The 72089-nt window shown below is 33.9% G+C and overlaps 2 protein-coding genes and 1 pseudogene across 2 annotated transcripts; all 3 read right to left on the bottom strand.

Annotated features, from left to right (window-relative positions):
• Positions 1-38719: 38719 nt before the first annotated feature.
• On the bottom strand, positions 38720-41007 carry LOC120165416 (general transcription and DNA repair factor IIH helicase subunit XPD-like). The gene is made up of 6 exons (XM_039174939.1): positions 40858-41007; positions 40583-40682; positions 40034-40128; positions 39856-39932; positions 39608-39716; positions 38720-39094 (listed from the first exon to the last, which is right to left on the bottom strand). Exons 1-6 carry the CDS (start codon positions 41005-41007, stop codon positions 38975-38977), a joined length of 651 nt encoding a protein of 216 aa, XP_039030870.1. The 3' UTR covers positions 38720-38974.
• A 7666-nt stretch (positions 41008-48673) lies between these two features.
• Positions 48674-50420, bottom strand: LOC120165415 (general transcription and DNA repair factor IIH helicase subunit XPD-like). The gene is made up of 4 exons (XM_039174938.1): positions 50278-50420; positions 49465-49906; positions 48817-49010; positions 48674-48704 (listed from the first exon to the last, which is right to left on the bottom strand). The coding sequence occupies exons 1-4, from the start codon at positions 50418-50420 to the stop codon at positions 48674-48676; spliced, it is 810 nt and encodes a 269-aa protein (XP_039030869.1).
• A 2068-nt stretch (positions 50421-52488) lies between these two features.
• Positions 52489-55067, bottom strand: LOC120165507 (annotated as a pseudogene).
• Positions 55068-72089: the final 17022 nt, after the last annotated feature.

Raw genomic sequence — 72089 nt, 5'->3', positions numbered from 1 at the left:
ACAACCCTTCCCATTGGAGCTTGGAGTAGCAGACATGTCATACACAGACTTTGGAATTCTGAGCATAAACTGATTGTTTATGGATTTTTTAAAGGCCGACTTTTCAGATTACAGCAAAACAAGAATATATCAACAAGGAGTCCAACATGGTGGTCAACGGTCTAAGTAAGTGGTTAACGGGCTAAATAAGCCTTTCGTCACTCACGTTAACGGTTATTAACATCGAGTGATTGATTTGTTACAAATTGATATATAACGTTAGTGATCAATTTATTACTTTTAAAACTTCAGTGGGAAAAACGAAAACATACTCAAACATTATTGACTATTTATATACTTTATCCTAATTAGTATCATATATTTTATATATTATAATATTAAAAATATATAAAATTATTTTTATAAAAATATATAAAAGAGAATATATAAAATAGAAACAAAAAAAATATTAGATTCTGAAAACTTAATTTCTAAAAAAATATCATGAAAGATTTTAAATATATAATCAGTATATAATATTCATACCAACTAAAAAATGAAAGATTTTTTCTAAATGAAAAATTAGTTAAATTAAAGAAATAATGATGTTGAAAACAAAACAGAGAAATAAGGGTTATAAGAAATTATTTAACGAAATAGGGTGAATATTATATAACAAGTAAAGTCGTCGTCAATTGGCAACGATTTCGCTCCCTTTTATTTATATATATATTTTAGGATGAAAATATAAAATGTTAATGTACATGGAGTAAAATAGGAATTTTTAGAAATTAGTCTTTTAAGTGTAAACAACGAGTTTTAAAGAATTAAATTTCAGTGTTTGAACTATAAGTATAGTGTAAAACTTTGAAAGGCCATAATTGAGGTAATTTTTGTAAATCTACGTAATGTTTCGACGTTTATACTTTGGCTAGGAACCATGGACACATTGTTTCCATTTTCGTCCAAAAATGTCGCCTTTAGTTTTATATTTTTAATTTTTTATCGGCAATTTTAAATCTGACTTCATTTTTTACTCTGTCGGACTTAAAATGCTGATTTTTCTATACAAAAAATATATCATTATTTATAAGGATTTGATATGTGTAATTTTACTTTAAAATTTCTAAAAATTTCATTTTGGTCTTTATAATTTATTTTCCTTTCAATTTGGTCATGTGGTGCAAACAAATATTATAACCAAATCAAACTCGTCCGGTAGCTAAATACACAACTTTATTTTAAAAAAATTTCTCTGCATGTTGACGGAAAGTTAAAAATGAACATACATTACATTTTATAGTAAGCTAAATACACAACTTTATTTTAAACTTTCACAAAAAAATATTTTAGTTCTCTATAATTTTAATGATTTATCAAAATTTTACAATATAATTATTGTCTAAACTCCATATTATTAATATCCTTCAACTCACAATTTCATTTAAAGGGAATTTTTTTAAAAATTCATATTTTAGTCTATATACTTTCATTTTCTTACATTTTGGTCTCAAGATTACAAAAAGAAAATGAAGAAAAATAGTCGGCAATTATCGAATGATTTTGCCCATTATTGTAGTATTCACCCTATTTTCCTAAATAATTTTCCTTGAACTTCATTTCCTTAATTTTTTCAATTCATTATTTCACTAATTTAACATAAAAATTTAAATTTTAGATATTAAAAAATGAATAAAAAATAAATTGACGGAAACTTCAATAGTATTAAAAACATGGATATGGATGTTGCTGGAAAACCTCAGGCTACAGAGGCTCCTCTGCGGATCTCTTATCGGAAGACCCTCATGGGTGATAATCATGCTATGAACCTTCCATGAATGTGTCGAAACATTTTTCTTAAAAAAACAAATTTAATTTTTAAAGTGATTTAAAAAAATTTCGTCTCGTTTAATTTGGTGTCTCCTTTTAAAAAATCAAAATAAAACATGGTTCGAGGAGTCACCACTAATCTTTGATTAGGGTGTGGTTGGGCACCCAAAAACATATTTTTCATTTTAATAAAAATATTAATTTTAATTAAAACAACAATTTCATGGTATGCGTTACCAAAAATTTGAGTTCGGGAGTCGGTTATGCGTGAGGAAGGATTAACACCCTCATAGCGCCCTAAATCGGTACCTAGTCGATTAATTAGTTGTCTTTGTAATGAAATTTACAAATTCGAGTTTAATTTAATTCAAGATCCCTGCAAATAATATTCCTTGAATTTTAGAACGAAACACAGTAATATTTAATTACTTCCTATCTAGAAGAATTGACCTCTCATGCCTTAAAGCATTCAATTCCTACTTCAATCAAAATAAAGAAATATTACAATTCCATTCTAAAATTTGTTATTAATTCGAATGTATGAATGATAAAACTATAAATTAATTAAATATGAATTACCAATCCTTTTAGAAAGAAAAAGGATGTTCGATTATTTAAAAACGTTGAGATCGAACCTTTTATAAATTCTAAAATCTTTTCTCGATAAATTTAAATAGATGAACATTTCTTTGTCTCTCATTCCCAAATTTTTTGTCTAGTCAATTTTTAGGGTTTCACTTAACGGGATACACTTTCATTTTAAAATTATCGAAAGCAACTTTCTTATATGTTAAGACAGTCACTTCACAATGACCTTAAAATGAAATGGTATTACCCTTAATCCAATTATTTGGTTGAATAAAGATATGATCATTAGGATACCATACAATTTAATTAAAGGATGCCATATAAATAAATAAAAGAACCTAGATCTATATGTTCAAATGAGGACATGCACATGTACAATATTTTGGAACATACTTTAAGCAGTACATTAATATTTTATCTTTATTTAATAAAATTAATGTACGTATCTACAAACATCTTAAAATAAAAATTAACGGGTACATTTCATATTAATGAATTAAAGAATCTATTATGTTAAATTTAATGTAAGAGAGTGCCAAACATGCATTATGTATTATATATTAAATGTAAAATATTCATAATTATCAAACTATAAATTAATTAATATATGTATACACATCAAAGCAACATGCACTGGTGACCAAATTCAAAAGTTAAACAAATTCCAGGTTATAACAGCAAATTAAACCAATCCATATTTAGTCATGAAGGACAAAGACCACATCATTTCAGGCACTGGAATCATGATTTATCCATAAACAAGTATGTGATTAAAATGAAAGTTTTGAAAAAAACATGCCAAATGCGTAAACATGAAAGAACTTAAAACATATAAACCTGGGGACCAAAATAAAAAGTATTCAAATTACAAGCAAAATGTAAGAAAACATCATAAATTAAAATGAACTGATACATAGGATCAAAATGAACTGTGCACAAAATAAAGGGTCAAATTTGGAAACCTGAAAAACTAGATTAGGGGACCAAACGAATTAAATCAGAACTAGACGGACCCCTACCCGAAGTATCCCATGCGCTGAGAGACGGGCTGCCTAGCACCTAAATGCTACTATTTTGGCGGCAATATATATATATCCCATTATAATTTTTCACAAACCCCAGCCCTCATTTTTTCATCCTCAGTAGAAATTAAAGGAGAGAGGGAGAGAAAAAAATTCTCTCAACACCCCACCTCATTGAAGACAAGGCTGTCGCTCTCCACAGTCAATAACCGTCATCAGCCACCGACGACGGTGGTCGAAAAACTCAAAACGAACCTAAAAAGCTCCCATTTTCTTTTTAAACTCGAATGTTTTGCCCCTTTTCCCAAAACTCAACCAAAATGCTTAGATCTAATGTTATACCTTTCGAAAGTTTCGAACTCCGGTGACTTTTGGCTTCCTAGTGAACCCTGAACCAAGGTAAGAACGTTCCCTTTTCTCTCTTCCTTTTTACTTCCAAATCTAGTGGTATTTGTTTTTTTTTCTTTTTTTCATTCGAACTCCTTTTTTTAACTAAAACTCTTCGATTTTTCTATTTTCCTTTTTTTTTAATCCGAAGAAAAACAATCTCCCCCTTTTTAAACAGAGCTCTCTGGTTATAAAATGGGGGTTTTTTGTGGTCATAATAATGATAGCTATGAGGGTTTAGGGGAATTGGTCACGGTTGGGATCTCGAATTTTCCGGGTATGGCTCCTGAATTTTCCAAGATTGGTTGCTGTCATTTCATTTTATTTTTTATTTTGATTTGATCTGGTTTGGTGGAACAGAGATGGCACAAAATCGACGTGAATGGCGCGACGTCGGCTGGTTACTTCTTGGCTTGGCTCTTTGGCAGTGGGCAACGTGAGCGACATCAGCGACTGGTGGCAGATGGCGACGGCTGATAGGATAGGTTTAGACTATAGTTTCAAAAAACCCTAAAACATATGGGCTTTGATTCTTTTGGGCCTATTGGCCCCTTGTAATTGGGCCCAATTTGGACTTGTTAAAGCCTGTAATAAAAAATAAATAAATAATAATAATAATAAATTAAAAACCCGAACAAAATTAGTGTTTACGGCTTCCCCTCTTTGTCCATGCTTGTGTTAACAAGAATAAGGAAAAGATAAAAAAAGACAACGTATTTTAATCCGGTTCCATCTTGACGTTGTCTCAAGTGAGACTGAAAACAAACAGTATCTCAAGAGAGACTTTTGAAGATCAAATTTAAAAAGAGATCTGCTCCGTTGCTCTTCAGGGTAGATCAGATTTGGAAAAAGGGGATCTACTCCGCTTCTCTTTAAGGTAAATCAAATCTGGAAACTTTGATTCACTTCATTGCTCTTTAGGGAATATTGAACTGGGTTTGATTTTTGAATCCCTCAATCTTGGTATTTGAAATAGATTACTTCTTCTTTGAAGTTTTTAACACCTTTGGTTTTCAACTTTCTTTGAAAAACCTGAGAATGCTTAATTATTATCATGTAATGAATGAATGCTATGCTCCTACTTATGCTTAGCTATGCTCCTACTTATGCTTAGCATGTATGCACTAGTGAATCACCCCAACTCACAATAATGATTAGCTGGATCTCTCATGTTGCAATAATGCAATTCTTTAACACTTTTAATCCTTGGAGGGGAAAGCCTTTCTTCTGTTGATCGCTTCTCAAATTCAATTATTGTCTCAGACTCTAGCACCACTAGTGAATCACCCCAACTCACAATAATGATTAGCTGGATCTCTGGTTAAAAGGATTTTCTCTTTTTTTTTCTTCCCTAATTTTTTTTAGAAGAATTTTAAATGAAAAACATTGAAAATCGCTTTCTCATTTTTCAAATTATCATATGAAAGCATCTTGCCCAAAAGTCTTATAGATGGCCCGAAGGACTTATCATCTTGCTCGAAAGATTGACAGATGACCCGGAGGATTTAATCATCATGCTCTAAAGACTTACTGATGGCCCGAAGGATTTACCAATTTTGGAAATAGTTTACTAGGTAATAAACTTTGAAAATTGCTTTCTTACTTTTAAAAAATTTCATTTTTTGAAAATACTAAATGAGAAACTATGAAAATCACTTTCTCATTTTTCAACTTATCATATGAAAGCATCTTGCCCAAAGGTCTTATAGATGGCCCGAAGGACTTATCATCTTGCTCGAAAGACTGATAGATGACCCAAAAGATTTAATCATCTTGCTCGAAAGATTTACTGATGGCCCGAAGGACATACCAATTTTGGAAATAGTTTACTAGGTAAGAAACTTTGGAAATTGCTTTCTTACTTTTCAAAAATTTCATTTTCTGAAAATACTAAATGAGAAACTTTGAAAATCGCTTTCTCATTTTTCAAATTATCTAAAAACAACTTAATGGTCGAGTAACATGCCCCACTTCAAAGTAATACTTCTTCTATGGATTGGGACCCTATGTTCTTCAGGTTCTGCCTCTCTAAACATGATTTCATGCATTTGAGATTTGAATTATCGCTCTCACTTGTTGGGATTTTGACATCATGAATCTTCTCTTTTCATTAGAGGATTTGTAAAAACCGTGCATTTATGTGTGAAACGCGAATGCAATTAAATGTTTCAATCTAATGCATTTTCTTCTATGCAAATGATGTTATCATGAATGCATAAATGTTGATTCAATTTTCCTTTGACTCCAAAGTGGAGAACTCAGTCTTTTTTCACTTGATCACTATTCTCTAGGGTTTACTCATATATCATTATAGCAACTTATAATTTCAAGCTTGCATTTTTGAAGAGCCATCTGATCATCTTATGTCTTTGTTTCTTCTTTGCCTCTTATTTTCATTAAAGTCTTAGAAGAAATGTTTCATTTCTTGAATTCTTACTGCGGTCAGAAATATGAACTTGATGCCCATTTCTATCTTTGACTCAATTGCGCTATCAGAGTTTTTTTTCCAGGACTCTACAGTTAATTAACGCTCGACTGGTTTACTCTACAAGGTAAGCTCTTCTCAAATTCATGTTCTTCCCCTAACACTCCAAGTTGTGACGCTTATTTTAAATGTCTTTTTGGTCTAAACATTGTTATCTCAATATGATCTAGGTATTTGGTCATGCCACAATGTGGGTACTTTCATGACTCATCCCTATTTGGGTGCCAAAAATTTCATCCTTGACTGGGTCTCACTATTGCATCATTTATCAAAAATACCAACCCTTCTTATTAAGGTGATTGCCTGCTTCATGATGTATTACCGATGTTGATGATGTCACAACAAAGTAAGAGAAGTTTTGTTCTTGAGTCTTTTGATCTTTCCAACTTCATTGCTTCGAAAGAAAACGAAGAATGTCTTCATTTCTCCTATGTCATTTATTCTTCTTGCCTTGGCTCTTATTCTTTCTTCTCACTTCTTTATTTGAGGTAGAACAAGTCTTATCATTCTCGAGAGATTGTCTTATTTGAAAATGTTTTCCTTTTTTGTACTATTTTTAAGTTTTAAAAGAATGAAAGAATTTTATAAAACAAAAGAATACCCATTACTTTGGGCTCACAATTGAAACCGTCGAAACGATCTTTTCCATATGGGAAAAGGGGATCTCATTTCGAAAATAATTCTTTTGATGATCAGTTAGTGATAAAATATGGTTCGAGGAGTCGCCACCAATCCTTGATTAGGATGTGATTGGGCACCCAAAAATGTATTTGCCATTTTAATAAAATATTTATTTTAATTAAAACGAAAAACTTGCGATCCACGTTACATGTGGGGAAGGATTAACACCCCCACAACGCCCTAAATCGGTACCTAGTCGATTAATTAATTGTCTTTGCAATAAAATTTACAAGTTCTAGTCTAATTTAATTTAAGATCACCTAAAAATAATATTATTTGAAAATTTGGATGAAAGATAATAATATTTAATTATTTTATATCGAGAAGAATCGATCTCTCATACCTTGAAGCAATCGATTCTTGCTCCAATCGAAATAAATAAATAAATATTAAAATTCCATTCTAAAGTTCACGATTAATTCAAAATAATAACACCCAAAAAATAATTTTAAGAGTGAAAGATAATATCTAATTATTTCGAATCGAGAATAAATGACCTTTTGTGCATTAAAACAATCATTTATTACCCCATTGAAATAAAAAGATACTACTATTTTGTCTTAAAATTACATAGCGATTCGAATGAAAACGATAATATCTAATGATTTCCAATCGAGAATAAACGACCTCTCATACCTTAAAGTAGCCATTTATCACTCAGGCCGAAATAAAAAGATTTTACTATTCTTAATGTCGATTCAAATGTTATTGTTTGAAAATCTATCGGAAAACACATGCAAAAGTAAAACAAATAAAAAGCATAATAAACAAGTATTTAATTATTTATTTTACCACTATTTAATGAGAATAAGGATGTTCAATTATTTAAATATCACGAGACGAGACCTTAGATTCAATCTAACAATCTTTTCTTGATGAATTTAATTAACAAAACTTGGTCTTTTTCTTGATCCCCAAATTTTAAAATGAATTCGATTTAATTCATGTCACTAAATGAGATAGACTTTCATTTTAAAATTATCGAAAGTAATTTTCTTATACGTTAAGACAATCACTTTACGACAATATTAAAATGATCGAATATTACCCTTAGTAAATTTATTTCGAATCGAGTCAAGGGATGCTTATAAGGGTATCATACAAAATTAATTAGGACTAAAATGATTAAATATGCAAACAACATGCAAAAATTAAAATAAAAATAAAATTAGGGCTAAAACATAAATAATGAAACTATCATGCTAAAATTAAAATAAAATAAAATATAAAAGTGACTAAAATGAGCGATTTCAATATTAAGTGCTAAAATTATAAGGAATGAAAAATAAATAAAACATGGGGTTAAATCGAAATAAATTAAAATTACATGGGGAATTAAAATAAATAAAAACATATATTCAGGTTCTAAATAAAAACATGCAAAAATACAGGGGGCTATACAGAGAATATCCCTAAAAAAAATATCAGACATAAAAGGGTAAATTACAAAAAAAGTCCTTATAGGTGACTAACATGAAAAACGCACTAAAAGTAGGGAGCTAAACTATGATTAGACCAAAATTGTAAAGCACGAGTAAATATGGGAAAATAACAAAAATGGTCCCTTTCAGTGACCTTTATGTAAAAACGTGCTAAAACTCAAGGGACCTCGGCTGTGCAACCGGTCCCCTGCAGTGTCCGAAAATTTCAAACTCTCCCAAAACACTCTTATCACCCTGATATATCCTCTTAGACGTAGATCGAAGGCTAAAAACCCACTAAACGCCTCAAAATGAGCCGGAAAAGTCCATGCTTTTTGACTTTTTACACGCTCCGGCCACCTGCCGACGAAAACGAACCGACTCCGGTTCGACTCCAAAATTCTAAGTTAAACTATTCTACCATTTAGTTTTGTGTTACATGCAAATCCCCCTAGCATTTTCGAACTGTGAAAAATAAAATATAATACCTCAAAAACTTTCAATTTTCTGCCTTTATTACTTTTTTCCGAAAAGTGGAGTCGACCTCTTTTATATTTCTGGTTCGAGGTTTATATAACCTGAATTTATATGTTTGTTTGCTTGTTTTTTGCTATCAAATGATTACAAAATAGAAATGATTCGAGATTTGCGTGTAAATTTTGGTTTATGGTTGCTTGTTGAAATATTCCAAAACTCACATTTAGAGAAGGACCACATATAATTCTCCTTAAGGACCACATATATATTCCAAATGACCAAATATGTGTTCCAACGAACCGCATATATGTTCCAAAGGATTACATATATGTTCCGAAGGACCATATAAACCCTCTACTCTTGGCATGCCAATTATACCTATAGATCTCATATCACATAACATGGGCTTGAACATTTATAAGTCCCATATATTCATATATCTTCTATCATTTCTCATGTAACCACATCTCATAAATCACATGCACACATATAATCACTTATCTTATATCCTATAGTTTAGATTTTGTTCTCTTATGTTTGCATGAACCATCTAACATATATATCACAACATATTAAAACATATGTAAGATATGCATGTACTCATTGTAATCATAACATATGCATGCATATAAATACGGGATCATAAAATCAAATATAGGAAGTAGACTTATCACAAGTCTTATTTCCATAAAACAACATCTATACTATGGTATGCACTCACCTTAGCCTCACTCAGTCCAATCAACTCCTATGACTTTATCTCTCTCTTGACCGTTCCTAACTCTTCGATTATTCCAGAACTTGCTTATGTTTGATATATGCACAATCATACATTTGATATGCATATCAGAATTCCATGTATTATAATTCGATCCTTAACAACCCAAGCTAAAAGAAATGTTTAATATAAATTTACATTTTGAGTAGTATCGATACCCAAGATATGGTATCGATAATTCCTTCACTATGGTATCAGTATTAGTCCTAGGTATCGATACCCTTTTCAGATTCTGGAATCCTTATTTTAAAATGGTATCGATATTTGACTTATGGTATCGGTACCCTTGGTATCGATACTACCCTTTAGGTATCGATACTCCTTGAATGACTTATCCAATTTTGGCTTATGATATAGATACTGTTCAACCAGTATCGACACCCCTACTCTAAATATCACTCGTTTACCTTTGAAGTATCAGTATTTGATGAATCAGTACCAATACTCATATCCCAAAATGCACTCCTTTACCCCGAAATTTACCAATATCAACCTTAACCTTTCATTTCTTAATCATTTTCCTACCCTTAAACTCAACTACACATACTCAAATCAATTTATATTCATATAACTCCTCCTTATCTTCAAAATATCATCCTATATCTTGAAACCAAGAATCCTACAAATTTTCCAATATGCTCTAATTTCAATTCTAACACTTTATACTTCTTAATCTAACTGGTGACAAGTCAATTTTAATCTCCAACCTCACTTACTAATCCTTTTCAATAATTTCACTTGAACCCCTCTTATTTTTAATCCTTCTTAACTCCTTCATCTCTTGGTTTTAATACAACTTAAGCTTTCCTTAAGCTTAAGTATCATCTAAAGAACATAAACCAATCTTAAAATTAAGAAATAATAAACAAACATGGAACTCACCTTGATAATTTAGGGTTCACAACTGAAGGAGAAAGAAAACTCTGGAAATCTTGGTTTTTCCTTCCCTCAAGCTCCACGTGGTTATAATATAACCATAACCAAATTTTTAATTATTTTCTATTGAAAACATTTTGATGTTTCGATATAACAAATTAAGTTTAAATGATTTTTAAGATTTTACAAATGATTTTCTAAGTGTATTCGATTTAATTAATTAAATATCAAATTATTACTCCAAGTCTTTCAAGATCAATTTCAAACCTTACTAAATGTGTAAAATTGTGTTTTATACTTAATATATTTTTGAAACAATTTTCACAAAGTATTTTGAACCAAAATCAAGCCTAAAATAAATTTTTCAAAGTGATGCACCGATGCACCAATCCATGCATCGATGCACCATGGAATAAATTGAACATTGAATGCATTTCATGCATCGATGCACATACTATGCATCGATGCACTCAGAGTTTTATGAAAACATCGAATGCATTTGATGCATCGATGCACCAGCCATGCATCGATGCACTAAGGGTCCAACGGTCAAAATATTTGAATTTTACATTTGATGCACCGATGCACCTTGGGTATGCATCGATGCACTGACACTCCCAACTGATTTAATTAATTTTTTCACACTTAAACGACTCTATTGACTCCACTAATCATCCCCAACATTCTAAATCATTTGAAGGAGTATTTAAACAAGCTTAGAAGCCATTGATCAACAACAAGAAACAACAAGCAACTAGAATCAAGAGAGAATCAAAGAGAAAGAATCAAACTCATTGTTTGAGCACTTCAAGCCTATTTTTCATTCAATATTCATTTTGCTTTCAAGAACACTACTTGTACTCAATTGTATTCATTTTTGAGTGTTCTTTTCTTTGTTCTAGAATTGTGCAAACAATCTACCTTGTGAGGTTTTTCCTTGTAAGTTTGCAAATTTGTGTATTTCTCTTTGAGAAAGAGTGTTCTCAAGAATTGGGGATATTCTTGAGAGAGTTGTAAGGTTATCTCTTTGGCCTCAAAAGAAAGAACAAATTAGTGAATTTGTTGGAAAATCCTTAGTTTGGATAGCTAAGGTATTGGACGTAGACTTTGGTTGAGAAAGTCGAACTACTCTAAATCGCTGTGCAACTTCTTTCATTTTTCTGCAAAAGCTTCCACCAATTTTTTAATTGTCAATTCACCGTCCTCTTGGTCGATTCCGTCAATCGATTAATTTAACAACATAGCCTCACTCATTTGAAGGTTTAATCACCTCTTGAGTTGATTCGGAAAGAGTTACATCGATTTTCAAAGTCATCAATGGCCGGTACTTCAAACTCTGACTTCGGTCTCGATTCATTACCCGTCAACAAGCCTCCTTTCTACATTGGAGATAATTATGCTTATTGGAAGAATAGGATAATGTATTTCATTCAAGAAAGTGACAAGGGAGTATGGAATATAGAAGATGGATACATCAAACCCTCCACTCACCCGAGGTCGTGGAGTGAAGGAGAGACAAGAATGTTCCAGCTCAACTCCAAAGCCATCCATATCATTTTTTGTGCTCTTGGACCGGATGAATACGGAAGAGTTTCATCTTGTACAACTGCCAAGGAGATATGGGACAAACTACAAGTCACTCATGAAAGCACAAATGAGGTAAAAGAATCTAAAATTAGTCTTCTAACTCATAGCTATGAAAATTTCAGGATGAAACCGGATGAAGATGCCAAAGCTATGATGGATAGATTCTCCACAATTGTCAACAGTTTCAAATCATATGGAGAAATCATTCCAAATGAGAAGCTTGTAAGGAAGTTAGTTTACTCTCTTCCAAAAGCTTGGCAATCAAAGAAGACTGCGATCATCGAGGCTAAGAACTTGAAATCCTTGACCCTCGATGAACTTATTGGCTCTCTCCTCACGCATGAAATGATGCTTAAAGAAGAGGAAGATCTTGAGAAAAGATACGAGCCAAAGAAGGAGACTGAGAAGAAGAAGAACATGGGAGTTGCTCTCAAATCAACAAAAGATGAGAGTGACTCAGATGAAAATGACGATGACGAGGAAATGACATTGTTTGCCAAACGGTTCAAAAAAATGATGAGGCCTAACCAAAGAAGAAAATTCAAACGAAATGAAGGTTTCAAAAATGAACCAAAAGAGAAGGACCCGATCATTTGTTATGAATGAAACAAACCGGGGCATGTCAAATATGATTGCCTACAATTGAAGAGCAAGGGTCAATCAAAGAATAAGCACAAGGCTCATGTGGCTACATAGAGCGATGAAGATGGTTCCGATGAAGAGGAACAAGAAGTAGCAAACTTGTGCTTTATGGCATTCGGGGAAGGTTCTAAGGTAACCTCTAACTCATTTGATTTAGATGATTTATCTTATGATGAGTTATTAGAGGAATATAATGGGTTGGGTTCGGATTATGAGAAATTGTTTTTAAAATATAAAAATGTTATTTCAAAATTGAAAAATGAAAATAAACTCATATCCAAAACCAACAATGATCTTGAAAGTAAAATCAAAGATTTGCAAATCAAACTAGAAGAGTTTGTAAAGAAAAATTCGGATTTGTAAAATTTACTTTCAAAGGTCAATGATCATCAAACGAAAATTGATGATCTTAAAGCTTCTTTTGATAAAGTTGGAACAAAACATTTTGAAAATGGAGAAAATTCAAAATCCAACTTTGTTAGAAAAAGTTTTAAAAACTACAATCATAGAGGTCCCCGAAGAACCTCTAATAGAAAAATCGTTAGAAGTATATGGGTTCCTAAAGGACTCGTTACTACTAAAGATAAGGATATCCTACACAAATGGATACCTAAGGGGACTAGGATTTTGGAAACTAAGGAATATGGACCCAAAAGAATTTGGGTACCAAAAATTAGAAATTAATCTATGTTTGTAGGAAAAGGAGCATTGCTACAAGGCATGGGAAACAAATTCAAACTCATGGTACCTTGATAGTGGATGCTCAAGACACATGACCGAGGACAAAAGCTGGTTCATAGAGCTTAATGCCAAAAATGGAGGAGAAGTGACTTTTGGTGATAATTCAAAAGGTCACATTGAAGGTATAGGTACAATATGTAATACCTCTTCCATACAAATTAAGAATGTTTTATGTGTGAATGGATTAAAGCATAATCTCTTGAGTATTAGTCAATTATGTGATAAGGGATTCAATGTCATGTTTGAAACTAATGGTTGTAAAGTTATTGACATTGCATCTAATCGAATTATGCTTGTTAGTCATAGAATATGAAACATTTACATGGTGTATTTAGACTCTATTGATATGACTAATTTATGCCTAGTTGCTAAGGATGAGCATGATAGTTGGTTATGGAATAGGAGATTAGGACATGATAGTATGAGTGTTTTGCAACGACTAATTCAAGGAGATTTCGAGGGTTGCCTAAACTAAAATTTTATAATAATAAAATCTGTGATGCTTGTGCTAAAGGAAAACAACATCGAGTTTCTTTTAAATCCATTAATGATGTATCAACTAGTAGAGTATTACAATTGATTCACTTATATCTTTTTGGGCCATCTAGAACTACTAGCTTGGGTGGAAAACAATATGCATTTGTTTTGGTAGATGACTATTCTAGATATACTTGGGTTCTATTATTAAGTACTAGAGATGAAGCATTAGAAAAATTCATCACGTTTTCAAAAGTAATCCAAAACGAAAAAGGTTACTCTATAACTAGTGTTAGAAGTGATCATGGAACTGAATTTGAAAATCATTGATTTACTGATTTTTGTAATTCAAATGGTATTAGCCATAATTTTTCAGCACCTAGAACCCCTCAACAAAATGGAGTTGTTGAGAGGAAAAATCGAACTTTAGAAGAAATGACTAGAACCATGCTTTGTGAAAACAATTTGCCAAAATATTTTTGGGCAGAAGCCACAAATACCGCTTGTTATGTTACTAATCGAGTAATGATTAGGCCTATTTTGAAGAAAACTCCATATGAACTTTTTAAAAATAAAAAGCCTAACATTAGTTATTTTCATCCTTTTGGATGTAAATGTTTTGTTTTAAACAACGGTAAAGAAAACCTTGGCAAATTTGATGCTAAAAGTGATTAAGGAATTTTTTTGGGTTATTCCTTAAATTCTAAAGCTTATCAAGTATTTAATAAAAGAACTTTAGTTGTAAAAGAGTCTATACATGTTGTTTTCGATGATAATCCCCTTCCGGGGAAGGATTCTTGTGTGAATGATGATGTAGGCATTATAAATATAAATGGCATTGGACATGACGTTGGAGAACCATCATCAAAGGAAGAAACGAAAGATGAGGAAACTCAAGATCTTCTCGAGAATCCAACCATTGAAGAAAGGGAAGTATCTTACCCAAGGGAATACAACTATGTCAAGGATGGTGAGATTATAGGTGATCCATCCGAAGGGGTAACAACTCGATCTTCTCTTAGAAATATTTGTAATTATGTTGCATTTATCTCATGCATAGAGCCTAAGAATATTAAAGAATCATTAAATGATGAACATTGGATTATGGTTATGCAAGAAGAGTTAAATCAATTTGAGAGAAGTAAAGTATGAACATTAGTTGAAAGGCCTAGTAATAAATCTACTGTAGGTACTAGATGGGTATTTAGGAATAAGCTTGATGAAAGTGGTAATATAGTGATAAACAAGGCTAGACTTGTTGCTCAAGGGTATACTCAAGAAGAGGCCATAGACTTTGATGAAACATAGGCTCTTGTAGCTAGGATGTAAGCAATTAGAATGTTATTAGCATTTGCATGTTTTCATGAATTTAAATTATATCAAATGGATGTTAAAAGTGCATTTTTAAATGGTTTTATAAAAGAAGAAGTGTATGTGGAACAACCTCCAGGTTTTGAAGATTCAAAATTTCCAGATCATGTTCTTAAATTGACAAAAGCGTTTTACGGTTTAAAACAAGCTCCTAGAGCTTGGTATGAAATATTGTCAAACTTTTTAATTGAAAGAGGTTTTTCAAAAGGGAAGGTTGACACTACATTGTTTTTAAAGCATAAAGGTAAAGAGTTATTGGTAGTTCAAATTTATGTTGATGATATAATATTTGGTTCTACTAATGATGTTCTTTGCCAAGAATTTTCTAAGCTAATGCAAAGTGAATTTGAGATGAGCATGATGGGGGAGCTCTCATTTTTCTTGGGACTCCAAATCAAGCAAAGAAAAGATGGCATTTTCATCAATCAAGCTAAGTACGTCAAAGATATGCTCAAGAAGTGTGGACTGGAAAATGGGAAACCTCATAACACTCCAATGAGCTCATCAACAAAGTTTGACGTAGATGAAGAAGGTAAATGTGTGGATGTTAAATTATATAGGTCAATGATTGGCTCTTTGCTTTATCTAACTGCAAGTAGACCGAACATTATATTTAGTGTTTTCTTATGTGCTAGATTTCAATCATGCCCTAAGGAATCACATTTACTAGTTGTTAAGAGAATCTTTAGATACCTTAAGGACACTCCTAGATTAGGACTTTGGTATCCTAGAGACTCTAGCTTTACCTTGCATGCCTTTTCTGATGCGGATTATGGAGGATGCAAATTAGATAGGAAAAGCACCTCCGGTACTTGTCAATTCCTTGGAAATATGTTGATTTCTTGGTTTTCAAAGAAACAAAATTGTGTTGCATTCTCTACCACTGAAGCGGAATACATTTCAGCTGGTAGTTGTTGTGCACAAGTTTTAAGGATGAAACAACAACTTTTTTATTATGGAATTGAAGTAGGTACCATTCCTATCAAATGTGACAATACTAGTGTTATTTGTCTCACTAAAAATCCCATCCAACACTCTAGAACTAAGCACATTGAAATAAGACATCACTTCATTAGAGACCATGTCGCTAAGGAAGATGTAGTTCTAGAATTTGTTGATACTTTGCACCAATTAGCAGATATCTTTACAAAACTTTTAGACAAAGAAAGATTTTGGACACTTAGGAGAGAATTATGTTTAACTAACCTATCTTCACTTAGTGTTTAAAATATATTTTTAGCACTTTTAAGAATAAATGAAAAATGCTTATAATAATAATTTTTGATTGCATTCTTTGCTATTAGTTAGGGGAAGTTTATGTTCTTTGGTGAAAATTAATTTTATGTTCAAATGTAGTTTATGGATTAATTTGATTGATTGAACATGATTAATTTTCAATATATGAGTTGCCAATACCACTAGAGCTAATTAATATAGCATTTTGAGTGTTTAAAATGGATTTTTGTCATTTTTGTGCTTCATGCATCGATGCACTTAACAGTGCATCGATGCATCCCTTTGAATGTGCATCGATACACCTTGAAGGTGCATCGATGCACACCTTGAATGTGTATCGATGCACAAGGCCATGCATCGATGCATCCGTCGGGTTTTGGGTTTAAAAGGCTTATTTTCTTATTTGTTTCAAACCCTAAAACTAAACCCTCTCTAGCCGTACACCTCTCTTCCTCTCTAAATCCTCCTTTTGCTCAAAATCATCGAAATTTTGTTGGAATCTTCGAGCTTCTCATCTCAAAGTCTTGCTTTTATCATCAAATCGTGCAAAACATCACATTCCTCTCAAATCTGAAATTTTCAAGGTAATATTTCAAAAACTCTATTTTATTGATTTTTGATCTTAAGACTAGTTTTAATTAGTTCTAGGATGAACATTATATTGGACATTGATTGTTTGATGATTTCAAACTAGATTTTACAACCAATTTCATCAAAAAGTCACAAATTTTCAAAAAAAATATTTGAATTTTTTGAAATTAAAAAAAATCAAAAATATGAATTTAATTTTTAAATTTGATGTTTTTGATTTAATTATGTTGTTTTCATGAAAACTATACATATTATGATTTTTCAAAAATTATTTTCAAATAGTTTTCAAAACCTTGCTCATTAGGATTCGGTTTAGAGAACCTTGAATTATTGAGGACTCAATTGAGTTTTGGGATTGATTATTGTGCATACATGTGTTTCAAATTGCAGGTTTCATTCCTTATTCCGATACCTTAACCATGTCCAATCCTAAACGTCCTAGGACTTCATCGAGTCGTTCAACTCGACCTCATAATCCTGTTCCTCCTCCACCGAATAGTCTTTATAGGATCGTGTTTTAATATGCCTGAAAGTCGTAGAGACGACTTGTACCATAGGTATATAAATTCTTTCCAATCTTATAGAATCCAGGAAGAGCGTATTCATTCTCTTCAAGCAATGATTGATATTGACTTCGAATACCTTCCGATTCTCAAAACATGGAAGTTTGATAAAATGTTTCACCTCAAACCTATCGTCTATCATCAGTTAGTCCGCATTTTCTACTATAATGCGGTGTGTATTCAAAACCACACTCAGTGTGGAACTATAGCAATCAAATCCTACCTTTTAGGACAATATATTAATATTGACCCCGAGACTATAACTTTCCATTTTGGGTTAGATGACGATGGTATTTATAATGAGAATGAAACTGTGGATTATCCCTATGTTCCAAATGCTAGTGTTAGTACTCTACGATCTTATCAATGTCGTTTTCTTCATTTGATGATCTCTTGGTGGTTTAGACCATCCGGAGGTAGGTACTCCACTCTTCGTATGAGGGATTTGTGGTGGATGCACTGTCTCAAGAATAAGAACAAAATAAATCTGCCCCATATTATATTTAGTCAGCTAGTAGATATCATAAACATTGTTCCTTCAAAATATGTCGAAACATTAGTTTATGGATGTCTTCTTAGTAACCTTTTTATCAAACTCGGTCTAAACGTCTCTCTCGACAATCACATTCCTCTCCAAAACCCAATCAATCTCATTTCATTGAAGAAAGTGGATTGGAAACAGGACGAGGAAACCGGTCTTTGGGTCTTTCAACCCGGTAAGAAAACTCCGGGAGCGAGTTCTTCATGAGCTGCTCGTAGCTCCTCTCGTGCTCCTCCTCCTCTTCCGGCACCGGCTGCATACGATGATCCAGAATTTCAGCAGCTTATGTAAGATATCGACGATCACGTACCATATGATGAGCCTACACTGGAACAAGCTCCATAAGAGGATCAAGTGCCTCCATATTTTTGTTCATTTTTGGAGACATTTGATCTATGGTATGCTTCCATCGAATCTCACTTGACTGCTACTCACGAAGTGGTAAATCATCGCTTAGACACTTTGGAAGCTCGACAGATGGAGTTTCAAATGGAGATGCTTGCACGTATGAATGCTCTCTCTCTTGAGATGCAAGCACGATTTCCTCCTCCTCCTCCCGATCCTCCGAAGGAGTAGATCTATCCTTGTTATGCTTTCTTGATTTTAAAACTTGGATTCATTTTGATGTTTCTGGAGTGTTTATTTTGGTTTGTTAAATGTTTGAATTTGTTAGGAGTTGGATGATTGGATGTTTGAACTTAATATATATATATATTTGGTTTGGTTGAATTTTCTTATTTTTGCATTATTAGACATATATGACCAATTATGCCAACATTTGATTATGAATATTGTTTATGGAAACTAATGGCTAATCTCTCTTTTGATTGTGATCTTAGCAGCTTAATCTTTAAATTAATCATTTGGCTAAGTTTTTCAAAAACTTGTTTAAAAACGTTTTAGAGTCTTTTTGATTTAACAAAAAGGGGAGAAATGTTAAATGTTATGGGGAGAAGTGTTAAAGTAAGGGGGAGTAATTTCAAACTAAATCTTAAAATTACACAAATGTTTTGTTATATCAAAAAGAGGGAGATTGTTGAAAACATTTTGATGTTTCAATATAACAAATTAAGTTTAAATGAATTTTAAGATTGTACAAATGATTTTCTAAGTGTATTCGTTTAATTAATCGAATATCAAATTATTACTCCAAGTCTTTCAAGATCAATTTCAAACCTAACTAAATGTGTAAAATTGTGTTTTATACTTAATATATTTTTGAAACAATTTTCACAAAGTATTTTGAACCAAAATCAAGTATAAAATCAAATTTTCAAAGTGATGCACCGATGCACCAATCCATGCATAGATGCACCAATCCATGCATCGATGCACCATGGAATAAATTGAACATCAAATGCATTTCATGCATCGATACACATACTATGCATCGATGCACTCAGAGTTTTATGAAAACATCGAATGCATTTGATGCACCAGCTATGCATCAATGCACTCAGGCTATTTTGAAACATCAAATGCATTTTATGCATCGATGAACTAAGGGTCCAACGGTCAAAATATTTGAATTTTACACTTGATGCACCGATGCACCTTGGGTATACATCGATGCACTGACGCTCCTAACTGATTTAATTAATTGTTTTCACACTTAAACGACTCTAATGACTCCACTAATCATCCCCAACGTTTAGAATCATTTGAAGGAGTATTTAAACAAGCTTAGAAGCCATTGATCAACAACAAGAAACAACAAGCAACTAGAATCAAGAGAGAATCAAAGAGAAAGCATCAAACTCATTGTTTGAGCAATTCAAGCCTATTTTTCATTCAATATTCATTTTGCTTTCAAGAACACTACTTGTACTCAATTGTATTCATTTTTTAGTGTTCTTTTCTTTTTTCTAGAATTGTGCAAACAATCTACCTTGTGAGGGTTTTCCTTGTAAGTTTGTAAATTTGTGTATTTCTCTTTGAGAAAGAGTGTTCTCAAGAATTGGGGTATATTCTTGAGAGAGTTGTAAGGTTATCTCTTTGGCCTCAAAAGAAAGAACAAATTAGTGAATTTGTTGTAAAATCCTTAGTGTGGATAGCTAAGGTAGTGGACGTAGACTTTGGTTGAGAAAGTCGAACCACTCTAAATTACTGTGCAACTTCTTTCAATTTTCTGCAAAAGCTTCCACTAATTTTTTAATTACCAATTCACCCCCTCTTGGTCGATTCCGTCAATCGATTAACTCAACATTTTCCTTGTCAAATGACCACTTTGCCCTTTCTTTCCTCCTTTTTCTATTGAATCTTACATAAAATATGTCACTTAAGTCCCTAAACTTTTCAATTTATCTAATTAAGTCACTAAATTCTAAAAGTTTACAATTTGGTCACTAACCCGGTGTTTGGGATGTTACAGATGTAAAATGCAAATATGTTAATTCCATATGTGACCACCATAGAACAACCTTCATTTAGACAACAAGGTTTCATTACACCAGGTAGTCAAAATAAAATTACGATTCTTCATTTCTTTATTTTCTTAAGTCATATTCTTCATGGAATCTAATATTGCACCCAAAATTGTCAGTGTACTTTTTTACATTTAATGACATCTGATATCCTTAAATTATTTATGGTTGAATCTTGAGATCTCCATTTTTACTTCCAATGCGAAGTGATCTTCATGTCTTCGTGAAGGGTCTTCTCGTCCTTGGTATGACTGCATCTATCTCTTGAGGAAACATCTTAGCCTTTGCGCCTTCAGAGGAAGTCTTCAATTAGCTTCAAATTTCTTCATTCATCGAATGTCTTTCTTCATGGATCATTAGAACATCTTTGGATGACCTGATTTTGGCTACATGGCTAAGGATTTCTTGTCCCATTATGAACAACCTTCTTATTTAGTCAATCACATGCGAGTTAACACCTTTGGATAACATGAAGATGAGAATGCAAGAAAATAAAATCAAAATAAAATAAAAAAAACAAAATGGGTTAGTACACATAAGATAAACAAGATAGTAAGTACTATAAGTATCAAATACAACATACCCTCACAGGTTGACTACTCGTACATGGTATAATAAATCCTACCCAAACATGCTTTCTACCCCTATGCTTTGTTTAACATAAAAATCCTAACCTCATGCCATCCAGTTCGCATGCTTATTTGAAAATAAATAAATAACTAAATAAATCTGAGGACAGATAGAGTGAGTTTCCCCTTTGTGACTTTTGAAGAACAACAGACAGAATTTCGGCACAAAATGGGTATATTTTTTTGTATTAGAAAAAGGGTCTCAAATTATCCTTTGTTGGTGCCCTCTTGGGCCTGCTAAACCCTTGATCCTCACCCATTATAGGCTTAAATGGATCAAGTTCAATTCGAGAGGATTCATTTTTCTATGTCCATTCGAGGAAACTCAATGTTTCGCTCGTAAACACAAGGCATATGTACCCCAGAGGTTACTTGCTAAAGCTCATGCAGAGAAAAATGATTTTTCTCACATAAGCGTAGTGTTCACCCCTACCTAACGAGATAGAGCACAGTTAGAAGGCTCTAAATACTCAGACGGTTATAGCACGAGTGGGGGTAAACTCACAATCCTTTGCCTTTTATCCAAAAACCAACAGATTAAAACAAAAGTCAGAAATCTGAAACATGAAAATCACACGTTAGTACAACTAATAAATAAAATATGAGGATCAAAATTTATATATCATTATAATTTACCATTTTCGACTAAAAAGATGACGTATAATCGATTACGACTTGACTCTCTAATGTCCCAAGTGGAATCGCCAAGCTGTTGGAATGGTCCTTAAGCTTTTTAGGTGCTATGGCAGGGATCGATCCAACTTAATCTTGGAAAATATTGAGTTTTAAAATAAAGAACAAATAAATAGATTTGGAGTCACCATCGACCTTTGGGTTAGGTAGGTCGAATACCCAAAAATGTCTTTTAAAATAATTTTAAGAAAAATAATTTTAAAAGATAAAAAGAAATTATCTGCTTTTAACCATAAATTCGTTTTGAAAAGGGTTCAGGAGTCGATTACACGTGGGGAAGGATTAGCACCCCCACAATGCACGAAATCGGTACCTAAACAGTTATGCGTCAATCTAATTATTGAAATTGGAAAATTCGAAAATACATTTAAATTATGATCTTTTTAGAAAAAATATAAAGATTGTTATTTTGCACAAAAAAATCTCGAAATACCTTCATTGTCAGTTAAGGGGACATTTCCATGGATTCCCCATACAAAATAATAATATCCTAATTTTAATAATTATATACACAATAAATTAATTTAAAAAACTTGAATATAAAAAGATTTTATTTTATATGAACAATCATTGGGAACATAATCCTCGTCAGTTAAGGCATGTTTCCATAGATTCTCCATACAAAATAATATTACCTTAGCACTTAGATAAAATGCATATATTAAGTAATTTAAAAAAATCATTCGAATATAAAAGGTATTATTTTGTTCGAACAATTCTTGAAACACACTTCTTGTTATTTAAGGCATGTTTATATATAAATTCCTCATGTAAAATAATATTTGAAAATATTACAAATAGCAAGAAATTAACAAATATGTAAATGATGGATCAAAATAATAAAGATAGTGACTTTAGGGATTAAAATATAAAACCAACAAGAAATGAAGACAACCATTGTAAATATTTTACAAACTAGGCACTGCAATCGTAAAAAAACCAACTTCAATCATTCAGGACCAAAATGGACATATATAAAGTTTTGAGCTAGAAATTAAAATAAATAAAGTCAGTAACTCAATGTGACCAAATTGTAACATGTGCGAAACTTAAAGGCAAAATCAGAAACTTTAATAACATATTACAAGGGATTAAAATTACAACTTCAAAGATTTAAAGACCTATTCGAATAATTTACCCAAATAACATCAACTATACATACAATGACTAACATATAAAGCCAACAAAATAAAGAGGTTAAAACGTAAACTTTAAAACTATTGCTTAGTGACTAAAATGAAATTTATGAAAAACAAGGATGACCTCCACGTGGTTTACCCATGAGCGAAGATGAGAGTTATCCTAGAGCACCCAAAACGGCATCGTTTTGGGGGTTTAAATAACCCCTTTTTATCCTATTTGGATGAAAACCCTTCTTCTCTCTTCTTTTTCTTTTCGGTCGCTCTCTCTTCTTCTCCCTCTCATTTCTTTTTGTTTTTTTGTTTTCTTCATAAAACCCTCTGGCCATCGCCTCTACTAGTCTCGGCAAGGGGTCAATGACCCCTAAACACCTAAAACTAAACCCCTTACCTAAACTGACACTAAACCCTTACTGAAACCTGACAAATCGACTCCCTCAAACCCCTGAACCACTTGAATAAGACCAAGTAACGATGGGTTTACCTTCGTTTTGAACGTGCTCGAATCTTAAGGCAAGCGACGACGCTCTTTGACGGGGGAAGGTAAATCTTTTTTTTTTGAATTCGAATTTTTTAACGGGTTTAGGAATTTGGTAAGATTGTTGATTGATTTTCCTTCACTATTTGCAGAGATGGTGACGTTGGAGTGGTTGAATGGTTGCTGGAATTATCGGGCACCGGTGAATAGAATAGTGGCAGCGAGGCGGCAACGGGAGAAACCCTTGGCATAAGTGACGACTGCTGGAAAAGGTTGGAAAGTTAGGGTTTCAATAAACCCTAATTAGTTAAGGTTTAGGCCAATAGGGCCCTCTTGTAATTGGTATTGGGTTTGGGCTTTGATTGTGGGTTTGCTGAATCGGTTGTAACTTGAAAAAATATAAAATAATATTAATATTAATATTAATATTATTTGTGGCGGGACGAAAATGAGTGTCGACATTAAGATATATAAAATATTATTAATTTTGAGCAAAGAATTTTTATACTAAGTTATAATATATATATATATATATCATTTGTGGTAAAAAAACATTTTAGATGATTGCCTTGGCTCATTGGTTTGGCTTTTTTTATTCCAACCAGTGGTCCTAAGTTCGATTCCCTTGCCCTCTCTTGTTGTGCGGATTTATTTTCTTTCAAACAGAGTGTGACATGTCACCCTTTGATTAGTGAAAAATAAATCTATTAAGTTAAAATAAATTTAGGCCTCAAATCAATTGACAACACGTGTCATTACAGGTGTCACCATTGAAGCATGGCACCTCCTGATTTGAGGATTAAATTTATTTTAATTTTTTACAATTAGGACCAAGTTGAAAGAGTATATAAGTAACAATGACCAATTATTTAATTATATCAAAATATTGTAACTGCCACGTTACCTGCTCTGTTAAATGTTAACAACAAGTGGCTTGATTGAAGCATTTAAATAGTTGGGTGCTCTGAATGATCAAGTTGAAACATCGGTGGTCAAAATAATTTTTGACCATAGTTGAGTCGTCACCCAAGTAGTTTACCTTATTTATTTTTATTATTTTTGAATTTTAAAATTTTTTTATGTTTATTTAAATATTAAATCAATCATCGAACTTTCTAAAATATAATTAAAATTTTAAACTTTTTTAAAAATTCAATTAAGTCCTCTACCACATCATCAATCGCGTGTGGATCGTCACGTCAACGACTTAGTATTATGGACTATCATGTCAACATCGTAACGTTCAATAAAGATTTTCATCGGTCAAAGGACAAAATTGATGAAATTTTAGAATTCATGGGCTCAATTGGATGTGATTTTTATAGAGAGACTGAATTGATTTCTTTTATGTGAATATAATGACTAAAATAACCCTTAAATCAATTACAAGAGTAAAAAAGCATAATAGCGAAAATAGCCTCAACATTTGTTTTCTTTTTTCCAATTGTGTCCTTAACGTTGTCATGTCACGTCAGTTAAAATATTAAACATCAAATAACCATTCAACAAGAGCTCGTTTAAAAGAAATAAAATATTAGAGTTTAAATTGTCAAAAAAAACTTTGAAGGTGGAATTAAAAAAGGCACAATGTCAAAATTAGCCCCAACGTTGATTAAAATGATCATTTTATCTCTTTTTTTTTAGTATTTCCCAACATTTTATTTTAAGGCAAAAAAGCTCATAGCATTTGATATAATAGTCATTTTGACGTATATTCTTTTTTCTTAGAGCATTTTAACTCTCAATATTTTATTTAAGGGCAAAAAACCTCTATTTTAAAATAATAACCATTTGTTAACTAACATTTAAGGATAAAAATGTTCTAAAAGCAATAAAGATTAAAATAATCATTTAATCAAATGCTGGGGGATTTTTTTGACATTATACCATTAAAAAAGTGGTGACGTAAAAGGGTGTTTTTCTTACCATCATACTATCGGAAAACTAAAAAAACGTGATAGGTTAGTTAACGTTTACCAAATTTGACAAATGCTGAGTATGACCCAGGAGGGGTTACATTCAAAGAAATTTAATATAGTTTGTATGTTCGTGACATGGAATATATGATTATATTTGATTTGGTTAACCCTTTTTCTATTTCTTATGAGTTTAAATTTTTGTCTTGACTAATTCAGATCGATTCGCATTATACACTTGACTTGGGTGAGTGAATCTCTCAGCAGGGGTTTTCTGCATAAATAAGAACTCGAACTTGAGACTCGACCTAAACTATATCAAATTGCTTATCACTTGAATTAACCCCATTGGTAATTGACCATTTTTCTTTGATTTTTAATAAATTGGTGGAATGAAATTGAATTGGGAAGTGGGGTAGGGGTTTAGGTTCATCAAATGTAGTTGATGCATCGTCATCCGCCAGTGCAGGAGCCTCCATAGCTGAACAAAATTATTAATAAGAGGGGAATTCAAAGTCCTTGTTCCAATTTTAGTTGGCTGTCTGCAAGTGAACCACACTGCCTTTATTGTTGTCCTTGAGTAGTTGCATATGGGGTTAAATTCATATATGCCATTCAAAACCAAATCCATTCAGAATATTAGTGTTATGTACGGAAAATGGTCACAAAGGACAATCGTCGAACAGGTTATATGCAAAGAAAATAATAAATTGAAAATTTTAATATTAGGCAAGAAGAAAAAAGAGATGGACTCAGCATGACTAAATTTGTTGTATATTTACGACTATGGAATGAAAGAAACATAGGCATGTAAATAGGATTTACGCCATAACAAACTAACATAAAATGTGCAGCACTAATGCACGATCGTAACAGAAAAATAAGGAAAAAAATTTACAATGTAAAACTATTTTTTTTACACAGATTTAAGATTGTTTGATAAATAAAAACAAACAGACAAGAACAAAAGTAAAAAATAGAAGATATTAACTGGAAAAAGAATAAAGAATCAATTTTAGCTGTCTATTTTCACAATTTCACTCATCTAACGATTCTAGATCTATATAAAACTAAAAAAAATTACATTACATAAGTGTCGCAACCGTCTTTCGGTTGGGCCCCGGGATTGGGCTTCGACTTGAAAAATGTGGATTGGGAGTCGCCACCGATCATTTATTTAAATATAAATGGGTTGATCGGATACCCTATTTCTTACCTGATCTGCGTCTTACCAGAAATATGTCGGGCTCGGGAGTCGGTTACGGTCAAGGAAAGATTAGCACCCTTGAATCGCCCTTTCGGTACTACGTAATTTCCAGTTGTCTTAATTAAGAAAATTGTAATTTTAAATTAAAAGGTAAAATTTGATCATGAATTACTTACCTCTGATTAATTGAAGAAAATACCCTTAAAAAATCATAAGATGTGTTAGAGGAAAAAATGAATAAATGAAAAAATGAAGAATAAAAATAAGTAAAAAAAATAAAAGGAAAAATAAATAAATAAATAAATGAAATATTAATATATATATATATATATATATATATATATATATATATATATATATATATATATATATATATATATATATATATAAATGAGTAAAATAGAAAAATAATAATCATAACAATAATAATAGTAATATGAAAATATAATATAATATAAATAAAAAAAACCAAAACCAAAAACAAAAATAAATAAATATATAAACCAAATTTAAAAGTATACATATAATGATAATTGACTTATAAATAAATTATTAAAAACATACATATATACGTATAATGATAAAGTAAAAAAAACTAAATAAAGATAATTACAATATATATATATAATAATAATAATAATACGCTTATAAGTAAAATATTTAAAAAAAAGTATATATATATATATATAAATAATAAATATAGTATTAAAAAATAACCAAATGAATATAAATAAATAAAAAACATATGTATATATAATAATAATATATAGTGTAAAAAAATCAATTGAAAATCATTTAAAAAAACATACGTATATATAGGAGTTTGAATCCTAGTAGGACGAAAAGGTGTGTTGACAGCTGCCCCTCTTTGCCCATAGTCGTGTAACAAGGATAGGGCAAAGATTAAAAGACACACTTTTCGTTCGGTGGAGTTGAAAATTGACTCTGATGTTTCAATAACTCCCTGTCGAATTGAGTTACGGATGACTCATCCGTCGTGAAGCCGAGTTCATCTTGAAATGATATGAAATTGAAGCCGTAGTTCGGAATTTGAATCAGCACGTGGCTTCTCGTTGCCCTTCGGTCTTCTTCTCGGTTTAAAGACCTTGGATCGGAATCGAACTCAGAAATCTTCATTGACAGATAGCTTTTGCTTGAAAATGGTTGCTTGTCACTAAAGCACGGTTAACCTAGGTCCTCTTCTAGACTTGAAAACCTCGACTGCAACCGGAAAGTAGTGCGATTGATGTGTCATCGAGCTGAATGGAATCGAACTCGACAATTTTGATGGTAGATAACCCTTCTAGCCTTGAGTTATGTTGTAAATGATGTGCCTTGGAGCTGAGCGTAGTCGAACTCGAAGGTCTTTGTTGACAGATACTCCTTCTTTGAGTTGTATATCCTTCGTAGTGAAGTTGAAATCCAATCTAAAGATGGATGATTCTTGTGTGCACGATTCCCTTCGTCGTGAAGTTGAAACCGCGGGTGGCCCATTCGTCGTGAAGTTGAGCCTGAAATTTGATATCCTTCGTCGTGAAGTTGAAATCCAAGTAAGTAGCATTGTTCTGAGTCCAATATCCTCCGTCGTGAAGTTGAAATTGGCTCTGGAACCGGGAAATTGTTTGTTGACAACCAGTCGTCCCTTCGTTGTGAAGTTGAACTTGTGTTGTCTCGAGTCCAATATCCTTCGATGTGAAGTTGAAATTGACTCTGAATGAAATTTTGTTGACAATCAGCCGCCCCTTCGTCGTGAAGTTGAGCTTGTGTTGCCTTGGGTTCAAGATCCTTCGCTGAGAAGCTGAAATTTGCTCTGAAATTGGGAAGTTGTTTATTGACAACCAGCGGTCCCTTCGTCGTGAAGTTGAACTTGCGTTGTCTTGAGTCCAATATCCTACGCTGTGAAGTTAAAATTGGCTCTGAAATTGGGAAATTGTTTATTGACAACCAGCGGTCCCTTCGTCGTGAAGTTGAACTTGCGTTGTCTGGAGTCCAATATCCTTTGTTGTGAAGTTGAAATTGGCTCTAAAATTGAGAAGTTGTTTGTTGACAACCAGTGGTCCCTTCATCGTGAAGTTGAACTTGCGTTGTCTGGAGTCCAATATCCTTCGCTGTGAAGTTGAAATTGGCTCTGAAATTGGGAAGTTATTTATTGACAACCAGCAGTCCCTTCATCGTGAAGTTGAACTTGCGTTGTCTTGAGTCCAATATCCTTCGTTGTGAAGTTGAAATTGGCTCTGAAATTGAGAAATTATTTGTTGACAACCAGCGGTCCCTTCATCATGAAGTTGAACTTGCGTTGTCTGGAGTCCAATATCCTTCATTGTGAAGTTGAAATTGGCTCTGAAATTGAGAAGTTGTTTGTTGACAACCAGCGGTCCCTTCGTCGTGAAGTTGAACTTGCGTTGTCTAGAGTCCAAAATCTTCGTTGTGAAGTTGAAATTGGCTCTGAAATTTAGAAGTTGTTTGTTGACAACCAGCGGTCCCTTCGTTGTGAAGTTGAACTTGCGTTGTCTGGAGTCCAATATCCTTCGCTGTGAAGTTGAAATTGGCTCTGAAATTGGGAAGTTGTTTATTGACAACCAGCGGTCCCTTCGTCGTGAAGTTGAACTTGCGTTGTCTGGAGTCCAATATCCTTCGTTGTGAAGCTAAAATTGGCTCTGAAATTGAGAAATTGTTTGTTGACAACCAGCGGTCCCTTCGTCGTGAAGTTGAACTTGCGTTGTCTGGAGTCCAATATCCTTCGCTGTGAAGTTGAAATTGGCTCTGAAATTAGAAAGTTGTTTTTTGACAACCAGCAGTCCCTTCGTCGTGAAGTTGAACTTGTGTTGTCTGGAGTCCAATATCCTTCGCTGTGAAGTTGAAATTGGATCTGAAATTGGGAAATTGTTTATTGACAACCAATGGTCCATTCGTCGTGAAGTTGAACTTGCGTTGTCTGGAGTCCAATATCCTTCGTTGTGAAGTTAAAATTGGCTCCGAAATTAGAAAATTATTGTTGACAACCAGTCGTCCCTTCGTTGTGAAGTTGAACTTGTGTTGTCTTGAGTGGCACGATATCCTTCGTCGTGGATTTGAAATCGTGGATGTTTGGCTTTGAGCTAGATATCCTTCGTTGTGAAGTTGAAATCTACTCTCGAGTAAATTGTGAGTTCGAGAGAAACTTTCAATCTGTCAAGTTGGTCGAAGTGTAGCTTCTTGCTGCTGAGTTAAGAAACCAACATGAATCTTTAAAGGTGTTTTTGAATCGAGTATCGTTCGTCTTGAAGTCGAAACTTGACTCTAAAAGCTGCAAAAAATTATGTATGTGGAAAATGATAAATATGATGCTCTAAAATGTATGCATAAGATGCATGTAACATGAATTGGTTATATTTTATCTCCTGAAAAAGGTCTGATAATTTGCATTAGGATGTTGAATCCCCAAATGATGCCCTAATATTTGATGTTGAATCTTCAAAGATGCCCCAAATGTTCCTCATTTCTTGCTTCAGCATTGATTCTAAGCATGAGTTTTGTGTCTAAAAGTCACATGTCATTTACCAAGATCCACTCTAGAGAGACTGTCTTGTTTGAAAAAAATGTTTTTCTTTCTCTTTTATTTTAAAAGTTATGAAAATATCAATTAAAAGAGTTTGAAAAATGTTTGATCCAAAGTTTTGAAAATATTGTCACTTTCACGGTTTTACATTGAGACGAATCATAAACTAGAGTTCATCGGATATCAAAGAATTAATTATGTTGTTAATCCTTTAATGAATTATAGCTATTTGACAAGTGCCAAGATCAAAGCTATTTTTGGGAAGTGGTTAAGTAAGGAAAGGATAAAAAAAATCTCAGGTTATTATGTTTGGTCAAAGGTTTGGCATTTGATGCTCAACGGTTTGATGGGGTAGCTTGCATGCTCCTCTATTGGAAGTGTTCTCTGACTCCCAACCTTCGTGATCACACTCGGGTTGTGTGATGTCGTATCAAGGAATTTGTGTGATCGCCTCAGTTGCACAATTTTTATATTCGAGCCGCATTTTCAGGTTTTCAACTCGAACCCTCATTTGGTTTCAAGACGTTATTCAGGATTTACGTCTTGAACCCCCCTTTGTTATTTTTCTCTACCATGCATTAATTACATTGTTTTTTTCAAACAAAGATTAATCCTGATGGGCGGGATGAAATCTGAAGATAGTCTCTTCTGTTTAGAAATCCATGTATGATTAGAAGGGACTTTTAAGGCACGTAATGTAGGCCAGGGTTCATGGTTATGAAAGAAAAGGATAAATAGGCCCAAACAAGTGTTTCAGGGTGTTGAACCAAGGATCAATTCATTCTGATGCCTTCAATCATGTCTTGCTCAAAATGTCTCTCTCTTGATGTTCTATGATCTTCGAGTGAAGTGATTCGGGAATGTTTGTGCTTGATCAATCTCATAGTTTGAAGCTTGATGTGCCATTTGTCTTTAAGGAATCTTTACATGTGTTTTTTGTCCCTTTTTCTTTTTGATTTTTGTTCTTTCTTTTTTTTCTTTTGTTTCTCTTTTTTCTTTTTTTTCTTCTTTTGCTTCTTTTCTTTTTTTTCTTGATTGGATCTTCGCACTTGCCATTTGGTCCACCTTTGGATCGATGTATTCACTCATGTGAGAAGATTTCTTCCACCTTGCCCCCCAGTATGGAGGGTGATCCTTGGTTAGGGTTGAATCAGAAGAAAAAAATACTATAGGCTCAAAAGGGGACACAAGGGATATATATTTTCTCCTGTTGTGAAGGGATAAAGAAAGAAATCCATTCATCATTTCATACATGTAAGTCTTCACAGAAGAGGTATCCCCAGGGGGATAAATTTTCAGGATTAGTTCTATTCACATGAAAACAATGTAGTTAATGCATGATAGAATTATTTCGGATGAATTATTCTTCTTTTTTCCCCAGATGTCTCAATGTTCAAGCTCCCCGCGAGATGCCCCAAGTTGTGTCTTTAGAATAACGCTCATGTTCAGATGAACAACTCAATGCCTTGGGTTTTAATAGTATTAAAATGTCAATTTTGAGCCAAAAAGACAGTGGTGTGATTTTATTGACTCAAAGAAAGGTATGGGTGTATCGAAAAGATAAAGGCAATGTTCAAGAATTTGGTATTTTTGGTAATGACCATGAGTTATTTTGGGTAAAGAATCTAGGTATTTTATTTTGGGGTTTAAGACAGGATAAGAAAGGTCTAATATTGTCATATGTCAAAAAATCTGTAATTCTTGAAGAATTAAAAGAATCTTTAATTCATTTAATATTCGAAGAACTAAAGATTTAAATTTGTTCAATTTCTCCACCTTAGAAAGTAGCATAAATTCAATCCTTTAAAAGATTAAGCAAACATGAAAGATCAAAGACGTGTTCAAACAAAGCAATCCTCTAAGTGAAAATGGTATATGCCATGCCCCCTTCTTCGGCAAGCGCCTTATAATTTTTAGATGAATGTTTGGGGCTTCTTATGTGGCAACTACAAACAGCTTCAACATCGTAGTCCTTAGGATATGTGGACTCTTTTTTCAGATCATCCTGGCAGGCTTTGTCCTACAATCAGCTGATCAGGTTCCCACTGTATTGATTTCAGCTTTTTCTTTAATTGTTAAAATCTTGCTTCAATGTGGTATCATGTGGTTAAGACCACTTCATCGAATCCTCCATGACTTAATTTCATGTTAGTGAAAATGCTTAAAAATGTAGATGAAGATGTAAAAATGAAAAAATGCAAGAATACATGAAATGTTCGAGGCATTGGTCCAGAAAAGTGTCTATTATTATAAATAATCTTTACTTAGACAAAAATGTTTTATCTTGTAAGAGACGTAAAAATAATCAAATGTACATTCGGACTAAATCTTATAGACCCCGAATAGCTTCTAATAGGTTGACAAGTCTTCTGTCTTCATCTGTCACTGGTTGTATGCCTTGTCGGACCATTCCAGCTTCCCTTGCCAGGCCGTGTAGATGACGAGCTGCCTTCTGTACTTGATCCAGGAAGTCTCAGATGACTACGTCTCTGGCCTTCACCCTTTGTTGTGCTTGCTCCCAACGAAAACGCCACTGTAAACATCCGTCGAAGGGAATTATCTGAAGCTTGCTTGCTTGCTTCTTGAACCCATCTACAATAGCTTCTAACTCAGCTATTGTTTTTCCATCTCTCTCATGTTGTTTCTCCAGATCAGCCATCCAGATTCTCAAGCATTGGTTTTGATGCTGACTGCCTGCTAAGCACCTCTGGGCAGTCTTCATCTGTTCCTTCCAAGCTCTCTCATTCCAGTATTTAGAATCCACTTTCAATTTGTAGTTATCCTTGACTTTATCTTGATACCCCTTTCTCAAGTCTTCGAGCTCTAAACATACTCTTTTTTGTTCTCTTTCTAGTTTGTCTGCTCGATCTTTCTGAGAGTCGGCATCTAGATTCCACTGATAGCGCTCAGCCTCAAGTTCCTTTATCCTCTTCCCCAGCTCATTGTTCACAGCTTCAAACTCTGTTTTGGCTATCTCAAGTCCAGAAGGGACATGCCTGAGATGCTCCTCCATGGCCCGTGTGTCCTCACAGTTTGGCACCGGGGTATTGTCATTTTTTTGCAATCTTCGCCACTTAAATAGTCTGGGGTAAGCATGTCTTTAGCAGCCATAATATCCATCCGTAACACTTTCTTCCATGAATCGACAATCTCTTTGATCCTCTTCTTATAACTGTCACCGTGATACTCAAACTCTGGTTTAGTTAGTTCGCATGTTGTTGGGACAAACTGACGTGCCCCATAATGTCTAAGTGCTAACAATGGAGCATACCCAACTGTATCCCAAAGTTCAGATAAGGTCATAGTGTCAGAGTCCCCACATTGGAAAAGAACGTCACTGAGGAACAACCAGGGAGCTCTCCAAGTAATATCTTGGTCTTGATAGATGAGTGAAGACTTTCATCCACTTCTCTTTTGAAGTTCCTTCATGCCATTTCATGGTGATGAACTCTCTCAAAGGTGAATACGTAATGCTAAATCGGTGGTAGGCAACCCCATTATTCTTTTAGAAGTGGCTGTGAATCCAGACTTGAAGGAGCTGAACACATCCAATGAATCTACCTCCGCCAGCTCTTCGGCAATGGTTGAGAGACCGAAAGGTCTCGGCTAAGATGGTTGGTGCTAGGTTAACCCGTTTCGGAAGTTGCCCAAACAGTTCCACCACGGCTGCATCAATGCATCCCAAAATCTTCGGAAATATGATCAAGCCATACATACCTAGTGCAAAAAAGGTCTATAGTCTTCCATTCATCAGGGTGGTCATTCATTAGTTTCCTTATGTGGATCCACTCAATTCCCTGCCCGTTACCTTTGTTTTGGAGTCGGTCAGTCACCCACTTTTCATCAACTCCTGCAATCTTAGCCAGTCTGTTCTTGAAAGACTGACTCTTGATGTGTTTGATGTAGGCTCGCTCCTGTTTAATGCTTTCACAGTGCAATAGTGTAGTATACTCCTCGATGGTAGATACCATGTCCTCCTGGTTAAAAGTGAAGCAATTGTATCCCGGGTTCCAGAATCGAACCAAGGCTCTGATTAAGGGCTCATCAGTCTTAACATGAAGCAAAAGTGCAATGTCACCATATCGCTGACTGAACTTCTGTTTCCAATCATTCTTCTAACTGCCCCAGATGTCCCAAAGCTCTTGCATGTCATTCTGCTTTAGGCTAATAGAGGCGTAGCTAACCAGTTCTGACACATAGCTTTCTTAAAGACTGTCTCCCTTTTCCTTCTGAGTCTTCTCGGACCATAGTCGTACCTCGGGGTTTTTAATCTCTTGTATTACAACACCTTTATCCATTAATTCAGATTATTTTGTGTAACAAACACCTTTTTAGGGATCAATGGCCTCTTGTTATGATGCAAATGATGAAAACAAAATATAAAAGAGGACAAAATAAAAAATATTAGTGAGGTAAATTAAATTAATAAAATGAAAAATCCTACCCCACATGATATCTACCCGAACATGCTTAGTATTCCTACTCGGACATGATCTCTATCCCGCATGCTAATTTCAAACAAATCCTAACCGCATATTTGTCTAGTTTACATGCTTTGAACAGAAAGTAAAGCATGAAATAATTATGGCATCTTAGGATTTGAAATGAGGTTTTGGGGTAGGCTCTAATTCTTCAAAGTCTCCCGGTTTAGGTGCTAAAAAACGGTACCCAAGTTCTCCTTGCTGGTGCCCCCTTGGGCTTGCCAGACCCTTAGTCCTAAAATCCATCACAGGCTTGTGTGGACTAAGTTAAACTCGAGAGGACACATTCCCTTATGTCTATGCGGAGAATAAATTCACACGAAGACATAAGGTATATGAATCCCAAAGGCTACTTGCTAGGCATATGCGGTGAATAAATTCACACGAATGCGTCGCTTTTACCCCCATTTAAAACGGGTTCGGAGCTATGGTTTAGAGCCTTATATGAAAAAAGACTTTAAGGGCTGAAATCATTGAGAAAACAGTTAGTACAACTATTTACTCAAAAAAATATAATCAAAAGTAAGCAATAAGGATCGAAATGTTACCTTAAAATTTAAACTTACCCTTTTCGTTGAAAAGACAACTGAAAATTACCTTAGCCTGACTCACTTGATAATCCCCAGCGGAGTCGCCAAGCTGTCGCAACCGTCTTTCGATTGGGCCCCGGGATTGGGCTTTGACTTGAAAAATGTGGATTGGGAGTCACCACCGATAATTTATTTAAAAATAAATGGGTTGATCGGATACCCTATTTCTTACCTGATCTGCGTCTTACCAGAAATATGTCGGGCTCGGGAGTCGGTTACGGTCAAGGAAGGATTAGCACCCTTGAACCGCCCTTTCGGTACTACGTAATTTCCAGTTGTCTTAATTAAGAAAATTGTAATTTTAAATTAAAAGGTAAAATTTGATCATGAATTACTTACCTCTGATTAATTGACGAAAATACCCTTAAAAGTCATAAGATTGTTAGAGGAAAAAATGAATAAATGAAAAAATGAAGAATAAAAATAAGTAAAAAAAAAATAAAAGGAAAAATAAATAAATAAATAAATAAATGAAATATTAAAATGTATATATATATATATAAATGAGTAAAATAGAAAAATAATAATCATAACAATAATAATAGTAATATGAAAATATAATATAATATAAATAAAAAAACCAAACACAAAATAATAAATATATAAACCAAATATAAAAGTATACATATAATGATAATTGGCTTATAAATAAACTATTAAAAACATACATATATAAGTATAATGATAAAGTAAAAAAAACTAAATAAAGATAATTACAATATATATATATATATATAGTAATAATACGCTTATAAGTAAAATATTTAAAAAAAAGTATATATATATATATATATATATATATAAATAATAAATATAGTATTAAAAAATAACCAAATGAATATAAATAAATAAAAAAATATATGTATATATAATAATATATAGTGTAAAAAAATCAATTGAAATCATTTAAAAAAACATACGTATATATATTTATATAATGACAATAATGTAAATAATAAATAAATAAAAATATCTATACAATAAATAAAAGGACTAATATAAATTTGAAAGATAATTAACGTTGATATTACGCATTAGGGGATAAAAAATGAACACGTCTCAGGGTAGATCTAGGTTCGAAACTTCGAAACCCCACCCATTTTTGGTCATCGGCGCAACCCACGTTTTGGGTTATTCAAACCAAATCTCAAAAAAATAACGTGCACATGCGAGAAATGAACGAATCAAAAAAAATGCTACCTTTTATTTCCTTTTCGAATCGTTTACAATAGCTTTGCCTTTGTATTTTCCGTGTTTTCCTCTGTATTTTGTCTGTAAATCGTGTGTTACAATAGTGAGTTACAATGGCTATTTATAGTGCTTGTGGATCCTATCTTTAGGAGTTTAAATCATAGTAGAACTCTATCCTATTTTTAAGAGTTTGAATCCTAGCAAAATTCTATCCTATTTTTAGGAATTTGAATCCTAGTAGGACGAAAAGGTATGTTGACAATAAGTAGATCTTAACCCTATATTTATAATGTTGTTATCATTATTACATAAGTACCTAACCTTTCAAAACAGTCAAATAAACGCCTATCGTTTTCAAATCTATTCAAATGATGGCATAACGTTTTCGAATATGCTTGAATAAGGATCTAATGTTTTCAAAGCTCAAATAATGAAGAAAAACATTGTTGCCGAAGATGTTAGACCCTTAGAGCAAATACGAAAACATTAGGCCTTTATTTAACTATTCTCAAAGATCATACCCTTATTTGTGTATACTACGCAGTCTCCGTTTGATTTTGTTTACGAATAAAAAGCTACCATAAATACAAAATAATTGGTTAATTAAACCAAAATCATAAAAGCGTTCGTTTCAGGTTTATATGTTTCAATTTTCATGATTCCTTTATACAACTGAACTTTTAATTTTGCCAATTATAGCACTGAATTTTAGTTTTATATTCAATTATGACACTCCGCTGTTAAGTCACTAATAGACGATGACATGACTAACGATTGTTGACGTGATATGTCACACTAAAACGACGTTGTTTTGGGGTGGTTGTTATGATGCCTAAAACGACGTCGTATTAGACACTAAACTTTTGGAGTGTATCAGTTTTGCCACTAACTTTTAAACAGTTTTATTTTTTACTACAACACTTTCCGGCTACCATCGACAGCCAAGCACCGCCGTTTATCGATCATATGTCGTGGCACGATCAATACCAAAACGTTCATATTTCATTCTTCTTTCTTCTCCTAAGATTTGTTTCTCATGAAACTCACTCAAAATCGACGAAAATTCATTTAAAAGTTTAATGTATTAATATTCCGATCTCTTTTAATGATCGATCGATGAGACTAGTTTTAAAGTATGTTGTTCGTCTTCTCGAAATAATGCTTTTTAATGTTCAATTTTTTTAACAAATACCCCAAATCCTGTAAATCTAATAAAGTCTCTTAACATCTAAAAAATATTAGATTTTTTGTGTTTAATTTTATCAATTCTAAGTGGGTTTCATGCAAACTAATTTTATGAGAATAATGAGGAGACAAATGCGATCATTTTGGTACCGATTTCACCGTGAAAGATGATCAGTGACAAACGACTATTGACTGTCGACGCAGTCGAAAAATACAGTGGTAAAGAAGAAAATTATTTAAAAGTTCAGCGGCATAACCGATACACCTCTAAAGTTTAATGTCTAAAATGACATCGTTTTAGGCATTAGAACAACCGCACCAAAACGATGTCGTTTTGGTATGGCATGCCACGTCAGCAACCATTAGCCATGTCATCGTTCCGTTAGTGACTTAACGGCGGAGTGACATAATTGAATATAAAACTAAAGTTCAGTGTTATAATTGACAAAATTGAAAGTTCAGTAGTATAAATGAGTCAACAGACAAAGTTCAGTGGTACCTAGTATAGGTTACCCTTAAAAAAAACACTAGGCATTGCCCCGAGCAAAAACAAGAAAACAATACCATACAAACAACTAAACAAGGTTCAATAAGGAATACCAAAGAAGCAGCAATACGAGGCAACGAGAGACAATGGGAGTCCCAGGGTCCTCAAAGAAAGAGGTCCGCAGCCTTCGGTCGGAGTGAGACCACTCCAAGGAACCCCACAACCCGACCAGGGCACTATCGAAAAGCCTATGTGAGCTCCAACAGAATATAATCCAAAAACTGAGCCATCACAGCAACACTACAACCAACTACTTCAAATTAAAAACGGATACTGCAATGTTTTTACAAACCAGTCAATTAGCATACAAGGTGACCTCGTAAGCTCTACCCGAAATAGCTTCAGAACACAAAATTTACTACCGTAATTTTTCTACTAGATGCAATCGTCACTTACTCGAGGAAAATTTCCGGGGAAAAAGAAACTTGATAAAGGAAATCATATTTGAAAATTCTAGATATTTTTATTACCTTGTCCTTAGTCATAAAATTGAATTGAATTGAATTGACAAAAGATCTCCAGCAATGGAGGTGAAAAGGAAGCAGCTAACTAGCTAGCAAACGCTCTTGCAAATAATTTAAAGTTTCACAGCTATGCTTCATTAACCTGCTGAAAAACCAACAGCTTTGCCACTGACAAACTTTCCGAATCCGGAAAAAGAGTTAAGAGATGAAAGAGAAACCTTTAATAAAACATTTCATGCATGCTTCTGTCGCCCATCTTCTCCAAATCTTCTTGTGACAGTAATGTCTTCCTATCGCTACTACCGGTCTTATCATACGGTTGAGCCATTTTTCTTAGGAACAGCTCCCAAAGAAAAAGAAAGCAAAACTTAGGACAACAATTACAACAATCAGATAAGATATCCTTAGCTCGTCAACTTCAAATATGGTATTTCTGATATCTAATATATTAATACTTCCGCTCATCAAATATAAATAAAGAAAAACCAAAACAAGATTTGAACCTTCAACAGGAGTCTATGGTCAATACATGATTTCAGTCCAAACACAAATTCATAACAGTCAATTGTTTTTTAGCATCAAAAGCCACCTATTGAAAACAAAAAAGAACATTGAGAAAGGGCTTGAACTTGTTATCTTAATCATTACCAATTTTCTTTCCAAAAAAATAATCACTACAACATCAATGATCCATACTAAAGTAAGTTTCTAAACGAATTCCAAATTAATTCAAATGTCAAAACAACTCCATTTCATTACCAACTCCTTGATTTAGCCTCAATCATAGATGAACTACATTAGAACAAACTTCTCAATGTGGACAAAATTTTGATTGAACAATCAAAGGACACACCTCTCTAGCTATATGCAAAGCCATGTCAGTGCTCAAATTCAGGTTTGCATCTTGTAAATGAGACAGTATCCAACTAGGCAATTTTGAGTGCTTGTCATGTCGGCTATACCTGCATTAATTAAAAATCAAACTACTAATTCAGAAGGCTGAAAGTAGGAAAACTGTCATGCCGAGACACTGTCAACCAAAAAAGGAATTTCCAATTTCAATATACAGGAATAAGATCAATGAGTAGGAGATATATAAACCTCTTATCGGCAAATATCATCATCCCGTAATCAGCCTTTGAACGTATAACCCGGCCCACACATTGAGCGGCTTGCCCCTGCTTAGTATCAAGAAAACAGTTGTCACACTTCATAATATGTTAAGGAAAATAAAAAATGAAAGCTTTTTATCAGGACAAAGATGGATGTAGAATCATACCAAGGCATCAAAAGTAAGAAAATCTCCTTCCTTTATCTGGAATGTGTCTCGTAAGTACTCCAACCTGGCCAGCAATATTCTGAAAGAAAACCTAACTTCATTGACATGCAGACATGGAAAATCTGACTTGTGTCAACTTCTTTAAAATAAAAAACTATTGTAACTATAGATTGTCTGCCTATAAAGTACAATATGCAAAATGGAAACTAGAGAGGTAATTAAATGATTACTAGTATGCCATAATGTCGATCAAAATTTATACCTTCAGCAACCTTCCCCCTTCAACATCCATGAGAAATCCAGTTGATTGAATTAGAATATGATAAGCGTCACCTCTTTATACCAGATAAACAGCTCGAAAGAAAGAAAAATGATGAGGCAGACCAGTAACTGGTAGTAACAAAAACAGAAACAACTTAGAATGACCACAATTGAATGACTGCAAGCCTATGAACCAGTCTAACAACATATTGCATGCTGTACAACAAAGATTCAAATTTATACATTTCATCATTGATATTGTACCTGGCAACAAAAAAAATACTGCACCTGTTCCACAGTCACAAGCCCTGCTATAATTGTCCAGAGCCAATGATGTTTCCACAACATCTTGCGTCTCAATGAAGACAAGCTTATGTTGCATTATATCCTACAAGAGGTGGATTTATAACATTTTATCTGGAAAACGATATACATCTTCTTTCAGTACAAAGATAAGGTTGTTTACAAGCAAGTTAACCAGCCCTATATAGGAGGGAAGAGACCAGAAGGGAATGAAAGATGGTCAACTTCTTTGCACATAACAAGAGAAAAAATATCCACACCTTCAGAATCCCAGTATCATTCCAAGTGTTAATAATTCCATCCATGTACGAATAACTGACGAAAAAACAGACAATTCCATCAGGGACAACATATACCATCTCCAACAAGAGCTTCCCATAATTCCTCACAACACCTGAATCACTTCTCATATCAAATTTGGTACAACAGGAAGTTGGTCTGATACATGCACCACATGCCCTAAAGCTAAGGATGATGAATTTACTATACCACTTGGCCCTATCACACGAGGCCGGACCAAACTTCTTAAAGACAAGCTTCAAATCGCAGTTCAAGCATTCATCCGGAAGGGTCTAATAGCAGCAGATTTGCAACAACTTTTTGAAGGGTATCCAGTTGTTATCCGGTCGACATGTCTTCTGGAGATACAACCGTTTGTCTCTTATCTTTCCTTGAACGGATATCGGAAACTCAAGATATGGTCATTTACTGAAGACGGTGCATGCAGGAAATCCTATACGGGATTAATCGTTATTTTGTAAATATTACGCATCAATCCATGCAGGAAATCCTATACGGGATTAATACGTTATTTTGTAAATATTACGAATTTTCAATATTTTATTGATTATTTGTAATATAATTTAATATAGGATGATTAATTATCTTTTAGGATCAGATTTATTATTTTTTAGGAATTAAGGTTGGGTTAAAACAATATTTTTAGTTATTATTATTTTATTATCGAAGCTTCTTCTCCTGGAGTTCTTTCAAGTTCTTGTGAGGGAGATTAATCTTCACACTCCAATTTGCCTTTTCATCGTGACTAGGAGGGTTGGTTAGAGCCATATTATCGTGTTTGCCTTTTCATTGCGACTAGGAGGCTCGATAGGACATTATCCATCGATTTTCCACATCCATCCACGCCATCAATCATCTTTACCGTTCACTTTCATAAAGGAGATCTTTGATTTCTTGGTTATTTTCTCTATTTTTAATTCCTTATCTTTTGTTTATCTTATTTTAATCTTGTTCTTTTCTTGTTTCCAGCACTAAAAGAAACCCTAAAGACCCTAGCTATTGCCGCCACCTTCCTATTATCGTGTTTGCCTTTTCATTGCGACTAGGAGGCTCGATAGGACATTATCCATCGATTTTCCACATCCATCCACGCCATCAATCATCTTTACCGTTCACTTTCATAAAGGAGATCTTTGATTTCTTGGTTATTTTCTCTATTTTTAATTCCTTTATCTTTTGTTTATCTTATTTTAATCTTGTTTCTTTCTGTTTCCAGCACTAAAAGAAACCCTAAAGACCCTAGCTATTGCCGCCACCTTCCTCATTCATTCCTTATTGTTCTTCATCGAGTCTAGAGCTTTTATAGGTTTGATTCTTCAACAAGAGCAACGTTCATCAATCCGCCACAGCTTCCCTATCAATTGGTATCATATTTGGGCCGATTCTTGGAAGAAGCAAGCATTTTGCTTGTTCTTGCACACACAACCGTTAAGGTACCCCCAACGGAGCTAGTTCAGAGAAGATTCATCGTTTTAGGTTCTTTTTATTTAATTTTAATTTAGATTCAAATCCTTCTTGTTAGTTTGCTATTTTTTTCAATAAAAAAATAAAAAAAAAGGCAAAAAAAAAAACAAAACAAAAAAGCCAAAATTTCAAAAAAAATGCAAACGAAGGTATTTAGGGCTGATTTTCTGTAGATATCATATCCATCTTAATTTTAATTTCCATTCCAAAATTCACTTCAATCAGAGTTCATTAGAGCCTTCAAATACATCATTCAAGTTTTATCAGCAGATTCGGTCTAGAATATTGTCAAATTTCTTGAAAATTATACAGGAAGAATTTTGTGGTGAAAATTTCCAGATTGAAACTTCATATATTGGAGATCATTCACACAAAATATCAGAGTTTTTGGAGATCAAGAACAACTTCGAAAAAAGTGATCAAGAAAAACAGATTGTTTGAGGACTCACCGTTCAACAGAGTCTACTGGATACTACTGAAGGTATTTGGTTCTGAAGTTTTACAGGTGGTTTCTTGACACATCGAAAGACATTCTAGAAATTTTTCAGAATTTTTGGACACCGGTAACCCCCTCAAAAACGTTGCTCAAGTTGATCCAGCGTTTTCTAGGTTTTCTGGTTTTCCCTTTTTCTTTGACTCTTAGTGCTTTAGGTTCTTTTATTTTTTCTTGTTATTGTTCTTTTGCATTATCTAACACATTATCTTCTTTGTGTTAGTAGGACTAAAGAGTTTGCATACTTCTTCCTTCTTTGTATTTTCGTTCTCTTGGAGTCTAACCTTTGTTTGGCCTCTTAGAGTTTTTAGGTTTTTCTTATCGCCTTTGCTAGTACTCAAACTCCGATACGAACTGTGAAAGACTACTTGGTAAAGTGAGTTTAAAGAGTACAAGATCGTTTACTTGCCTCTCGTTGTGTTACTTTCTTGGAGTGACTTGTGAGGTTTCTTGTTTTGTTGAATTTATTTTATTTATTTTTATTCTACTTTAAAATCTTCTTTTGATGTTATATTGCAGGATGGGCGACAATACAATGAGGACACTTACGGCTATCTTAGCCGCACTTGAACGACTCACAACTCAATTTGATCAACTTAACAATGCCTTGAGAGAAAGGCAGAACTACAACTGATCTACCAAACCAGAATCCAAGGCCAAACAATGCTGAACTTTTGGCCCCCAGGCGAGCACAACCACGTTTTCAAACACCCGAACTCTTTGCAAAACCAAAGTTCACGATCCGTCTTTTAAAGGAGACTCGACCCAGACAAGTACATCGATTGGGAAGGAAAAGTTGATCTCTTTTCGCATACAATGACTGCCCCCAAGCTGAACAAGTTCCCCTCATCACCTTGGAATTCGAAGGATATGCTCACACTTGGTGGATGCAAACAAGGAAAAGATCGACAACTACCAAATTCAACCAATCACGTCTTGGACCGAACTCAAACATGCCATGAGGAACCGTTCCTACCGACACATTATACCGAGTTTAAACAACGACTACACCGACTTTGACAAGGTAGAAGTTCAGTTGAAGATTACTACAAGGAGATGCAGTCCTTACTCAATAGGGCTAACATAACTGAAGAAAAAGAAGACACCATGTCAAGATTCGTCGTTGGCTTAAACTCAAACAACATTGATCTTCTTGATCTTCATGGGTACGAAAACCTCGAAGATACACTAAAGAAAGCAATGACAATCGAAGCACAAATACAAAGGAGATTCCGATTCAGAGAACATTACCAAGGTACTTCATTCTCTTACCAAGGTAATCCTTCAAATCCTTCCTCATCTTCTACTCCATCTTCTCAAAAAAAGTCGAGAGATGACAAACTCGACAAAGAAAAACAACGACCAGCGAAGAATGAGACACTTCCAGCCCCTAAAGACGACACCCGAGCAAGAGACATCAAGTGTTTTAAATGCTTAGGAAGAGGCCATATCAGCCGCAATTGTCCAAACACGAGGACCTTAACCATACTAGGTGATGGATCTTACAATTCTGACTCCGATGACGACATCGCCGACATTCCAGCACATGCCGAAGCCAAAGAAGACAGTGATGACTATGGAAGCGATGAGTACAATGGCACAATCTTGGTGATCCGTCATACATTGAACATCCAAGCATCCGACGAGTCTGACATACAACGTTCCAACATCTTCCACACACACTGCCTAATCAAGGAACAACCATTCTCCATCATCATTGATAATGGTAGTTGTGTCAACGTCATTAGCTCCAACGTTGTTGAATCACTCAAATTTCCTTGCCAACGACATCCGAAACCTTATTGCTTACAATGGCTTAATGAGAGTGCCGAGATGAAGGTGGTTAAATAATGCCTCGTTAATATCAAGATGGAAAAGTATTGTGACGATGTATGGTGTGATGTAATTCCGATGCAAGCATCCCACATTCTCTTAGGACGACCTTGGCAATACGACAACGACATCACATATTATGGTCGAAAGAACATTTACAAAATTCCAATAAAAGGTAAACCGTTCCCACTTAACCCCCTACCCCCAAAGAGATTCTCATAGATTAACAACGAATTCTCAAGGAAACATGGAATTTGAAATAAAAGACAAAAGAGGCCACAACCGATAAAAGCCAAACAAATGACCCCACGGGTGGTGAGTGAACCTCAATGTGAAAATAAAAGAGTGTCTCAAAACATTTATGTGAGTGCAAAAGATATGAGAGATACCCTTTTTCAAAATAGGTCGTGCATTCTAATCCGTTTCAAGGACTCCATTTTATCAACTATCACTAACATCACAGATTTGCCTAGTGTGTTTTCTTCTCTATTACAGGAGTTTCAAGATGTCTTAAGCAACCCACCGGATAGTTTACCACCTACAAGAGGAATCGAACATCAAATCGACTTCATCCCTGGATCAACCATACCAAACCGCCCCGCTTACCAATGCAATCCTGAGGAAACGAAGGAATTGGAATGACAAATAGATTCATTATTACAAAAAGGACACAGCCGTGAGAGTCTTAGTCCTTGTGCAGTTCCCGTCATTCTAGTTCCAAAGAAAGATGGCACATTCCGAATGTGTGTAGATTGTCGACCTATCAATCAGATAACAATCAAGTATAGGCATCCTATTCCACGCCTAGATGATATGTTGGATGAACTACATGGTGCAAGTGTCTTCACCAAAATTGACTTGAAGAGTGGTTACCATCAAATTCGAATGAAAGAAGGTGACGAATGGAAAACAGCATTCAAGACAAAGTTCGGCTTGTATGAATGGCTTGTTATGCCCTTTGGACTCACAAACGCTCCAAGCACCTTCATGAGATTAATGAACCACGTTCTTAAGGAGTTTATAGGTAAATTTGTTGTCGTTTACTTTGATGGCATTCTTATATACTCATCTTCTTTTGATTCTCATGTCATTCACGTTCGAATGGTTCTCGAAGTTCTTCGACGAGAACATTTATATGCTAACATGGATAAGTGTGTGTTTTACAGTGATAAGCTTATGTTTTTAGGCTTTATAGTTAGTGTACAGGGGTATTCATGTAGATAAAGAGAAGGTCAAGGCAATTCAAGAATGGCCCACGCCTACTTCCATCACCGAGGTAAGATCTTTTTATGGTTTGGCAAGTTTCTACCGTCGCTTTGTCAAAGATTTCTCAACCATTGTTGCACCATTAACCGAGATCATCAAAAAGTCAGTTGAATTCAAATGGGACCACTACAACAAAAAGCTTTTGAAATTCTGAAAGATATTATGTTCTGCCCCTATTCTTCGTCTTCCCAATTTTTCTAACACCTTTGAGCTAGAATGTGATGCTTCAGGCATAGGCATTGGTGCCGTCCTCATGCAAGAAAGACAACCTATCGCTTACTTTAGTGAAAAGTTAAAAGGTGCACAATTGAACTACTCTACCTACGACAAGGAACTTCTTGCACTCGTCCGAGCACTCGAAGTGTGGCAACACTATCTTCTCCCTAAAGAGTTTGTCATTCACACGGACCATGAATCACTCAAATGGTTAAATAGACAAGGTAAGTTTAGCAAATGACATGCTCGATGGGTTGAGTTCATTAAATCTTTTCCTTACATCATCAAATACAAACAAGGGAAAGATAACATCGTAGCTGATGCATTATCCCGACGATACACTTATCACTCGAATGCATGCTACTGTTCTGGTTTTGCACATATCAAAGAACTTTCCTAACGATCTAGATTTTTCTGAGATTTATAAACAATGTGTAAAAGGTGCTTTTAACAAGTTTATCTTGTAGATGGCTTCTTTTTCGCATGAACAGGTTGTGTATACCACAAGGCTCTTTGCGAGAGTTCTTGGTTCACGAGTCACATGCCGGAGGACTTATGGGACACTTCGGTATTCATAAAACACTTGATATGGTCATGGAACACTTCTTTTGGCCGCACATGCGTAAAACAGTGGAAAAGATTTGTGCATCATGCATCACGTGCAAACAAGCAAAGTCAAAGGTAAATCCTAATGGTTTGTATACACTTTTACCAATTTCTTCTTCTCCTTGGATCGATTTATCGATGGATTTTATACTTGGCTTACCCCGCACTAAGAAAGGAGAGATAGTATTTTTTGTGGTTGTGGACAGATTCTCAAAGATGGCACACTTCATTCCTTGCCATAAAACGGACGATGCCACACATATTGCTAATTTATTCTTTCGAGAATAGTCCGCCTTCATGGCATTCCTCGCACCATTGTGCCGATCGTGACACTAAGTTCATAAGCCACTTTGGAAGGTATTATGGGGGTAAGATTGGCACAAAACTTCTCTATTCCACTTCTTGTCATCCTCAAACCGATGGACAAACCGAAGTAATAAATCGGATTCTAGGATCTTTGCTAAGAACTGTGGTAGGTAAGAATACCCGTAATTGGGAAGAATGTTTACCTTTTGTTGAGTTTGCTTATAATCGATCCATTCACTCCACAACAGGTTATTCTCCATTCGAAATAGTTTATGGTTTTAACCCACTAACTACTTTGGATCTTATTCCCTTACCTTTAGATCAGGTTGCCATTTAGATGGTGAAAAGAAGGCTGCCCTTGTCAAAGACATTCACGCCAAAGCCAAACTCAAGATGGAGAAAACCTACGAGGCAATCGCAAACCGAGTTAACAAGGGCCGACGACATGTCACCTTTGAACCAGGAGATTGGGTATGGGTTCACATGAGAAAAGAAAGGTTCCCGACACAAAGGAAATCCAAGCTAGACCCACGAGGCGATGGCCCATTCCAAGTTCTTGAACGAATCAATGACAACGCCTACCGCATTGATCTTCCCGGTGAGTATAACGTGAGTGCATCCTTTAATGTTTCCGACTTATCTCCTTTTGATATTTCAGATAGCAGATTTGCAACAACTTTTTGAAGGGATCCAGTTGTTATCCGGTCGACATGTCTTCTGGAGATACAACCGTTGGTCTCTTATCTTTCCAATGGTTCTTGAATCGCATCAATCCGATATCGGGAATCAATATGGTCATTTTACTGAAGACGGTGCATGCAGGAAATCTTATACGGATTAATACGTTATTTTGTAAATATTACGAATTTTCAATATTTATATTGATTATTTGTAATATAATTTAATAGGATGATTAATTATCTTTAGGATCAAATTTATTATTTTATTAGGAATTAAGGTTGGGTTAAAACAATATTTTAGTTTTATTATTTATTAGGAATTAGAGTTAAAACATGTTTAGTTTATTAATATTTTATTCTTTAGTTATTTAGGACATTTAGAATTCATCTCCTATATAAAGGAGGCTTCATTCAACTTTGTAAATTAGATTTCTTTGATCAATAATACAACGAGAGTTTGTTTTTGCAAGTGCTGATTGCCTTGTGCCTTTGAAGCTTCTTCTCCTGGAGTTCTTTCAAGTTCTTGTGAGGGAGATTAATCTTCACACTCCAATTTGCCTTTTCATCGCGACTAGGAGGGTTGGTTAGAGCCATATTATCGTGTTTGCCTTTTCATTGCGACTAGGAGGGCTCGATAGGACATTATCCATCGATTTTCCATATCCTCCACGCCATCAATCATTTACCGTTCACTTTCATAAGGGAGATCTTTGATTTCTTGGTTATTTTCTCTATTTTTAATTCCTTTATCTTTTGTTTATCTTATTTTATCTTGTTCTTTTCTTGTTTCCAGCACTAAAAGAACCCTAAAGAACCCTAGCTATTGCCGCCACCTTCCTCATTCATTCCTTATTGTTCTTCATCGAGTCTAGAGCTTTTCTAGGTTTGATTCTTCAACAAGAGCAACGTTCATCAATCCGCCACCGCTTCTCTATCATGGTCACTGCAAGAACAAGCCATACAGTAATGACTATATTTATAAGCCTTCAATATCTTAAATGTTACAAATTCCTTAAGTTCTCATAATAAAGGGTAAATATTAAAAATCGGTCTACCTTCCACGTGTGAGAACCATTGGACATATGCAATCTCTTCTCAAAAACATTTTAAAGCTACGACTAACAACTGGATGAAAATCAAGAAGGCGAGGGAACAGATCAATAGGGCTGAGTGTGCCAGATGTAATAACAACTGACTGGAATTGGTCAAACACAGGCTTTATGGCAAGCGAAGCATTATGGCAACTAAGCTGAAATGCCAAATCATAAAAATTAGTACATAAAAGGACAGAATAATATCACATATTAATGATATTGTAATGGAAAGAGAAATTAGTGGAACAAGCACTAGAAAAACCATAAGATTAGATCTCATAGTGAAACAGAGGCCTACATTGAATGTTGACATGGAAGATAAATCATGTATATGACCACATTTGGAAAACAGATGTTAAGAAATTAGAGATACTATACAAAAAAGCTAAAACCAATGAAAATTTATCATCTTCATTTTGTTCCCCCGCAAATCAACATGGATGGAGCTTCCAAACTCAAAGTGTGTCGATAAAAAAGAGATCTTGGAAAATATCTCTGGGACATGTTAATTGAAGGAGAAAACTCCTATTGTTATTTTCAGATTTATGGAAGTTTGTCAACATACTGACATCACTAATTCAGAAAAACTAAAAAGTAACTAAGACTAACCTGCAAGACAGGATCTGGAATAGATGGCATGCTTTTATCAAAAGGTTCGATAATAATTGAAAACCCACGACCATAAGCGCCTACAAGAGTTGCAAAGTCACATATGGTTTGGATGTGTAAGAACTCATCCGTGTCAGTTATTTCTAGAGTCATCATGAGTGAATGCAGACGATCATAACAAAACTTCAATGTCTTCTGGTCAATTCCAGCATGACTACTGATAGAGGCAACAAAGCCAACCGGGCTTTCTTTCTCAACATTCTCAGTATCCAGCCGACCACGTAGATATTGAACCAATCTCCGTAGAACATGCAAGAAGTGCTCAGCTTTACGGATATTTCCCGGCACGGCTTCCTTCAGAATATCATCGGGCAAAGCAGGATTTGAGAGCCAGTTATCAGTGACTGGCACAGGAGAAGAGTGTAAAATTAACGATGTGCGACTATAATAAAACAAAAGAAATAGTGATGAAAGTATTTAGCAAAAAAACAATTTTTTTCCACATACTAGGTAAGTTTCCTCTCAGTGCCAAACCCTCGACAAATCAGTTGTATTCAGCACGCAGTTTGCTAGCATCAGTGGCCTTGAACCTTCCTACCATGATATACAATTTAAATAAACACATCCATTTCAGAAATTAAGGGATGATAAACTCCTCAATAACTAATATGAAAGTTGTTCCTAAGAAATTACAGAGAACTACTTGAAGCATATAGAACAGCACTCTAGTCCACTACCGATCAGTTTCACCAAAAAAAAAAAGGGAAATTTTATAGATATATCGAAAAACATTGCCCAAAGAAAAATACATACCCATCAATCTCTCGACTTATCCTACTCAGATTCCTTGTAGCCCCTTCAAGTGTCTGTCTCATAATGCTAACACTAAGCGCTTCGATACACACATTGTCGATATTATGAGCCTCATCAAAGACCACAACAGACTCCTTTTGCATCTAATCGGATATAATCCCAGCCACCTTTGGATCAAGCAAATATTGGTAACTATAAACAACCACATTCGCAATCTGTATCATATGTCTTGCCAAATAATACGGACACCACGCCTTCTCCTTCCCAAACGCCCTCAAATCCTAAAAAGAATAGTGCCGGAAACAGAGATCATAAAATGTTACGTCAGTGGTAATATAATCAGTCTATATGAACATAAGATCATTCCTTTTGTCACCTAAAAAGAAATGAATACCTGAAGGGTGTAAACTCCGGGTGGCAACACGGCAGCAGAATCAGCCTTCTCATAATTCTCAAAAAACTTACTCGTGGGCACATCGGGATTCTCCGCCACCAAAGCCCGAACCCAACTCGCCGTCAACTTCCTACACCCAGCATCCACCGAATCCCGATTCTCCGCCGCAACAACCGTTGGGTTCACGCACAAATTCTTCCTCGAGGATAACCCGATTGCAAGGATCTTAGCTTGGGATCCCAAATGTTTAATCTGGTAATCGTACAAAAGCTTCAATTCGGCCAATGTTTTCTCCATCTCGTGGACGGTGCGTGTACAATAAATGAGCTTGATGGGGGGTTGAGGTCTGGAGAGAGAGTAGCTGGTGAGGAGAGATGCATTTCGAGAAGGCAATGGCCTTTGGCGTCTAAGGCTCGTTTTAGTTCGATCATGTAAGAGTATTGTTCTGGGTAAATGTGGTCGTAAGGGAAGTAGACCGTGACGTCTTCGATTAGGAACTTCATGGTTTCTTTCTTTCTGGGTTTTGAACTGTGTCGATTTCAAGCAATGGTTTATGGATTCAAAGCAGGTAGAGTTAAGGTTTAGTGGTTGCCGAAAGAAGAAGGAAGACAGAGAAATCGTTCACTTGGGGCTTCGGCTCGTTGTTGATCTCTTCTTTGTCAAAGCATCACTAACTATATTCTATAACAGAAAATTTACTATTCACCCATAGGTCGAACTATGAGTTTTTATTTAAATTTAATTATAAATATTTATACTATTATGATATAATTTTAATTTAATTTAGATAAATTTTATAATCACATAAATTATTGGTAATATACAGGAGTCTAAATGAACAAAGCATTATGTGAACTATTCGTTTATTAAGATAAATAAACGAGTATAAATAAAAACTTTTATGTTCATTTAATAAACGAACGAACACAAATAGTGGTGTGCTCGGCTCATTTATATTCATAAACAAGTTTATTTATCAACTCGTTCATTTATGTTCGTGAACAAGCTCATTTGCCTGATTCCTTTTCCTTTTTTTTGACATTTTAAATATCGGGAAGGTAAAAGTTGAAATTTAAACTATGAATTTTAAGGAGTTAAAACACTAGCGTAATTTTATTATTTTTTTAACTTCCGGATGAAAGGGTAAAACTAAAAAGTGAACATATAAACGAACGAGAAACGAATATTAAACGAACATGTTCGTGAACGCTAAATGAACACGTTCATGAAAAATATAAACGAACATATTCGCGAACATTAAACGAACATGTATGCGAACAATAAATAAACAAATACAAACATAATATTAAAAAATTTAAACAAACATGAACCGAACATAAATACCTTCAAAAATAAACAAACGAACATGAACATAACCTTGTTCGTTCAAGCTCAATTCATTTACACCCCTAATAATATACATATATCCTAAGGATTTGAGACACTCAAACTTGAAATTAATTTATTTATTTTTAACAAATTGTACTTAGGGGATGGGAGAAAAATTATTGTTCCTAATGGTAGGTGTCAACTAAAAGCTTTTTAACCATATACTTTAAAGATTATTGACAAAAAGTAATTCATTAATTACCAAAATTTCAAGTTATCTACATTCTATTTTATAACACGACTCAAATGTGAATCCTAAACAATCTACTCAATTTTTAAATCCAAATTGCTTCAATTTGAGATCTAATCCAAAACCAACATGAGACGTCCATTTTTAAACTGGCACATCCATTTTACAAGTCCATTTTATACCATAAAAAAAGAAAGGGGTATTTTACAAGTCTATTCAAGTAATGCAGATTCTTGGGAGCTACAAAATAAAGTCGATTCAATAATACAGTATACAACATACAAGTTGAAGTAGTTGGAATTACAGGTTAGAAAGATGAAGCTGAGTGCTGTAATGGGTGGCCATTTACAACCACAACCATCGAGCTTTGCAGCTTTGTCAATCTATTATGTACGAACTCCTACATCCATGCATATAGAAAAGTATAGCAAGCCTCTTAATGAAACAGAACCAGCAATTTTAAGGAAAGAAGGCATTATTCATCATGGGAAGATGAACCTCTCATTCTTCTTCTTCTGGTGTCTTGAATGGTATGCCCTTTATTGCATGCCGGCATTGAAACCTTTAGAGAATGAAATAGGTATAAGCAAAGGTTAGGACAGCTTCAATTCATAAAGACTGGCTTCCAGATTATGCAAGCTGCAATAAGCCAATCAGCAGCCACGTTTTCTTGCAAATGTATTAAAGGTTGATTGAATCTCAAATCAGTTGGTTGTTATTGTATCCTCTGATTTACGATTTGAATAGTTTAGATATTGTATCTTAAAAATGTAAGAAAGACAACATTGATACAATCACCGACAATCCCTTAACATCTTGCAAAGTGGTGAGGCAGTGAGGTAGCCAATAATCATTCGAAGGAATCACCTTCCGGTTGCTTGAACTAGAAAAGTATAACCTAAACATATAGCTAGAGAGTTGTGAAAGACTACATTCTCAATCTCAAAGTGAAAAGTCAAAAGATTTTGCAGCAATCAATAGAAAATACAAAAAAGAATTATCTAAATTATAAGAGAATTTGAAATTTTCATACGGATGACCGCCTCCGCCAGCTCCCTCGGTCCATCCCTGCTTAGGATGACATTCATGCCATTGGACAACAGGCTTACAAAATCCGTCTCCTTAGTTTAGACAAAGAGTTCAAAAAGTTTATTTCGAAGATTGGACCATTTGGAGTTTGCCTATATCTTAACCTTCCCCAGCTTATATTTTCTCAACAAGGTTTATTACCCAGAAGGGGATCTTAGTTTTCCAATAATCCAATAAAAGGTTTAATCTGATTTGTGAAGTAAACTGCACTTGACAGAAATTATGATTCAAAGTAAAAATGTTGAATGCAATTGAAAACAGAAATCCCTGTACCAGATTAGATCGTTTGAAGAATCTATCCCTTTTGATCTGCCAGTCTGTGAACTGTGATCATCATCCATTTTCAAACCTTGGGTTCTACATCTGAACCGTAACCTGAAAGGAACAATCTGAGAAAGGAAAGATGCATTAAACTCACAGCTTACAAAATATAAGTGGAAATCAAAATGCATATAGCTACGGCTAGTACGTAAACAACTAGTTTATTTTACGATATTATAGATAATTTCAGCTTCATCTTTACCTTTTTACTGTATCTAAAGTCACGCTTTGGAAGAAAATGCAAAGGCAAATTGAATGAGGTGGGAGCTTTAACCATCAGAAACAACTTAGTAGGGCCTAAAAAACAAAGACGACAGAAAACCTTCAACTAAACTTCCACAGATACACTCGCATTAATAACACAAATATTTCATGTAACTACCTGGATAGGAACTGGAACCTGCACCTTTTGTAATCAATGCCCTAATAGCCTGTTAAACAGAATAAATTAGTTACATGGTTAAAAAAGGGGGGCTACTTATAATTCAAGTAAAAACAGCACCATTAGGTACCTTCCTTGAAAGCCCTTCAGCTGTTTTGCCTTTCACGAAATTAGCTTCAACGATCGGAGCAGGATTCGAATGCGAAAAACACAACTGATAAACATGCTGAGGGCGAATTGGACTTGCCCCAAGGACCAAAATAACCTCCTGGATGTTAGGGGCTTCGCTTATCATCAATTGCAATGCAGTTTTGAAGACTTGAAATTGTACTCATAAACTTTTTCATCTTTTTTATCCCTCGCTTGACCTCTCTCATTCTGCCAATGTGCTGTCGTCGCTCCTTCATCTCCGTTTTCGCAAGATCCACCTCCTAAAACTCACAATTCTTAGGGCACAAATTTTTTTTTTCAAAAAAGAATCATAAAAATGACTGAAAAGCAGAAGAAAGCAAATCAATGAACCAACAAAGTTAACATACCAAATCTTCATATTCAGTACGCAATAAGTCGAATTCAAGACTGATATCCTGCAAAATGCTGGATATGAAGTATAAATTACAATGTAATCAGTATATCCTATACAACATAGCTTATTAAAATAAATAAATTTTAAAGGAGAAAAAACCCTTTCGAATTTCAATGGTACAAACTGATTACTTATAGGCAAGGGATGATGGATTTAGAACGGATCCATTCGTTAAAATTCATACTGGAAAACCTAGAAATTTAACGAAGTCTTTGAGGAGTAAAGAAAGGAACATACGAAGGGATTTGCTGGTGCATGTAGAGAATGAAACCGATGGTGTCCTTGACGACGTGGAAGACGACGGAGCTATCGAAGAACTCGGCGGCCGTTTCTATCTCTGTGAATTGCATCTCCGGCTCGGAGCTTCCTTCTCCTTCCGTCGATTCCATTTGCTTCCTCTGTTTGGATCCTTTGAAAACTTTCAGATTTTTTTAAAATTATTTTTTTGGATAGTTTTTTATATAATTTTTTAAATATACTCTTGGTCTCCTATGTTTCTGGTTCGTTCAATTTTGGTCACTGATTCAAAAAAGTTTGATTTGAATCCCTTATATTATGGGTCGGTTCGATTTTGATCCCCTCGGTCATTACCTCTCGTTAACTCAATGATTGAAGTCTGACTTGGCTTTTAAAAAGTAAAATAAATATCACCTAAAGATATACACGTCAGCCTTAAAAGTTAAGAAGAAAACTTATTTGAAAGACTTGTTTAACAAATTTTGGACCCTTTTTAGATTTATCTTGTTGTTATGAAAAAGAAATGCATTCGCAGGCGAACATAAGATATTATGTTAGGTGTTAGGTGGTAAACTTTTAAAATGTTATGAGGTGATAAATATATAAAATTTTAGAACTAAAAACATATTATCAATTGAAAACATAAAAAAAATCTAAAATATATACTAATTTGAAATTTTTAGATATCAAACTGTTTACTACTTGAATCAACCCTTGTCGGTAAAAAAAACACACAAATTAAACACACGAAAACAATAATTTTTTCAGTTTTACATGCATACCCTTTAGGTGTTTTTTCTTTTATTTTTTAATGTTAAGTTAAACATTTTTTTATTGGGTAACAGAAGTTAGCAATTGAGGGATTAAATTATATTAAATCAATAATATAAGGGATCAAAACTATTTTTTTAATTGGTGACCAAAATCAAACGAATCGAAAATATAAAAGAGCACCAATAGTATTTACCGAAAAATTAAAATTAGGATTATTATCATTCCATTTATTTATCTTTTAATTTTTTTAATAGAACCCTTAGTAATATTCCGATGATATTAAACGTCATTTTAATTAAAATTTAAAATATAAAGATAAGTTATTTAAATTATTTATCTCCCTTTTAATTCAAATAGTTAATAAAATTGATATTACAAGTCAGTTCGATATTACCTTAGTTCAAATATAATTAAAATATCATCACATTTAGTGTATAACTTAATTTGCACAATATTACAATAAGCATTTTCTACATTAACACGTATATTATTTATAACAATTAACACTTTTGTTGAATTTGAATTTTAATATAATAAATAAATATAAATTTTTTGAATTTAATCATACATTTTAAAAATAATTCAAAATCCATAAAACATGAGTTTAAATAAAATAATTTTAACATATTATAATTAATGACAAGTTATATATTTAATTTCAAAATTCATTTTATCAAAATATTATTAATATTTTATTAGATATTCTGAAAGCTTTGAAAAACTCAAAAATATGTGTTCTAATTTATTTTTTATATATAAAATATTTTTGAGTTGACTAAAATATTTTTAAAGTGTTTTTTACAATGTTTTCAAAATCGGACCGGACATTGAACCGGTGAAGATACTGGTTCACTGGTTCACTGGTTCAACCAGATTCAACCGCGGTTGAACCGGATTTTATATAAAATAATATATTTTTTTAATTTTACATAATATTCAAAGCATATTAATATATGTAACACTTTTTTAAGTTTACAATATTAGAAGGTATAAAAATATCACAAGTCATAACATGTATAAATGAAAAACCATAAAATCAAGTGAAACAAAATGATTCAAATCAACTACAACATAATATTTAAGTTAAAACATATTAAATAATAAATATAATTATATAACTATAATAAAAAATAAAATTGGGGCTTAAAAAATTATAACAAATGTCATTTGGTTTAATTGTTTTTAAAAAAACAATCTCACATGGCTAAGAAACATAGAAGAGCATCCCAACTTACTTCTATAAATAATAGAGGTAATTTGACATTCAAAATCATGGAGCCTTTTGGTGAGCACAAAGCGAACTATTCTTTCGCTTCAATTGAACTCAAATTTTAGGCTTCAATTGAGCTTAAATTTTAGGCTTCAATCGAACTTCTAAATTTTTTTTTTGAGTTCGAGCCTTTTTGAAATCGAGTTTTAATATTATATTTCGAGTTGATAATTTTTAACTCGTGAGTTTTTGAGTCGAGTTGAGCTTACTTTTAAATAAAAACAGGGGCGCTTTCTACCCAAGAGTGATCAAGGGAGAAACGTAACCCTTCAGCTGCCAATGCATGGCTGGATTGTTGCTATTCTGGCCTATGAAACTGAATTGGCATGAGATGAAGTTCAAACCGAGCAGTTTTGTATCTCTGATGATGGGTCCAATATCTGAGATATCTTGATTTGAAGAATTGAGCTTCAAAAATACAGATTTGTTATCACCTTTAGCGATAACACTCTAGAGGCCCAACTCCTAAGCAAATGTAAGACCTTGGAACACTGCAAAAGCTTCAGCCTCGAAGGCAGAGGTACTGTTTGTGTTTACTCGATACCCGGACCCGATCATGGAACCCTCGTTGTCTCTTCTAATGATTCCTAAGCATGATTTTTGTCTGAGATAATGTAACTTGCATCGATATTTATCTTGTAGGTCGAAAGTGGTGGAGCAACCCAACGGTCTTGATCATGGTGACGAGGGTGTCGGTAGGAGGTGGAGATAAAATCAAGTTCCTGGCAGTAGCCTCTCACAAAGGTAAATACATCTTCAATTCTTTGAATTACACCCTCATACATTAACTTGTTTCTTGAATACCACAAAGCCCAAATGGTAGTAATAAGCATTCGGTGTGTGCTCTGATGAAGCCTTCGAAACATATCAACAAGCCAATCTCCAAAATTGTTGTGTTGAGGCAAGGTAGAAACGTTAAAACCAAGCTGATTCCAGGTTTCCCTTGCAAAAAAACAGTCCCTCGCAACATGCACAGTATCTTCAGTAGTTACTCTACATCTATGACAAATAGGATTAGTCGCAACTCGTTTAATAACAAGATTTTGCGTTGTAGGAACATAGTTACGAACCATTCTCCATGTAGTGATTTTTATCTTCGATGGGCAAGAAATCTTCCAGATATGATTGAAAACAGATGGATGTTGAGCATTCACAAAAATAGACCCCATCAATAACATGTAACCACTTATGATAGAATAGGAACCCTATCCCTCACCCTTCCACTTTAGTAATTCTTGTTGGTGGAATCTAGGGAGTTTAATACTTAAAATACATTCTGCCTCTTTATGGTCAAAAACAGCCCGTGTAAGATTCTTATCCCATTTTTGTTCATTGGGAACCATCAACTTTGAAACCATCTCTAATTGGTTATTATGTCTATACGAGACTCGACATGAGGGCAAGCATGGTAGCCAATAGTCGTTCCAGATGGAGACGGTCGAACCAACACCAATTGTCCAACCGATACCCAGGCCTCTCGAACTCCATATGCTGCGCCAAATCAGTGAAGGTGAATCTCCAAGATTAGCTTGAAGAAATGAAGAGTTTGGGAAATACTTTGCCCTTAGCAAACAGGCAAAAAGAGAGCTCGGATTAGTAAGCATATGCCAACCCTGCTTTGCAAGGAGTTATTAAACTTGCCAAGGTCTCGGAAACCCATACCTCATTCATCTATAGATTTGCTTAGCTCCTTCCAAGTAAACCAATGAATCCCTTTTTGTGATGCGGACTTTTGCCACAAAAAACGTGCCGCAATCGCTTTTAATTCTTTACAAAAAGAGATGGGTAAAGGGAAAAAGACATTTCAAAGAGATGAATTGATTGAATAATGGATTTTATAAAGACTTCCTTACCTCCCTGAGAAAGTGTCTTTGAGCTTAAAGTAAGAACTCGGCTGCCAAATCTGTCTTTAAGATAACCTAATGCTTGCTTTTTGTTTTGCCCGACAATTGCTGGAAGACCCAAGTAATTTTCTGGATTGTTAACTTCGGAAACACCCAAAATTCAACACGTCTGATTTATTATCGTTCATGAAATTCGAGCTGAAAAGGATGCTTGATTTGTCATAGTTTACAAGTTGGCCATAGTATTCTGCATAATAGTGAAGTAAGGATTTCAGGCTCCTAGCACTAGCAGTCATTGCTTCTCCAAAAATTAAGCAGTCATCAACAAATAGCAAATGACTGATTAGAGGGGCTCCTTGAGTTATACGTGCACCTCTAAGAGAACCATTTGTAGTCGCAGTCCGAAGTAAGGAAGACAAACCCACTCCACAAAAGAGGAAAATATATGGGCTAATAGGGTTGCCCTGACGTAAGCCTCTTGAAGGAGTAAAATAGTCACTAGTGCATCCATTCACAAAAACCGAGTAAGACACCGTAGTAATACAACTCATTACAATATCAATCCAAGGCTCACCGAAACCCAGCTTAAGCATTACACTTTTGAGGAAAAAAAAACTCATTCGACACGGTCGTTGGCTTTGCTCATATCAAGTTTTAGAGCAAACGAACCTAGCCGACCCACATGCCTTTTCTTGTAAGAATGAAGGATCTCATATGCAACAATAATGTTATCAGTGATGAGCCTCCCTGGGACAAAGACACTTTGAGCCTCGTCAATACAAACATCAAGAACCAGCTTTAGCCTGTTTGCCAACATTTTTGAAATGATTTTAAATAGGACATTAAAGAGAGAAATCAGCCAAAATTGGGGCATAGACTTTGCATTGGTAACATTCGGGATCAAAACAATATGCGTTTTATTTATCTCAGCAATGGGAAAATCACCTTTTACAACCTCAATACAGTAGTTGGCAATATCAGAACTAGGGCTGTAAATGAGACGTGACAGATCGCGAGCTACTTGAGATCGACTCGGTCAAAGCCCGATCAACACTCAAATCGAATGAACTCAACTCGAGCTCAAACTTGACTCGAATTCTTAACGAGCTAAAACGAGTTACTTAATACTTAACTCGAAAAGCTTGCGAGCTACTAGAAAAAAATGTTATATTATAATTTTAGTTTTTTTAAAATTACATTATTAAAAATACATTATTGATAATTATAAATTTTCAAAAATATATTTTTAAATGTAATATAATCAGAACTAGGCTGTAAATGAGACGTGACAGATCGCGAGCTACTTGAGATCGACTCGGTCAAAGCCCGATCAACACTCAAATCGAATGAACTCAACTCGAGCTCAAACTTGACTCGAATTCTTAACGAGCTAAAACGAGTTACTTAATACTTAACTCGAAAAGCTTGCGAGCTACTAGAAAAAAATGTTATTATAATTTTAGTTTTTTTAAAATTACATTATTAAAAATACATTATTGATAATTATAAATTTTCAAAAATATATTTTTAAATGTAATATAAGATTTTTGTAGGTTCAAATTCAAGTTTGAGTTCGAGCTTGAATCGAGCTCAAAATCGAGCTTGAATCGAGCTCAAAATCGAGCTTCAATCGAGCTCGAGTCTCGAGCTTTAATCAAGCTCCTGATTTTTTTAGAGTTCGAGCCTTTTCGAGTTCGAGTCGAGTTTCAATATTATATTTCAAGTTCGAGTCGATTTTCAATATTATATTTCGAGTTCGAACTGAGCTTGATAATTTTTAGCTCGCGTGACCCGATCTGATCCGGGGTGTCACATTAGGGCCATCGGAGCGGTCGACCGAAAAAATATCAAAAAAATTAAACTTTTTATTAAAACGTTTAAAATCATAAAACAATTTATAAATACAAAAGTAAAATTTAACATTTATTCAAAAATAAACCAGATATCTGACTTGGATATAAAAACAAAATACAAGCTACATGCCCCCATAATCACATGTACTGTACTCCGCAAGCAACGCCGGTGAAACTCCCCTACTTACGTCGATAGTTGCACAAGTTCAATTCTCTTAACCTGAAAATGTGAGTAATAGAGTAAGTTGTGGAAAGCTCAGTAATACAATATTACCAAATGATGCTGAAATGCATGTAGATAACATATGCGCATATATTTCCTTATTGATTCAGACATCTACAGACTTTTAGGCTGAGCCTAGGTCCCACTGATATCTCAGGTAATCACAGACAATAAGCTTTCAGTTCAGAGTAAACGTTCAGAGGATTAGGCTTAGGAGACCATAACAGAGTGTCTAATGTGTTCCCACAAAACCAGTGAAAAGGTATAGATCTTTTTAAAACAGTAGCAGTTTAAAACTTATTTTTCAAAAACCATAATAAAACCCTCCATCCGAACGCCAATATGCAGTTCCCCATAACTACATCCATAAGGACTTACCCTAGGCCCAACCTAAGGGAACACCTTGAGTCCATAAGGTCTTACCCTAGCCGAAGTGTAGGTGCCTACCTGAGGGGAGTAACCTCAGGTCCATAAGGTCTTACCTAAAAGTACATAGCAGTGGTGCCACCCCTAAGGGAGTGCCTTAAGGTCTATAAGGTCTTACCACTAGGCCCATTAGGCCTAGGAGCCCACCCAAAAGTCGCCTTAGGTCAATAAGGAATTACCTGTAGGTGCTGAACCTATACAAGGAATTACCAACAACGATTGAAACTACCAGAGATAGGAATTACCAATCGGTGTTGAACCTATACAAGGAATTACCAGCAACGACTGAACCTACCAGAGTCTTCATACCATATCCCAGAGTACCCCAAATAAAACATTTTCAGTCAGTAAACAGAGATATTAGAAATTAGAGCAGAGATCGGAACATAAATCAAAGAAAACTCCCATGTGATCAAGGAATACACTAGAGGTTCCATATATTATTTGGAGGTACTAGATAATCTTATCGGGCAGAGAAATACAGATCTTCAGTATACCGATAGAATGCCGTAAATTAGCATCACTATTGAAAGAGTTCATTAGCTGACAGGATCGTCAGTTATTCAGAATGTGATTTATCAGGATCATATAGTATTCAGACATTTTTTCGGAGGCACTAATTAATTAGAAGGGTATTCATAATCCTTTGCATCCGAGTTACTTGTGTTTTCAAATATGACAGGAGTGATTCCAGGAAAATCAGAGGAATTTTGGGCATTAGGTTCTTAGAGAATTCATAATGATTTGAGCTGATAAGGGTGAACCGAATATTTAGGGCATTTACGATTTGTGTCGATCTATCGGAATATCGAGTTAACTCGAGTTGAACAACTCCCATCACTGATGCTTGTCAACCGGTCAATTCGTTGCACTTCAAGGATATTCACTCTCTTATACAGATAACTCTTGTCAATGGTTCATCTTCAGAATCATTGTTGAATAGATCTTAGGAAGACAAATATATGTTCCAATGGTTTTTATTTCATTTCTACAATGCAACGCTAATTGGAAATGTCAAAATGCTTGATTCGTGGTTCTAAACCCTTATGAATGGTACAACTTATAAGATCGTCATGTTTCCAGACTTATCCAAGTTAATCACTTAATTCTGGGTAATCGGGGTTCTTAATTCAATTAGTATTCAAGTTATCACGTTCGCTTAGGAGTTTCCTGAGTAATTCGGTCGTTTCCGAAATTCGAATACATACTATACTTCCATTCTGTTTAACTTGGTCATATAATATAATCATATTGGAATACGAGGTTGATTTGTTTATTTCAGAGCTGATAGTATTAGTTATTCCAGGCTTGGACGTACTTCGAATCATATTACACTTTAGGGGTATTATTGTCATTTCATTCAATTATGCCAATGGAATTACTTCGGATAACTTAGGCTTGAAAGTATTTTAGTTCCTTTAGAGTTCAGTTTACTTTGTTCATTTGATCATTGGAGGTTATTTTCACCAATAGGGGATATCTGGGTCCTTTTTCAATACAAGGGTATTTTCATAATTTTACCCCATAGCACTATTATTGGTAATTTCTTATCCAAATATTTCCATCATTTAATCTTTAATGGGATTAATCAGAATTTACGTATTCTGATATTGATTGATTTATTGATTTATTCATTGAACTGAGATTTGTTTTCGATCAGCCTATCAATTTCTTTTTCGAGCCATTAGAGTCTTATACAATGTTTTGTCCTTAATCCAATTTCCTTCTGAGTCCAAAGATAATTAACTACCATAATGGACCAATTATTTTCATTCATGCTTTTACCATTTTTCAGCGAGTTCCGAAAATCATAAAAATGTAGTAAAGTATTAGCTCAATTTTCGTGTCATATTTATCGACCGTTTAAACTCTATTCGATCACTTTCGAACTTGAAATCAACGTCCAATAATTCCTCGGATAAAAAACAACCAAATTTACATCAGAAACTGAACTTAATTGAGAACTCAACTTGAATCCGAAGATAAAACATTGAAAAACGGCTTACCGAGTGCGAATTTGGTAAAACAGACTTCGGATTCGGACAAAGGATGTCGAAAAACATAAAATATATGGCTTTTCCGGAAAAGTTGATTTTTTGTCAAAGTCAACGGTTAACGGTCTGACCGATCAAAGTCAACGGGTTGACTCAGTCAAAGTCAACGAGTTGACCTGGTCAAAATCAACGAGTTGACTGCGACTGAGTCGGGAAGGCGGGTCGGGTCAAACGGATCGGTTCTTCTAAAGTAGGCAGAGTAAGCCCACGCGCACTGTCGATGCATGGTGGCATGTGCAGCGATGACAGGGGTCGAGGCGGTCGACCGATTACTCTATATCCAATCACTTGCCAAAATAAACCCAAAATATATCAAATTTCAACCAAAACAACATAAAATAATCGGAATAAGTTCGGAGAGGTTACCCACGATAGTGTTCGGACAAAACTGGCGACGATGGGCAACGAACCCAGTCGGGTTTTGGTCGCACGAAGCTGGGGAACTCGATGAGAAGGGAGGTGAGGTGCAACGGTCACTAGATTGGCCGGAAAACTCGTAAATTCAAACTATAGGTGGGGTTCACAGCGATGATTTCAAGAGTCGATTCGCGCCGATCGACGCCGAATCATGCTTCGGTGATACCTGAGCCTTGGTCGCCGGTCAATGAAGAATCAAACGGGGTAGTGGGTGATCGAACAGTGGCCAGACGGCGAGGGGTTGGGAGCCTGGCGAGGGGTTAGGAGCCCAGCGAGGCTTCGATTGAGGGGGGGGAAATTAGGGATTTGTTAATTTGGGAGAAATTTTTTAAGGATTTCTCAAGGGAAGGGGTTAATTTTTACTGCCTAACAAAAATGGACAAATTCAGGATTGGATCCCTAAATTTCCTACATTTTCTTAAAGAATCTATAAGTTTAAAAAATTTATAGGTTAACCCCTAAATTGGGGTGTTACACAAGTTTTCGAGCCGAGCCTAATTTTAAACTTTTCGAGTTCGAGTCAAGCTCATCAATACTCGAGCTAGACTCGGCTCGTTTACAACCCTAGATTCAGAACCAATGATCCCATAGAAACGTTGAAAAACACAACCCCTAAGCCATCCGCTCTTGAAGCTTTCAATGGACTCATTGAATTCAAGGTTGTAAATACATCATCTTTAGTGAATTCACGAATAAGAGTTTGGTTCATCTCTGAATCAGTGCAATGATTGATGCCTTGCAGAATATCAGTAGGATAATTAGTACCAGCCGAAGTGAACAGTTCAGAGAAATAGCTTACAACAATATTTCACACATCATTTTCATCATGAAAAATCCCATCATCAGTAATGAGACCATCAATACATTTACTGCTTCGTCTTTGGCTAGCGTAACGATGAAAAAAACCAGTATTTCTTTCGCCATTCTGAAGCCAATTAGCCCGAGCCCTTTGTTCCAGTAAATGTAGTAGATGTATACTTTAATTATAAAATTGAACCACTCTAAATCTCTTGTGCCAAAAGATTTTATTTTTGATCAAACATTTATCGAAATTCCTAAAAGTCAATTCACTCTTATGGGTGGTTTTCAGTTAATCGATCGAGCTAACAACTTTACACCTATCAATTCATTAACAAATTTCATCATCAATCATGCTCAAACATATTCAAACATATAATTTTCATACCAAAAAATATACTAATATTCCTCATCAATATACAAAATAGTCGAAAAGCTCAATTTAAAGTCAGCTTTCATATTTAACATAAATTAGGCAATTTACCTAAAAAAAAACAACATATACACCAAACACGAACACAACTACGACTATACTCTTCTAATTAGAACTTTAGATATGCCTCAGATAATTAAGGTACAATGTCAAAATTAGGCTCAAATGTTTATTAAAATGATCATTTTGTCTCTAATTTTATTTTTTGGAACATTTTGGCACGCAACATTTCATTTTAAGGCAAAAAGGCTCCTAACATTTTACAAATAATCACTTTTGCCTCTTATTAGCCCTCAAAATTTCATTTTAGGTTAAAAAAGACTCCTATTTTGGAGAGTAATCGTGTGTTAACTAATGATTTTCATCTATAGAGGAACTTTTTGCCCCAAAATGAAACGTTGGGATTAAAATGCTTCAAAAAAAATTAATAAGAGTCAATATGACCATTTTAATAAACGTTGGGGGTTATTTTTGGCATAATGCCGATAATTAATTACTCGATTAACTTCCCTTTCCCTGTAACTTTGGATGCTCCTTTAACTTCTTGAACTTCAAATGCACATTTTAAGCATATTAATAATAAAACATAACACCAAATTCATAATCAAAATGCCTAAATGAGCATACATGAACTTAATAAATACTTTAAGGTTTAGTTTCATTACCTTGATGGAAGCAAAATTTAATTATACTATGATGATGGGTGCTTCAAGAACTATCCAAATCTCTAATTTCTTTTGACATGCATGGAGGAATTTTACTAGAATTTGGACTTCCTCTCCACAAATATAAGGACTCAACAATGATGACTTAGCTTAACGAGGAAGATGAAAGAAAATGGGATATGGTAGTGCTCTTAATTCGGTGGGGAAATATAGATAAAAGAATTTGGTGGTTTTGATTTTACATTGATTTAAAATCGTTGGATGAGCGAAAATAGAAGATTTAAATTATTTTCTTATTTTTTCAGTAAATATCTTCTTGTTTCATTCTTTTAATCTCAACCGTATATTTTCACTCATCCAACGATCATAAAATAATATAAAACTTTTAATTTTACGTTGTGTAACTAGGTCCTACTTCTCTCTCTATATATTCTAATTTAATATAACTTTAATATAAACAAATTATTAATGTAAAACACTTGTCCATAAAATGCCACAAACCATATTTCAAGGACTAATAATGATACGTAGTTTCAATTTTTACTATACATTCAATTTACTTTCATTTTCCATTTCACTTTTTAATTGTCGATTATTTTATTAAAATAGACTATCATTAAATCAAATGAACCGAAATGAATAAGATACAAATCTAATCACTCAAAATTTATAAAATAATTATAAAAATATATTTTTAATAGATGCATTGGTTTAAATTGTTTTATCAAGGTCCATCTACAAAGACCAAACGAAACTTCATTTTTCTTATCGTTATTTAAACATATTTTCTTACCAAAAGAAGGAAAAAAAAATCGTACAACTTAGTTAATAATATTTAACAACATGGCCGATAATCTTATGAGGTGTAAGGTAGGTCAATCTTGGCCTTGTCCTTTAGATGTTTTCAACTAATAAGTCCATTCCCGAGGAAGAAATATATCCGGCGAAGAATCTTCGGTTGCATGATGGTGGTGGTGGTGGTGGTATTGGTGATGATGATCATTCCCATCTTTTAGTTTACTGTTTTTCTGGGATCTGCATGAAAATCAATGAAACCAAGTGTTTTAGAAACGAAGGTGATATATTAGCAACGTACATGAAGAATGGAATGCACGTAGTTAAACCACGGCGGGGAGAAATTTGCAGGCCTAGCTCTTGGACGTTGAGGTTGAGAGCTTCAACAACGCGACAAGGGAGGAGAACCGGAGAACAAGCTGCAGGCAAAAAACAATCATATAGATGAGTATTTGATACATTTAACGACGGATCCAGAAATATTTTTAAAGTAAACACATATATATTAATTACACAAAAACTTTACATCCAATAAGAACAAAAAAAAATCAGGATAGACACAATCATAAAGTTAAGTCACTATCTAAAGAAAATTTAGATTTCACACGTGACTACCCTAACAATAAGGATGCATTCACTACTGCTTACAGTTAAACTAAAAAGGAATGATTAAAATATTAGTTTTTATCTTTAAAGTTGTAAGTTCAAACACTAGAGATAATAAGGTATTTGAGTTTTCATCGTCAAATTATTGAAAATCTTTACAACAAATAGTACTTTTTAATTACCCTAAATTAATAAAAAGGAGTAATGACAAAAAATTACTAATGTTTGATTAAATAATTACTTTGATCTTATTTTTTTTAATAATATTTTGATCTTTAATGGGATCTCTAACTAGAAGGAAATTATCCGCATTAACACTGTAAAATAAAAATATTTTTATCCTATAAAAAATATTGAAGAAAAAATATTTTAAAAAAGCGTACAAGTTACTATTTAATCAATTCGTAAGGATCTTGGATCTTTTAACATAAAATGAATTGTTAATGTTAAAATAATTAAAAAATATATATAAAAATAATTATTTAATCCAACGTTTAGGATTTTTTTCAGTATTAGAACTAAAAAAATGTAAATTAATATGAATTTACCTGGTTTTCTATTAGAATGAAAATTAGTGCCAGCTCTCTGGGGAAGGAAAACACCGGTCCCGGATGATCTTTCACCGGAATCCAAGAATAAAGCCTGCATTCCAGGTCCTCCCGATGCATAGCCGCCCCAATATCTCGGCTTCTGATGGCGTCTCGAGCCAACTGGTGAAAAAGGTTCAACAGGCAACTTCGAACGATGGCGATGGTGGTGGTAGTTGTACTTCACGTCATTCTGTAATTAACATCAAGCACATTGATGAGCACAGGGAAAACGAACACCGGAGAAAAGATGGTTGGAGATGGAAGATGGAAGATGAAAGACCTTTGTTTTATTGGTTTCCCATATTGCTTCGTCGAGAACATGAGAAGGCAGCCATGGCATTGCTTCTTCGAAGCCGAGCTCATTACCCCGGACGCCAGCCGCAGCCATTAAAATTTTGATTTTTCACTTCAGTTTTCCCCTTTTGGAGAAGAAAAAGGGGGGCTTTTGAGCTTTCAACTTCCTCTAACTACAATTTTACTTGATATTTAAGCGTTACGTTGGAAGGGTTTGCGAGGGAAAGCGATAGACAATGAACGTGCACATATTCTGTCGAAATCGAGACTTCTAAATAGAAGAATATTTCTTTTTACCATTGCTCTTGTTTGTGGGTTCAATTTTTTTATTTGGATCAATATTGTATAGATGGACCGATAGTTTTTTTTGAGTAGTCTGAGGTGATTACAAGATAATACATATTTAGATTTTTTTCTTAATCTATTGATAATGCACACACATCTTACAGATACAATTGTTCGAACCTGTGATTTATAGGGAGAACAATATACCCCATACCACTGAAAAATTAGAACATAATTAAATTAGTTAAATTATAATTTAAATTTTAATCGATTTAAAATAATTTTATTGATCTAGTTAATTAGATTAAATCATCAATATTTGATTTAATTAGTTAGTCCAAATGTGTATGAACCAAGCAATTTCAGTAGTTAAAGAGCTTATTATTCTCCCTATAAGTCGCGGATTTAAGTCCCAACAAGAATATTAATATTTATTTTCAATTGTTTGAGAGTCTTTAAATAGATACTATCTTGTATTCACCGTATATTTATACAAAAAAATTAACCGGTACAAATGTGTGTAAACGAGAGTTGTGCGTGTAAATTGACATTGGTTAAGGACTATAATTATGCATCAAATCACATATTTTTTTTTTAAATTAATCACTGATATTCGATCTATTATTGATTAATCCAGATCGGGTATCAATATTTATTCGTTAAACCTCTTTCTCTTACATGTAATTTTAAATTAATTAGCTACCAAAAATAGGGAAAATTCCTATCCAAAGTTGGTCAACAAAAAATCCTAAATATCGAAATATATATTTTGTTTATTGTCAACGCTTCATTATTTTTCACCCAAAAACTTGTCAGTATTGACCATAAAAGTACAAAATGATGAGCTGCAATTATAAGTTAATATTTGATTTATTAATTTAATTACGGCATAATCCGGAATTTAATTTATATTGTCTGAACCGTTTGCCCGTAAAAGCTAGCTATATATGCCACAACATTTTACCTCTCCCCCCCACCCCCATGAATTACTCACCATCCTTTAAAAAATTTTAAATGATCATATATTTATATATTTTATTAATAATTTATTTTTAATATATTTCTAAAATTTTATAAGTTTATCTCTTTAAAAATTTTAAAAATTTGACCCATATTCTAAAATCTTATGTCAGTTCATGTCTTCCTCACCATTGTCAATACTTTTGGATTGTGTAACAAGTATACAAACTTACTTATATGGATGTACACATGATTTTATATATGTAATATGAATTTTTAATAAATTATATTAAATATTTAAAGGTGTAAAATTACAAAAAAATTAATAAATATGAAATTAGATCATTCATATAAAATAAAAAATACTTAAATCAACCTTTTTCTCCATGTTATTTTTCAGCAAATTTGTTTAATTTATTTTAAAATTTGGGATTAAGAGAACTAAAACTGATTCTGGCCTCGCACATCTCTGTAAAGAAATGCAAATACGCGCACCAACTCTGACATTTTGAACCCATAAATAAAACACTGTTTTTTTTGAAAGGTCATAAATAAAACAATGTTGGTTTAGGGAAGTAGGTCCCCTTCCCTAGCTGACAAAACAATACCATTTAAACAAACCTTCACCATAAATGGTAAATAAAAAAATATCTGAAATCAACGAATTGATTCAAGTACTAAACAACTTGATATTGTTTAAGTAGATTTTGAATTCGAGTTATTGTGTATGTAGAAAATTCTCGTTGAAAGATTTACGTACAAAAGTCAAGTTTTCAATCCAGATCGATCTATATTAGTCAGGACGAAATTTTAGAAACTGACAATCCAAAAAAATAAAAATAAATAAAAACACCTAAACTAATGTGCTGATGATGTTGGTGAACTACTCGCTCCTGATTTTGCTGGTCTATTTTGTGGACGTGTAAATCAATTACTGAGTGCTTCTTGTTGGCAGCTGACTTGTGGTTTTGTTTTAAAGTAAGGTCAAAGTTACTAAATCTGTCAATAATAAAGAAACGGTTCACTCAAGGTTCATCTAATTATTCAAAACTTTGGCACACTTGTCAAAGTGATGTGAAGTTCTTGTGTTTCGGGTAGGCAAATTCTGGTGAGATTTTGTAGTTCAGCTTTTTTTAGGTCAACAACTGCAAACATGCAAGGGGTTTAACATTTCAGGTAGTGCTACTCTATCGTTACTATATGTTAGAAGATAACAGTATGCATGTTGGAGTATTATTTCTAGAACCACTTTCACAACGATCGTCCTTAGAAATTCATATTTTTTAATCTTTGATGTGACCTTTAGTTAGCAGTTATATCTACTATTAGTAGGGGATCTAAAAATATTTTTTTAGGGTGAATACATATATATTAATAAGAGAAATTTTTCATACGAGGTAAGTACAAATAAAATTTTAGGATTGATATCAATAGTAAAATAGACAATTAATATAAAGAAAATTCAGATTTCGGGGTGAACACGTGCCCACCCTGTACGAGCCTTGCATCCACCACTTATCTACACAATTTTCCAGTTTATTAACTGTCATGATGATCCTAAATCTAACACTAGCCGTCTTACGACTAGGGCATTTATATCCAATGAAAGGTTCAAGGAAGGGCTTTATATATAGAGAGAGTTAGGATCCATTTACACCTTGTGTAAAACTTTTAGTTTTCACATTTTTAGGATCATTAGATAGGAAAAATCAAAGTATGATATTAATTCCTTCTTTTCCTGTGAATATCTTTACATTTCCTACTGTTAATCTCAGTCTTTGATTTCTCCTCATCCAACGATCCTAAAAAAGTGTAAAATTAAAAAGTTTTACACTATATAATTAGATCCTGTCCCATATATATAAATGATTCTTTCACTCTCTATCTAGAGTAACTTTCTCTCCATTCACATCATCTCTCTTCTTATCTCTCAAAGATTACTACTGACTGCGACTCTCCTTCCATTTCAAAAGGGGTGAACCACCATCAACCAATACATCCCATAAACAAATATCATCCATATTACAAAATCATTAGAACTTCACAATAATCAAATATACATAGACAGAGTTAAAATCTACTTATATAAAATTATATATATTTATAGGTTTAGGTTCTACTTACACCTAATTTAAAACTAAAAGTTTTATGTATTTTTAGGATCGTTGGATGAGGGGAAATCAAATGTTGAGATTAACTCATTGTTTTTCTTTTCCAGTGGATATCTTTATATTTTCTATTGTTAATCTCAATCTTTGATTTTCCCTCATTCAACGATCTTGAAAAGGTGTAAAACTAAAAAGTTTTACACTATGTAATTGGATCATGCCCTATATATATAATTACATTGGAATAAGTGAATATAATGGTTGATATAATTTTTTTTTAAATTAAGAACAAATTATCTTTTTATATATAAAACTAAAGTTTTTATATGACATTAAAATAAATAGATTTATATAAACTGAAATTTACAACATCTATATATCAAATAATATATACACAAATATGAGCATGAGCATTGTTTAGAAAGCTATCACATTAGTTTTGTTAAAATATTACTCAATTCATCCCACTAAATGTGTTTATTATTGACAATTTAAAAGTTATAATTTTTAAACTTTGACCATGATTATTTTAAATATTTAAACATTTAAGTTTTATAAAATATATATTTAAAAACTACTTGATTTAAGGTTTTTAAAATACATTGTTATCATATTTTTATCACTAATAAATTTTAAAAATAATGAGCCAGTTTAAAAAATTTACCAAAAAAAATCAATAATGGACAAATTTAAAGAGATAGAGGAAGTAATAATTTAGTTAATATTCGTAAAAAAATAACGATTTGACTAAATTTTGAATGTGAAAGAGTTAAAATAATGCAAAAAACCGTCGTCGTTGGGAAGAAGACCCTCCATATGCCTCCACTCC

The sequence above is a fragment of the Hibiscus syriacus genome, unplaced genomic scaffold (genome assembly GCF_006381635.1).
Source record: "Hibiscus syriacus cultivar Baekdansim isolate YM2019G1 unplaced genomic scaffold, ASM638163v2 tig00111582_pilon, whole genome shotgun sequence".
Lineage (NCBI taxonomy): Eukaryota > Viridiplantae > Streptophyta > Magnoliopsida > Malvales > Malvaceae > Hibiscus > Hibiscus syriacus.
The sequence above is the reverse complement of the archived record's forward strand: the minus strand, read 5'-3'. Positions and strand labels throughout refer to the sequence as shown.

Bases quoted from the DNA above. Each gene is read 5' to 3' on its own strand.
- LOC120165416 (XM_039174939.1), bottom strand. From the start codon at position 41,007: ATGAGAAGTGATTCAGGTGTTGTGAGGAATTATGGGAAGCTCTTGTTG. The intron at 40,683-40,857 runs GTGTGGATATTT...CACCTCTTGTAG, and splicing joins ATGATACTGGGATTCTGAAG to GATATAATGCAACATAAGCT. The intron at 40,129-40,582 runs GTGCAGTATTTT...ATGTCAATGAAG, and splicing joins GGCTTGTGACTGTGGAACAG to TTAGGTTTTCTTTCAGAATA.
- LOC120165415 (XM_039174938.1), bottom strand. From the start codon at position 50,420: ATGCAAAAGGAGTCTGTTGTGGTCTTTGATGAGGCTCATAATATCGAC. The intron at 49,907-50,277 runs GTATGTATTTTT...GTTTTATTATAG, and splicing joins ATAAGTCGAGAGATTGATGG to TCGCACATCGTTAATTTTAC. The intron at 48,705-48,816 runs GTAGACCGATTT...TTGTTCTTGCAG, and splicing joins ATGGTTCTCACACGTGGAAG to TGACCATGATAGAGAAGCGG.